The 60,948-nt window shown below is 43.8% G+C and overlaps 1 protein-coding gene across 4 annotated transcripts; it reads left to right on the forward strand.

Annotated features, from left to right (window-relative positions):
• Positions 1–18,082: 18,082 nt before the first annotated feature.
• LOC147628048 (protein disulfide-isomerase SCO2-like) lies at positions 18,083–46,279 on the forward strand. 4 transcript variants are annotated; one of them, XR_015268369.1, is made up of 4 exons: positions 18,083–18,719; positions 18,938–19,064; positions 45,189–45,342; positions 45,405–45,601. XR_015268369.1 is itself a non-coding variant. In XM_086815015.1 (3 exons), the coding sequence occupies exons 1-3, from the start codon at positions 18,276–18,278 to the stop codon at positions 45,958–45,960; spliced, it is 588 nt and encodes a 195-aa protein (XP_086671141.1). In that variant the 5' UTR covers positions 18,083–18,275; the 3' UTR covers positions 45,961–46,279. The 4 variants fall into 4 exon arrangements, 3 of the variants coding, with proteins under 3 accessions (XP_086671141.1, XP_086671139.1, XP_086671140.1); XM_086815015.1 differs by lacking the exons at positions 45,189–45,342; positions 45,405–45,601 and adding an exon at positions 45,944–46,279; XM_086815013.1 differs by having other exon boundaries at positions 45,189–45,601.
• The last annotated feature ends 14,669 nt before the right edge of the window (positions 46,280–60,948 follow it).

The following is a 60,948-nucleotide window of genomic DNA, read 5'->3' on the forward strand; positions in this document are numbered from 1 at the left end:
TAATTGATAGTAAGTTGACTTGAATCATGATGATTACAATTTTAATGCGCAAATCATTATATTTCATAAAGAGTTCTTAAAAGACAATGCAAATTTTACTTTATTCACATTAAAAGTACTCTCTAGGTTTTGTGGTGGATATGATGTGCCATTGAATGCTAAGAAAGTGGTGATGATGAAGAAACAATTTGCATTGCAGGTGTTTGGTCATGGGCATGGATGTCAAGCGCTAAGATGCCTTGACTACCTGCCAATCATACACAACCCAGGATCTTGCGGCAGGAATAAATGAACCAGACACATTGCCTTCTTATGGCAAAAGATATCTAATGAGGACAAGAAAGAGCGGGTGTGTTCCACCAGAATTGTTGCCTCTAGAGGTGCAACTACCAAGAATAGATCTCCCAGCAGATGAAGTTTAAGAAGAAGATGATGAAGAAGGAAGACCACCGAAGAAGACAAAGCCCACCTCCACATCAAGCCCACTTCCTCCCAACGTAGATCAATTGTAAACTATGGTGTATGATTATACAGTATATGTGGTAATCATAAATAGAACAAAACCAGATGTATGTATAAATTAGACTCGAAGTATTAAGATTCTTTTAAGTCTTCTTCTTCTTCTTTGTGCGTCATTTCTACTACTGTTATTAAGTACTTGAGTGTCTCCATGTGTCGATGTTGTATTAATCGGAACCCCCAATTTAGGATTAATTTTCTCATTTGCAAGTGTTCTCTGTCGCCATTTTTAAGAATAGCGAGTTGAAAAGGGAATTAACATGACCATACGTTCAAACCAGCTCATGTGGTCCAAATGTTGGCACCTACCCAAAATTAGATTAATGGGAGAAGAGTATTTTTATAAAAACCCGATATTCTCATATAGAACCATTTCGAGTCCGCACATTTGTACCCTATGTAGGGGATCTTTAAGAGCCTACTATAAATAGCAAGCCACAATTTATTCATAGATCATAGTCAGTCATTAGGTAATCTTTTGGTCAAGGATTCAGTCCTCTTTTGGCAAGCCAAAGACCATGGAAGTTATACAACAATATACATCTTTTTGTACCATATCAATATAATAAAAATACAGTTTATCTCTCTCTTCTCTCTGTCATTGTCTATTTATTGCATTTGCATTAGTGTTCCTAATAACTAGCCTTATGGTTGGATCAAGTACAATAAGGCTTTCGTGCATGCAACATTGGTGCTCCTAATCATTAGGCTTATGGCTAAATGAAGTACAATAAGGCTTGTGTGCATGCAATATTGGTATCATAGCATTCAGGCTTATGCCTAGATCAAGTACAATAAGGCTTTTGTGCATGCAACATTGGTATCATAACATTCAGGCTCAACCATCTCAAGAAAGGTGCATAGATGTATGGAAGAGTGCATACCTCTCATGGTATAAGGTTTGGATATGTAGATCTTGGAGCTTGTGCCTATTGAGAAGCATTCATGGGAGATAGGGTTAGTGGTCGAGAGCATAGATTATGGTGCCAAGTTAATCTCTAGGCCCTAGAGCTTGTGCCTATTAAAGAAGCATTTGGTATGGGTGATAGGGCTAGTGGTCTGGAGCATAGGTTATGGTGTCGGGTTTCCCTACTACCAACAATGAGCTGTGTCTTGGTTCACATGGTACTGGCAATGAGCATAATACTCTTGTTGACTAGGTCTCAGCATTGGATACTCCCTATTTGTATAGGTTTGATAAAAAATTACATACCAAACCATATCTCTTCATGTGAATAGATGTGGGTGTCTTTCTTGAGGTGCTAGCCTTGAGGTTGTGGGGCTGGCCCTACTAGTACTGACCTAAACGGTTTAGTAAAGTCTCTGTTAACGCATCCATGCTTTTGTCCTTAACCAAGACTCTGGCTGGGTACCCTTGGCCAATGATGAGGTTTTGGATAATGCGTCCCCTATCTTTTGGTTTGGGTGGGTGACATCTACATGCTTGTCTTGGAGATTTTCTACTAGGTCTATTGCCTTGTCTCGTGGTAGTACTCATCCCGTCTTTCATAGGTGCTACATCTCATGTGGAGATACTTAGTTCTAGCAATATAGTCCTACATGTACATACTTAGTTCTAGCAATATAGTCCTACATGTACATACTTAGTTCTAGCAATATAGTCTCACATTATTTCACCCTCCTCTTGCTTGAGGTTGTATATCTGTGTGATAGAACCTCATCTAGCTCCACTGAGTGATAATCCTTGTATGAAAGTGTGTCTCAAAACCTTGTAGATGGCCTTTTCAAGTGGGTTTAATAACCGAAACCATTAGCCTACTTTGCTTTCAAGGTAAAGTCCAAATGAGCAGATCTTGGTGGGATCATCAATCCATCCCTTGCCTCACAAATTTTAATAAACTTCTCTACGTATTGAATAGGATGTATAGTTTTATCAAACTTGGTCATCATCCTTGAGATGTGGAGTGGATTTGTTTTACCAACTCAGAGTTTCTAGGTGCTACTACGTTGGTCACAACCCCTTTTCTCATTTCAAATGCCATCATAAGCATAACTACTACGTAGCCATGTGGTAGTGGAACCTAAGGAGGTGGATATATGAGACCCTCTATTTCAGGGTACAAAATCTCTTGCTCTATGGGGTTGGGCTGCATAGTTTCCAATAACACTTGTCCTCCACATGCTTGACTTTGAGGATGTTAGCTTTACTCTACGGTTGACATGTTCTATGATGCCTTATCGATCCCTTTATGATGAGGTGGTTTGACATTGGTTGTTTACCCTCCTTCCCCATGTTTCTTGTTCCTCATTCAAATGGAACTTGGTTCACTTCTATAGTGGGATCCTATGGAGAGTGGGACTCATGCTTCTTACGTTGTTTGCGCTTTTGCTATTATGTGAGTTGTGAAACATTTGTCCTTAGTGGTAGGAAAAATGAGACATGTCCTATTTACCATAAACTATGGTTGTTGTGCTACTTTTGGTCATGGGTAAGCTTGGGATAAACTATGGTTTTTGTGTTGCTTTTGGTCACGGTAAACCCAGCTCAGGATCAACACCAAATGTTTGAAACATTATGGTATCTAAGATGGTTTGACCTTTCCTATAGATAGGAGAAAACCTTAAGGTTCTTGGTCCAGCACCTACTCCTTCATTATTAGAACTGCATCCAACGATAAAGAGTAGTTAAAGGCATTCTTTATAAAAATTAAGGTGTTATTTACAAAGCCAATTGGTGAATCTAGAGTTCGAAGAACTGTGGTGAGTCTTGTTTCTAGGTGTTTTCATGCTTCTCCACTCACGTCTGTGTTTCGTTGGCTCATTTCTTCCTAAAGCTCCTCGCTTGAGATGGATTTGAAGAAGTCTAGCCTTCTTAACTACGGAATACTTTGCTGAGTGTGCTGATCGTTTGCTAGAATTGAAGGCTTGGTGGGTTTAAGGAGGTATAGTTTGATGCATTGCAATTGATTGTATTATCGTAAACAATTAGTCCAGAACACGTTCGTATCAAAGGTCTCGATGTTTCTGGATCAGGTATGATAATTATTTTAAATATTATTTTTTAAATGCTGCTAGGTTCACGTGGCCAGGTTCACACCCTAGACTTATGTCTACCGGCTCACATGTTCAAGCTCACATATGTAGGTTCACATCTCTTGGCTCACATGTCCAGGTTTGCGTCTCTTGGCTCACGTTCATCACGTGTCTAAGCTCACGCATGTAGGCTCATGCCCTTTTCGTATGAACTCAGCTCAATACTTCCTTGGTATGAAATAGGCCTATCTAGGACACAAAAATCTAGGAACTTAGTCCATGATAAGGTTGGTGTGCACTTATTGGATAATAAGTGTACTTAATTCCCTAATAATTATGAAAGATAAGAATTTTCCTTGGAATTTGTAGCTGGTAAATATTGTATGACAAGAATATCTTCTAAGGACATGGGTAGGTGTGTCTATACGGGCCTTTATGGCTATAATAATTGGTAAATATTGTATGACAAGAATATCTTCTAAGGACATGGGTAGGTGTGTCTATACGGGCCTTTATGGCTATAATAATTGGTATGCACTATATTAGATATACCTACCTCCATGCTCATGTACTATATTACGTATATCTACCTCCATGCTCATGTCTGCAGAGGCTCACGTCTGCAAGTTCATGTGTCCAAGATCATGACTCATGGCTCCAGGCTTATGACTCATGTGTCCAAGATCACGTCTTTTTGCGCAGCATTGTGGGTTCACGTTCCCTACCCGAGAGCTGGTTTGGCCTAGTTTTTGGTGATTTTTATAAATTTTTAGACTTGATGGGGTGAGATTAATATTCTTTATCCTAATTAATGGTTGCAATATAACTAGTTAAGTTTTTAAATTATTTTAAGATGATTTTGCATGCTTTTACTCTACCAATCAGGGTTTTATTCTACCAATACACGAAATAGAAGGCACTAATGCAAAATAAACTCCTAATGCCCTAATCAAATTTTATCCTACCAATATGAGATAAAATGCCCTAATGTAAAATAAACTCTAAATCAAAATCAAACATAACAAATAAACACATCCAAGGTTCCAAAACCATATGTTTTTTAGAGTGTGACCTCCTAATCAACACGAGACAATATTCTCAATACCTTGGAATGGACGGAAAACAGAGCTAAGCCCTAGGCTAGTCCCTGGTAGAGCAGCACTAAATATGTTCAAGCAAAGTGCTTACCTTGAAGCATGTGTCATTGGGTTTAGCCTTAGAGCCGCAATCTACAACTTCCAGTGTGACTTCCAGTGTGGGTGCACTAGCTTGTTCATCATCGTGTCCTCATTCCATTATCACACTAAACTGCTCCTTGCCAAAGGGGTGAAAGGAGAGCTTTGTTCTTGCCAAAGGGGTGAAAGGAGAGATATCTTCTTTCCTAGAAGGAGGCAAGAAGAGATCCATCTTCTCTCACAAAAATCAAAGTAAGAAGAAGCTAATCGAAGAGGGAAGCCTACTATAATCAAACATACTCAAGCATGCATCCATCAAGCAAGCATACAAACAAGCAAGAAGAGGGAAGAAAAAGAGCCACATGTAAACTATTGCAATGGCATGATTTTGTATTGCTTATTGTCAAAAATGACTTATATATGTGACTAGTTTTCACACTAGGTTGACCAAACTTAAAAATGGCCCAGCCTCTATTACTAGTCTTAAGCAAGTATGTACACTAAGTTTGTAGACTTTCTCTATTTAACATTAATTTCATAGTAAGACTACTTATATATTCCAGCGATGTCTTATAAAAGTTAAGTGCCCGTGGTTAACATTAACAAAAACTAATCTTGAATGCTGATCAATTTGTAAAGCCAACTACCATGAACGATGCAATGCTGGACCATGTGGAGGCATGGATCCAAGAAGAGGGATTAACTGCTCATATGAGGGCTACCTACAGAGCCTTAAAGGTGGGGTGATTCTCTATTGCCATATTGTGGCCTAGATAGAAGAGTAAAAGGTGGCCCAATGTAATGTTTTTTTACCACTTTACAATTTTCTTATCCCACCTTTGACAGAATGGAGGAGGGATGATAAAGTATATGCATTCATTGAGGAGGTAGAAAGATGGATGGAAAAGCACGGCCCATTGAGTGGTTCCGGCTCTGAAGCATCAGGTGAAGGGGTGAACTAGGAGGCGGGGATGCCATCAACAAGGGTCCATAAGGAGATGACACGGAGCCACTCTTAGAAGCCACCACTAAAAAGCAACCCAAAGAAACTAAAGCTTTCCAAGGAACATCCACAAACCAAGAGAGGGCCAGCCTAAGGAGACCAAGGTCCCAAATCTCCATGACCATGCCTTTGAGGAAACACCACCATCGTTAAAGGGTAGCAAGCTGCATGAAGAAGGAGAGGTCCTACCCAACCACTAATACAGAGACCACCATGGGCGCGTGACCCTATACCTGGGCAGTTCAACCTTGCAAAATTATTCTTTGAGGTAGAGTAAAGAATCCCCGAAGAGATATCAAGAGGTTTTTCCCACTTGCCCTGGATCCAAGATTACGATAATGTCATCTACAGAGAATGGCCAAGAAGTTTCATGTAGGGAACCAATCCATGGAGTGCACATATTGTGGAGGTCCCACTTATCTGGTTATACCTCGAACATCCTTTCAAACAATGGATACAGAATATGCCAGTTCAAGTGCACGGGGGCCTATGATAGAGCTTTCAATAGTCTGAAGATGAAGAACCAACCAAAGTAGTGACTTAGATTCCTCCGTTATCCTGATTTTGCTCTGCGACAAAGTGCGCCGCGCTAGTCAACCAACAAATCAACCCGATGCACATGCCGCTACACATGCATATGCATTAGAAGAAGTATGAATCTAGAAAGAAAACTAACACTCTATGCCTTAACTTCCCAGAGTTTGAGTCACCACCCTTCACAATGCTTCTAATAGAGGAATGGATGTGTGGGCCGATCGTCTAATTCATAGCATCTTATCATCACAGGATGCCTCTAATGTGGCCATTGAAGCTTTAATAAAGTTCCTCATTATAATCATAATTTTCTTACGAGATTTCAAGGAAGATAAGGGAGTCATGCAGTGGCACAAGTATGATGAGTCTCATGTGGGGGGCCTCGCCTTCGACCTTAATCTATATGGCCTTTTTTTCTAGGATCCAATTTTTGGAGGCATTCCGAATGCGAGCTTTTGAGGAGATGTTTTCGTCCAAATTCATCCTTTGAGGCTACAATTTTGTCTTCATTTCCAACAATGGTAGACCTCTCCAATGATTAAAAGCGATGCAACACTTCCACTAGATGCGGTCATCGTAAAGATGAAATGAAGATTCCCAGATTGACACACCCATCTTTCTCAGCTTCTAAGGACAGAAGCAAATCTTGGTAGGGGCATTGTTAACTCTCTTTTGTACACCTAAAATCTTTGCCTCTAGGCTTAGTTGCATTCACATTATGTATAGGCCAGGGAAGTGAGCAAGAGCCACAAACCTTGTATATATGGGTATAAATAGGGATTGGGCACCTGTTTAAGCTGGGTGATTAGGTAACATTTGATAATGTGAAAGGGGGAATTCTATCATTTCTCAAGTGTAAAGCTTTCTTCGTCTCTTAAGCTCTTGCCTTCTTGTTACTAGTGTGTGTGCATGCTTGCTTGCTTGAGTGAGATAATGACTGAGCATGATTATGGAAGAGGGTGGTTCAAGCTTCCTAGCTTAACCATTACCTTTTGGAAGGATTGCTTAGTTGATTAGAGAGAAGCGGAAGGGTTGAAAGTCATTGGGAATGGTATGTATTGTTCTAGCAAAAAGAAAGTCAAAATAGGTTAGTTGTAAAAGAAATGCAAAATATTAGCACACCTCTTAGCTTCTTTAGCCTCTCCAAGGGATTTCCTTAATCCATGACAAGTGATCTAACCACTAGCACTATGATTCCTTGGTAGAGAGCAAGAAGGTTCTTAACATGAACGTTATAAAATACATGATTCTCTTAAACAATTCATTATTTCCTTAGTGGGCAATCTAGAATTTACCTTGATGCTTTTTTAATGTAATCATTTAATCTATTAATCAATATTTAGCAACTAATTAGGACTAATTGAATGCACTCACCACGTGAATGATGGCTCTTCATGTAGTTTTGTGTTATTCAATTGTCTAATAATGAAATTTGTTGGGTAAGTTTTCCTTTGATATGTTGCAGTGCCAGGGCATGCTACTACCATGTGAAGGTCAATGTTAGCCATGGGATTAATATCAAGGTGCTTTTATGTCAACAATCTGTAATAAAAAAAACTACCATTGTGGGTATGTTTCTCAATCTCAATTGAATAATTGGCTAGATATGTATTTGCAACACTTCTTCTTAAACAAAGTAGTCATGTTTTATGTATTCTAAATACACCACCTTTACTAGATTGAAGCCATGGCCTACTTGGAAACATTAGATAAGACAAGTTGGCTTCCATCTTCATGATTATGAATGAAACTCAGAATGAATGGGGACATTGAAATTGGGTGGAACTTTAACAAATGTGAAGGGTACCCTCTTCTTGGGGAAAGTCAGCAAAACAACAAAGTAAACAAGCTATTAATCCATAGAATCCACGACCACCATCATCTCAAAGAGTCCATGCTAGATAGGGTGATAGGCGAAAGTGGTTGCATGGTGCCAAAATGGTATCACCACTTCACACAAGCAGTGTTTATAGTAGTCTACTATCTTTCACACTAACATAAAGCATGTGCCTTACTAAGGAAGGGATTTGTCCTTTTGAATTTGGTTGAGACTTTACATTACTCATTATTGAAACCGGCCTCTGATAGAAACCAGAGTGTGATAGACTAGCAGTCACCCGTCCACTTGTAGTCTAGATATGAAAACATAAAAGATTGGGGCTAGAGTGCCCAAATCTGAAAACAAAGCGACACCTGTTGGCCCCAAAGCTTGGCGTCCCTTGCGGTATTTCTTTATTCAATTCCAAAAGTATGAAAGGCTGAGTACAACCAAAATCAGCCAAGAGATTACACCTGTATGTCCAATCTGACAGCCCGCAATCCCTCTTAGCATAGAGGATTCACGCACACAGATCTGTGTCTCAAAGCAACACACTGTGCCTCCCTCTGATCAGCCAAGACCACTAAGCAGGGTAGCCATGAGCATACATCTGGCATAACTCAAGCACATGATTCAACATCTCAGCTCATACATACATGTACTGTTCAACCTCTGTCTCTACTCTTGTTAATCTACCATAACCCTCCTCTCACAAGGGGCCAGATAGCTCAAATCTGCAAACAGACATAAAGCAGTAGAAAGAGAGATAGATGAACAGATGCGGAGCTTACCAAAATCAGCCCGTGTATCTGCACTGGAGGAAGTAACGGTACCAATCTGTACTTGCAGGCACTTGTTTCCACAACCCTACTTCACACGTGTGTATGTACTTGTCTGTACCCTCCTCCTTGTATCCACCTCGATGTTGTACCTGTCTGTACAGTCCTGAAAAACAGCACTGTACCAGTATGTACTGCCTCAGAACACGTGCCAAAAGCTGTCCTTGCATACGTCGCCTGCAGCCAGTATCTATACACGATTGTACCTACGCAGCCAGCCTGTACCAGATCTGTCCAGCACCGCCAACAGCTGTACTGTCCAGCACAGCTGTACCTGAACTATCCGTACACTGTACGGCGGTCGTACATTGCTGTACGGCCTGTACCAGGACCAGCAGCCACCTGTGATAGTCACCTGCTACTACAGCCGCCTGCAACAACAGTAGATGTACTCGCAGCAAACTGTGCACAGCTTGTTCCAGAAGAGAAAACCTGCTGCCCGTACAGGGCTGTACGGCTGGTTTGCATAGAGAACACAGCAGCCAGAAAACCTATAGGAGCCGACTTGCTCTTCTGTAGCTTTTCCACGCTTCCCAACAAGAGCACATATGCTCCACGTTTCTTTTTCCCCAAAAAGAAGAGAGAGAGAGAGAGAGAGAGAGGAGAGAGAAGCTTACACTCCAAAAGTGGAGTGGCCCCCTCCCCATAATAATCCTAGGGCCCCAACTTTAAAAGTTATTAAAGTTCCCTAGGGGCCACTAAGGCCTAGGGGCAACTTTAATAAAACATTAAAATTCTAATGTTCTAGTTCCCCCCTTCACACCTAGGGATGTCCACACATCATTAACTCTGTCCGAGCACCTCCCATGTGAATCATTCAATATTCTGACTCAGCAACCACCATGCCCACACTTGTGCTGTTCTATTTTCACAGGGCCATGACATACCCCCTCTTGAAAAATGGCAAGCGTCCTCGATTGCATTCTGGTGATACAACAAAATATCCAAAGTGAAATATACAATATGGCAAGATCAGCGTCCCAATCTCTCTAAGCCTTGCACATGTATCAACATCATTCACTACAAAACAATGGCTAGTAATAGTCCAGGTTGTATACCACTGTGAACCATACATATCCACAAAATCCCATGTGACTAGTACACATATATCATAGAAGTCCCATAAACAGATGTACTGTCAGCCTCAGTACCTTCGGGTGAGATAAAAACTGCACCAAGCGACCTCTAGATGTCATCTGAGCCTGTCTATATCAAGGGAGTGGAGGTGCTACCCCCTCTTGAGCATCAGGTAATGCTCCAGACCCATGAAAGGCATCGAGATAAAGCTGCAAAACCTGAGGTGAATCTGTTAAGTCACCTTCCTCCATCCACTTCGCATCCATCGGTGAATAGTTCTTGAACTTCACAAGATAGCGACGGGAAACTTTACCTCGTACCTTCCTTTCTTTATGTGCCAGTATCTGCTCTGGAATCAGAACCTCATCAAGTTCCTCAACTTCCGGCTAAGCCTCATCTGATACATCCTCAGGCACATCCCCACGGAAAGGTCTAAGGATACTCGTGAAAAGCATTATGAATCCTCCAGTGATCTGGTAGCTTCAAGCCATAGGCTACCTCACCAATCTTTTCCAATACCTGAAAAGGCCCATAATAACGCATGCTCAACTTAGGGAATAAGCGCTTTTTACCCTTCATCTTCTTGAGTCTAGCCTTTTCAAAGCGTAAAAGAACCCAATCACCTAATGCGAATTGTAAATCACGTCTGCGAACGGTCTGCGGCTTTCTTTTGCTTCTACTGAGTTTTCTGGAGTGCCAACTTAACTCTTCGATAAGCTTCATCCAGACTCTCCACATACTGATCAGCCTCAAAGATCTTATCCTTTGTATGCAAAATGGGGTGGTACCTTCTTCCCTCCTTCCACAATCTCAAAAGGCGCCTTGCCTGTCGAGGTATGAACAGTGTTGTTATATGCAAACTCCACTAAAGGAAGATACTTTTCCCATTGTTGCTTGTGCTCGGACACATAACACTTAAGAAGATCCAACACTGTCGAGTTAGCCTCTTCTGACTGACCATCTGTCTGTGGATGAAATGACGATGAAAACTTGAGAGTTGTACCCATGTTGTCAAACAACCCTCTCCAGAATAAACTCGTCATCCGTGGATCACAATCACTAATGATAGACGTAGGCAAGCCATGATACTTGAAGATGTTCGCCATGAACAACTTCACCATATGATCCACTTTGATTGTTTTACGCACGGGAATGAAATGAGCCTGCTTACTGAACCTGCATATGATAGTCCAGATGCCATCATTTCGCGTTTGTGTCCGTGGAAGATCAAATATAAAATCCATGGCAATGCTCTCCCAAGGTCTATCTGGAATAGGTAAAGGCTGTAATAACCCTGGTGTCTTCTAACGGTCAATACCTCTATGACCTGCATACGGTGGAGCATGACTTTCAATCATAACCTTGAGTCACAATGGCCTGGTAACACACAGTCTGCCATGCATCAATAAAAACCCATCCCTGAGAATATAGTGCTCATGCCGCTGACCCTCAAACATCTGATCATACAACCTTTCAAAGTCCTCATCATGGGCATACTGCTCTTTCATTTCATCAAGTTCATGATGATAAGCAAGTGAAACTGCAGAGACCTGTGACAAAGCATCTGCCACTACATTCTTTTTACCTTCCACATGGACAATCTGGAAGTGAAACATAGACAAAAAGTTTGCCCAACGCATATGCTTCTCTGAAAGCTTAGTTTGCATAAGGAAATAACGCAAGGTTTGATGATCTATCTGTACAGTAAAATCAGCCCCAAGCAAGTAGTGTTTCCATGTAGAAAGAGCGTGAATTACAGCCAACATCTCTTTCTCATAAACCTGTAAATGCTTCTCAGCATCTTGCAATACTCTACTCTCATAGGCTATCACATGTCCCTCTTGCATGAGAACTGCACCAATGCTACTTCCACATGCATCACACTGGTGGACAACAAAAGCCTTTCGTCGAAGGTCCGGTAACACCAATACTGGGTCCGAAGTAAGCTTTTCTTTGAGCTTTTTGAATGCTGTAATTTCCCGATCAGCCCATCTAAACGGAGTTGCCTTCTTCGTCAAAGCATGAAGAGGCGAAGCAATTTCAGCAAAGTACCGTATGTAACGCCTGTAATAGGAACACAATCCTAGAAAGCTGCGTACATCAAGCACGGTCCTCAAATCTGGCCAATTAAGAATTGCTTCCACCTTTGCTGGATCCATACGGACGGACTCCATGCGCAGATATAATATGCCCCAAGAAATGTATCTCCTGCAAAAAGAACTCACTCTTCTTGCCATTAACAACCAGCCTATGGTTTCTGAGTTCTGCAAACACAATGGCCAAATGCCTTCTATGCTCTTCCTCAGTTCGTGAATGCACAATCATATCATCAAAGAATGTGCCCACAAACTCTCTATGAGGCCTAAATTTCCTGTCCATCATTCTGTTAAATGTGGCAGGCGCATTTGTCAAACCAAAGGGCATAACCAAGAACTCATACAACCCAAACGTGGTTCGGAATGCTGTCTTATGCACATCCTCGGGTCTAATGCTGTCTTATGCACATCCTCGGGTCTGATGATACCCGCTTTTCAAGTCAATACGACTAAAAACTGTGGAGCCCTGTAAGCGGTCCAAGGCGTCATCGATTCTCGGTATGGGGAATCGATTCTTGATGGTATTCTTGTTCAGCACCCTATAATCAATACACATGCGCCAAGAACCATCCTTCTTCTGCACTAAGAGCATAGGTGAGCAAAAGGGTGATGAGCTAGGCTATATCAACCCTTTATTCAAAAGCTCCTGCACCACCTGACTCATAATCTCTTCATGTTGGGCTGCACTAACACGGTACGGCGGTCTATTCGGTGGAGTACTACCAGGAATCAGATCAATGGCATGATCTTCTGGCCTTTCAGGAGGAAGTTCTCTTGGTAATGACTCGGAAAAACAATCTTGAAACCCACATAAGAAATCAGTCCTGTCCTTATCTAACATAGACAAATTAGACTTAGACTCATCATCCTGTGTATCCTTTACATAAATCAAGTACGCGAAAAGATGCTTTTTCATTACTGATGAAATCGCCGAAGCGGATACAATAGGAATAGATTCCCCTTTGAGTTTTACATCCAATACATGTTCTTTCCCTCTATGAGTCAGAGTGATTTTCCTATTGTAAGTATCCACCACCGCATGTACCCTGTGGCACCATGGCATCCCCAACAAAACATCACAGCCATCAAGTGGCATGATAAAGAACTCTTCGACCCTGCAAATGAAGCCAAAGCTTCCCAATGATAGGAGTAACGGGTTCTGCATACCCTGGACAAGCCATATTAGCCTCATGTAATGGCCCCATCTCCTCTGCGCGAATCCCCAATCGGCCAGCCAAATCTGGTGAAATAAAGTTGGCTCTAGCACCTGTGTCAAAGAAGATCAAGGCATTCTGATCTCTCACTTTGCCCCATGCCCTGCACAACTCTGTTGCTTCACCACCTGGCTGTTCCCCCACAAGATCAGGAACTAAGCCTGCAGAGAAGAAGGTTTTGGTTTCTTTGACTTGGGCTCTCCTTTATTGTCAGAGTCCTTTTGGGACTTTCTTTTGGGACAATTGAATGACATATGCCCCTCTTCAGTACAGTAAAACACTTATGAGCATCTCTCAAAGCCTGTCTTTCCTCAGAAGTCCTCTTGGGCATTGGCAAATTCTTATACTTCGTCTCTAAAGACCCTTTAGCATCACAAGAAGCATGCCCAGATTTTTCAGCTTTCTTGCTCAAGTTCTTACTGTCTTTAAACCCAGATGATCCACCAGTGAGTAACGCATTAGCTGTCATAGCATTTTCAATCATCTGTGACATGTTCGTTACTCTTGTCTTGATACAATAATCTCGTACCTCTTTGGGCAGCCCACAACAATACTTCTCCACCTGCTCAGACAAAGGCATTGCACGGTAAGAAGTCACTGGGAGTAAAGCTTCCCAAAACTTCTTGTTATAATCCTCCAAATTCTCACACTTTGAAGCATCCACCAATTTGTGCCATGCAGTCATAACATCCACCTCAAATGTAGATGTGAGACATACGGAAGAGAAAACCTGTTTAAATTGGACCCGGGTGCTATGCCCTGCAAAAGAAGAGTAGACCACCACTGCAAAGCATTGCCCTTGAGAAAAGTGGCAGCTTTCCTCACCTTAGAGGACTCTGTGTAATTCCCGCCAGAAAAAGCAGCATCAAACTGCTGTAAAATGGTAAGTGCTTTCAATTTATCTTTGGCCCCACTGAATGTATCAAACTTCACTGTAGCTCCCCCTTCCTTGTAATCCTTCGCCTTTCCCATAGGCGTTAGATTGTCATATGGAAGTGGTTTCGCAAGATTGCTGCCCCCAACATTCATGCCCATCATTGGGTCAACATTTCCCATTCCCACACCAGGCATACCATACATCCCAGCCATGTTTCCAAACATTCCGTTATGCATACCTGGCTGCATACCACCAAACATATTGCCTTGCATTCCAGGTTGCATGCCCCCAAACATATTTCCTTGCATACCGGACTGCATACCACCATACATATTCCCCTGCATACCAGGCTGAAAATTAGCTCCAAAAGGCCCGTGCATACCCACCACCAAAATAACCTGGATGCATGTTCTGCTGAGGAATTGATGGCTGTCCAAAGAAGGAACTCTGTGAGTTTGCTCCATAAGCATGCTGCATGTTCGGAAACTGGCCAAGAGATGGTTCCTGTGGGATGGCACCACTATGACCCTGTGGAAGATTCTTAGAACGAACCTTCTTCTTCTTTTTCTCGGGCTCTATGCAGGATCTCATAAATTCAGCAAATCTCTCACTCTGTGTGAGCTGCATAAATACATCCATAACACTAGCCAAACGATCTTTGAACCGAGCATCATCATCCTCTTTACCATGTACATCCTCTGGCTGTGTTACATCCTCATCATAAGGCTCAGCATCTGCAGCCTGTTCTCTTGCATGAATATCCTCAGATACATCTCTCTCAGGAGAAGTCTCTTGCTCTTCCTCTTCATGATAGAAGTACTCATCCTCTGTATCAGACATGTTTCCTGAATTTTTAGCGATGGCTTTCTTCGAGGCAACCACGAGCTCACCCCCTTCAGAAAGTTGATGATTGGTCCCGGCAAAATGGAACCTTGAAACCGGCCTCTGATAGAAACCAGAGTGCAGTAGACTAGCAGTCACCCGTCCACTTGTAGTCTAGATATGAAAACAGAAAAGATTGGGGCTAGAGTGCCCAAATCTGAAAACAAAGCGACACCTGTTGGCCCCAAAGCTTGGCGCCCCTTGCGGTATTTCTTTATTCAATTCCAAAAGTATGAAAGGCTGAGTACAACCAAAATCAGCCAAGAGATTACACCTGTATGTCCAATCTGACAGCCCGTAATCCCTCTTAGCATAGAGGATTCACGCACACAGATATGTGTCTCAAAGCAACACACTGTGCCTCCCTCTGATCAGCCAAGACCACTAAGCAGGGTAGCCATGAGCATACATCTGGCATAACTCAAGCACATGATTCAACATCTCAGCTCATACATACATGTACTGTTCAACCTCTGTCTCCACTCTTGTCAATCTGCCATACCCCTCCTCTCACAAGGGGCCAGATAGCTCAAATCTGCAAACAGACATAAAGCAGTAGAAAGAGAGATAGATGAACAGATGCGGAGCTTACCAAAATCAGCCCGTGTATCTGCACTGGAGGAAGTAACGGTACCAATCTGTACTTACAGGCACTTGTTTCCACAACCCTGCTTCACACGTGTGTATGTACTTGTCTGTACCCTCCTCCTTGTATCCACCTCAGTGCTGTACTCGTCTGTACAGTCCTGAAAAACAGTACTGTACCAGTCTGTACTACCTCGAAACACGTGCCAGAAGCTGTCCTTGTATACGCCGCCTGACTGCTCTGCAGCCAGTATCTGTACACGACTGTACCTGCACAGCCAGCCTGTACCAGATCTGTCCAACGCCGCCAACAGCTATACTGTCCAGCATAGCTGTACATGAACTGTCCGTACACTGTACGGCAGTCGTACAGTGCTGTACGGCCTGTACCAGGACCAGCAGCAGCCACCTGTGATAGTTGCCTGCTACAGTCGTCTGCAACAGCATATGTACTCGCAGCAAACTGTGCGCAGCTTGTTCCAGAAGAGAAAACCTGCAGCTCTGCAGTCTATTCGTACAGGACTGTACAGCTGGTTTGCACAGAGAACACAGTAGCCAGAAAACCTGCAGTAGTCGACTTGCTCTTCTCTAGCTTTTCCACGCTTCCCAACAAGAGCACGTATGCTCCACGTTTCTTTTTCCCCAAAAAGAAGAGAGAGAGAGAGGAGAGAGAAGCTTACACTCCAAAAGTGGAGTGGCCCCCTCCCCATAATAATCCTAGGGCCCCAACTTTAAAAGTTATTAAAGTTCCCTAGGGGCCACTAAGGCCTAGGGGCAACTTTAAAAACATTAAAATTCTAATGTTCTAGTTCCCCCCTTCACACCTAGGGATGTCCACACATCATTAACTCTGTCTGGGCACCCCCCATGTGAATCATTCAATATTCTGACTCAGCAACCACCATGCCCACACTTGTGCTGTTCCATTTTCACAGGGCCATGACATTATTATATTTTGATTAACATCGTTGGACATGCTATTCAAACGAATATGATTGCCTATACATAGTTGTCACATGATAGTGGATCCTCCTCAAACCAACTGACCATTGCAATCTTTCCTGCACTTCTCTTTCATGTAGCTCCATGCAATCTTTCCTGCACTTCTCTTTCATGTAGCTCCATGCAATCCTAGGCTTCTTACCCATATCAATCATCCATTTGAATTGGTGACACTTTGAGATCATCTTAGGAATCGAAAAGTGGTCATGATAGGCTTATTTGCCAAGTTGGTCAAGCGTATGTAAGATTGGGACCTTATACACCTCTTCATTGAGGATGTGTTCTTGATAGCTTATTTGCTGACACTTTGAGATCATCTCAGAAATCTAAGAATGGAACCTCCTCAACGCAAGTAACTATCTCAATCTTTCCCACACTACTCTTTCATGTGGCTCCATGCCATCCTAGGCCTTTTACTCTTTCATGTGGCTCAATGCTATCCTAGGCCTTTTACCTATACTATCCATTCCATTTGAATTGCTGACACTTTGAGATCATCTTAGGAATCTAAGAGTGGTCACGATAGGTTTATTTGCCAAGTTGGTCAAGCGTATGTAACATTGGAATGTATACACCTCTTCCATTGAGGATGCATTTTTGATATCCTATCCAGTACATGCCATCTTGGCTGCTCGGCTAATTTCCTCTAGTAGTGAATACCACCCTTCTACTCGACAAATTGTATAAAGTTTATGAGGCTTGAAAGAGTGGAAGTTTGTTGAGAAAATGAGGATGGAGACAATGGTGGTGTGGGTAGTGCCAAGCGATGGATTTGCACATTGCGCAACCCAGTCCAGCGTGCACTTTGTGGTGCGGGGGTCACTAAACCACTTCAAGATTATCATAAAGCGAGAAAGGGTAAGGGTGATTGTTTAAGGAGGCATGTTGATGTGACTTGTGACATTGTGGTGGGGGGGTCACCAAGCAACTTCGAGATTATCATAAACAGAGAAAGGGTAAGGGTGACTATTTAAACAAGCATGTTGATGTGACTTGTCACTCGCATGCCTTAAATTTGAAACCCAAAGTAAGTTTCATCAAAATTTTATTTAGAACTTTCCCTCTTCAGTGTGGGCTTCAAGGTGCCACCTTCCCATCTATTTTAAGCTTCACCACATTAATAAATTACGCCAGTTAATATGTACACACGACACACACTCATACACATGTACCCACATGCTCTTACACACAGGACACACACACTCATACACCCATACCCACATGCTCTTACACATACATGCTCGATATCTGCTTAAACTTCAAACTCTAATGTGGGGCTTAAAAAAATGTTTTAACAATTATAGAATGCTTCATGGTTGCAACCTTTGGCAAATTTTCATATGAAGCCCTAAAAGGCCCTGGAAGCCTCAATTTTAATGATGCGAGCCTTGACACACATTATAGCAACACAGTCTATATAGTATATAGCCAGTTGGAAATTTTGAATGGCTTACGTTGTTTTGTCGTGTTGGTAGCTTAGTTACACACGAGGGCGGCCCAGGGTGTGACGTGTGCGTTTACGACTCCTCCGGAGAGTGAGGAGCATAAATTCCAGCAGGAGGAGCATTTGGGAATGCCTACGAACCTGAGAAGAGAAGCCAAGTTTTCTGCAGAGTAACGAGGAGATATGCTTTGTGCAGAGTCTCGTAGCTAGGTAGAATGCTTCATGGGAGCTCCTCTCTGTTTGATCCAGCCTGCCTTCTCTCTCAAGAATGGCGGCAACAACAGGCCACAGTGTCCTTCGCCTCATCATCATCTTTTTCTAGGAAATTGTCTGTCCGGAGTGCATTTGTCCCGGCCATCAATCTTGAGCAGCCACCGCCGCCACCGCCAGTGGCCATGCCATCGCCGCCCAGCAGCAGCAGCAGCAGCGCCGCCCGGCATGCTGGGCCAAGCCCTAGTCTGGACGGATCTCAGAGCTCCGCGCGCGGCAAAGAATGGCGAGTGTATGCGAATAATAACAACAATAATGGTAGATGGTGCAAGGACGATGAGAGCGCCCTCAGCAAGCACGAGGCCCTCCCCCTCCCTATGGCCTATCCAGGCTCCACCCCGAACCCCCAGGACGTGGAGAATATGAAGAACTGCGACCCAGATGAGAAAGTAATTTTTTTTGGGGTGCATTATAATGCAAATAAATAAATAAATAGACACGTGTGTGTGTGTGTGTGTGTGTGTGTGTGTGTGTGTGTGCGCGCGCGCGCGTGTGCACACACGCACATATATGTATGACACACACACATATACAATCTAGGCATTTGGTTTTTCTATGCTCAGGTTTCTTTTTTCCTATTGATAGATTGTGTGCATGCATGCTGCAGGATTGCAAAGATGTTCTATACCAGTGGACAGGGAAGTGCTCGAGGTGTCAAGGAACTGGTGAAGTAAGCTATTATCGAAAAAAGGGTCGGGAAGTCATTTGCAAGTGCATTCCTTGTATGGGATTAGGTAAGTGTCATGTGTATAGCATGGGTGAAATGAGATTACATCCTGTATGAAGTCAGTTTTTCTTGCTAGATTAAGAACAAACTAGAGATTGGTCATAAGCTAGCTAGTCCTACTAGATGGAGCCGTAAGTAGCTGTTTTTTGTGTCATGTGGTGGACAGAGGATCTCAGCGGATTCGAAATGAAAATGAGTAGATTTAATGATAGAAGTAATCGGTGAAAAATCAGCTATGGTAGGATTGATTCTAATGGCAAAGGCCTCATGAAACTGTCATGTTTTGGCACTTGAGTGAATTTACCAGCACAACATGTTTGTAAACAGGTTCTGTCCACTGTAATGCACCTGCAGAGTATGCTCATGATTAGCAGATCCCACCCTGTGCTTAGCCAGCCTTTGAGAAGATCGAGCTGCCCATTGTACCTCGGAAATGATGCCAGGCAGGGCAGGACCAGATTTTGACTTGTTCAGGTGCCAGATAGCTGCGTTTAGATGCTGGACGGACAGGTGGCAGGCAGGTCCGGCAGCAGGTTGACTACGACCAGCCGACCAGCAGCCTGACAGGTGCATTTGGCTGCTGGACAGCTGGCGGGCAGCAGGTTGGATAGCAGGCCGACCAGCAGCAGACCAGCCGATCAGCACTTTAGGGGGCTGATGAGGCTATAAGCACCCCCCATCCCCAGTTCATAACCAGTCATTCTTCCTTATGAGCTCTGAAGCCTGTGTTAAAGGGTGGATGGAAGCAGATGTTTTGCCAGCGTTTGGTGGAGCAAGGTCCTTCATCAACCTTGAAGTAATTTGTGTCTAGCCAACTTTGGATAGATTTACAACCATAGTTTTGGTATATTCTTTTGTATATAGATCTTGTGCTCTGAGAATCATTGTAGAGATTAGTTAGTTGGGTTTTGGAATTGCTTGTGTTTGTGCGTTTAAGTCTTCTGCTGCCATAAACACTTACGTTTAGCCCTATAGTCTTACATTTGGTATCAAAACTTAGGTTTCCTAGAGTCTTGCTTCAGTCAGAGTGTAACAGGGTAGACCGTGAACATTGAGCTCTATGTGGACACTGTACATTTGGGAACCACTACCGGTTTGTCCTTTTTAACCTAGGGTTTTCTCAGATTTTTTCTTTTCTAGCATTCTGATTGTGTTAGTTGCCTCATTAGGAGGCAGGGAACAGAGTCATGAGAGCATGGTTCGATCTGGGATCTTTTGGTGCCCTTTGCTCGTTTTGTTAGCCTTGCCATGCATGAGGGATGTGACACGGAGTCCCTTTTTCCTAATTACGTGGCTTCTCATGGGCAAGCACACTCCGGAGAAGAGCAGCAAGTTGACAAGCCCAAGTCTGAGGTGAAACAATCCCCCACATTGTCGATTTGCCATGTCGTGCACCAATTAGTTTGGTGACATGTGAACATAATTCTAGCATAAGCATGTGTAAACCAGCCTGGCTAAAGGGTTAAGGGTTAGGCACCTTTTTATGAACACATTAAGTGACTTTTATGAAGTTATGTCGACAAGATTTTTGTCTATAAATATTAATGTTTGGGTCATTAATTAGCTTTTAGAGTTGGATATGCAAGCCTCAGCCTTGGATCAACAGTTAGCTGCCTCGGCACATCAGGTTTCTGCCGTGTACAGCTTTGTAGCATTAAGTACAATCTGTATCAGGTATTAGTAGCATAATGTGTAGCATTCAAGACTCCATAAGTCATATGTGTGGAATCTTTCAGCCCTAAGCAACTGAATAGGAACCCTGATGCAAATCACCAACAAAGAGAGAGAGAGAGAGAGAGAGAGAGAGAGAGAGAGAGAGAGAGATGAAATGTTATATTAACGTCTTCAAAAGGCCAAAGTGACCTATGAGACCAAAGTTACAACCATGTGACATCTGATACATTGTCTGGAAAAGAAAAGAGATAGCCCCACAATACATCAGTAGGGGGGAAGCTAATGCTACTAGTCAAAATGGGGTACATGAGTACATGGATACATGAATTATCTGCCATAGTGAGATGCCTGGTCGGACGAGCCCGATGCCTCGCAATGATGCTCCGAATCCTCCGGTGTAGGCACCGTCTCCGATGTGAGGGTCCGCGAACCCTCGGGCGTCTAGATCTGCCCAACTGGATAGCTCTCTCAACTAGAGTCCCACGGGGTGCCCACTGCTGGGCTGTCGGCTGTGTGTCCTATGAGACAAATTTGTGTACAACAAGTCCATGTCTTGAGTATCATGGAAAGAAAAACTGAAATGAAAAGCTAATCCTAGTCATATGCAGCTCAGTATGCAGTCACTGTCTAGCATGCTATAGATGTACAATCATGATAGGTGGTATACTACTAATTCCACCCAGTGGATGGTGGGGTGTAGTGTGAGGGCAAAAGAACCAAAGGACCAAATATATGAGAGATCAGCGCAAATCACACAGCATGCAATGAGTGTATATATATATGATAAAGTCCAGTACAAGAGCTCAGTGTGAGACTCCGAAGAAGCAGAGAGGGCTGCTGTCCGGTGATAATGCAGAGGGTGGAAAAGGCCACAATCCGAGGCAGATGGTAGGCTGCTGTCCTGAAGAAGAGAGCAGAGAGGGCTGCCATCCCGATTGTGGAGGTCAAAGGAGCAGAGAGGGCTGCTGTCCCATAAAACGCAGATGAAGTGCTGTAGGCGCTGATGTCTGCTGATGTAAAACACTGAATTCAATCTGATGTAGGCGATGAAGTCAGGCCTGATGTAGGCGATGAAATCAGCCTGATGTAGGCGCTGGAATACAGCCCTGATGTAAGCGAAGAGTGGATGATGTAAACGCTGATGAGAACCTGATGTAGGCGGCCAGAACCAGCTTCAGTAAACACTGAAGATGAGCCTGATGTAGGCGGCCTGCACCAGCAGCAGCAAAAACCAGAGCGAGAGTTGAAGAAAACGCTGGGATCCTTTTATATGAGTGAAGGGCTGCTGGTCGGTTAGGGAGAAGTGGCGGCCAGCAGCACAAGACAAAAATAAAAACCAAAAATATCAAAAAGTGCCCTTTTTGGGCAGGATAAAATGGCATAATTCCACACACCCCTCTCAGGCCAGAAAGGGGACCATGAGAGAAGATGAAAAAGGGGTTTGAAGAGGATCATGATGAGGAATGGGACGAGGGTTTGTCAATGGTGTAGAACCGGTTGAGATTGGGTGGGACTGGATTCAATGCCACAATGCAAGAGGTTTTCACATATATGAAGTACCGAAGAACTCTGAGAGCACACCGCCAATGTTGCTGACGGGGTTTGGATGAAAAAAAACTCAATAAACTGACTGTGAAACATGTGTCCAATCAGGAGTAGGTCAACCAAACCAAACAACCAACGAGAATCCGATACTGTTCCCGATCAAAAGCATCAAGTAGAGAAAGCTTCTCACTAGTATCCATAGGAGAAGATACTGGTCTGCATCCAGTCATTTGAAATTTGTCAAGAATCTCCCGTGTGTACTTTTGCTGAGAGAAGAAAACACCCTTCGAGGTTTGCCAAATCTCAAAGCCAAGAAAATAATGCAAAAGGCCAAGATTCGTCATCTCAAACTCTATCTCTTAAGCATCCATGACTGAACGGATCCTCACAGAATAATAACGTGTAAAGATGAGGTCATCAACACAGACCACAATGATAACAATCAACCCCCTCTCAAGGAGGATATAAAGGTTCGAATCTGCATGAGAACGGCGTAGGCCGAGCTTCTGAAAGAACTCATCAATCCGCTGGTACCAAGCCTGCGGAGCCTGCTTTAGACCATATAAAGCCTTCTTCAGCCGGTACACCTGATCCTGTTTGCTTGGAACAACAAATCCCGGTGGTTGATCAACATAAACCTCCTGTGTAAGCACTCCATTCAGGAAAGCCAACTTGACGTCCATCTTGAAAACGGGCCATCTATGATGTTGGGGTAAAGGCGTTATGCCCACCCTTATAGTGTGTACAAGCCCATAAGTTATAGTACATAGTATACTTAGTACTTTTAATGTACTAAGTGCACTATGTGTACTAGTGCAATATACATGTGTGATAGGGGAGTCACACACTCATTTGGTGAGTTGACTTATCCCCACAACTCTCTCTCTCTCTCCCTTGCTTCTCTGTGTATGTCTCCCATGAATGAACTCTAACCCTAGTTCTCATTCTCCCATCAACTGGTATCAGAGCCATTCGGTGCAAGCAGATTCTTCCCTGGTCCTTTGTTGTCTTCAGAGTCTCCAGTCAAGCTAGAAGCGACCAGCAGGTTGGGCGCAGCTTGTGTGTGAAGAGGCCAGAAGAAGCGACCAGCACGCAGCTGTAGTAGATAGGTGGGCGTAAGGAGAAGGTGGCGGAAGCCACTTCTGTGCTGAATCACAGCAGCCAGGCGCCTACAGCAGTCTAGCGTGGCGTCAAGCGTGGAGCGAACATAAGCGCACACCTAGGCGAGTGGCGCTAGGCGAAACGTAAGCGAAGGTCGCTGGGCATTAGTCGTCGACTAGTTTACGGCTCACAACGCGTTGGGCGGAGCCCGTCATGTAAACTGGCGCTAGGCGAGCGAAGCGCACAGCAGGTGAAGGCGGCTGCAAAGCAAGCAGCACACGCGCGTGGAGTTCCAGCGAGAGTTCCAGTGCAGCAACATCTTCATTGCGTGGGCAGACGTAGCCACCCAGTCAACGCAGCAGCACTGGACAAGCTGCCGTCATTGATGTCCTTCCCGCCTACGACTTCCAGCCCAATACACAGCAGGAGAGAAGATTCAACACCTTCGAGCAGGGATCCTCAAGCTGTAGCAGTGTAGCCGGTCAGCATCAACATCAGCAAGAAGCGCCCCCCCCGCCTGCAAATCAGAGAAAAATCAGAAAATTACAAGGTATTCTGCTTCAATTTTTTTTTGGGACTTGCAATTGAGCAGGTACAATCAACAATTGAGCAGATACAGGTGTCGAATTGCTCAATTTTGAGCAAAATTGCAAAATTGGGTGACATTGGTCACAATCAGGATCAATTTGCAGGAAATTGGATGTCGAAATTTGGGGCTTTTGATGTAATTGTGCAATTAAGCACTCATACATGATGTATGATGTGAAAAATTGCACATTTGGGCAAAATTGCAGCAAATTGCAGTGCAAATCAAGGGGCTTTTGTGCCGATTGGATTGATTTGCATGCAGTCAATCGCATTTGATGCTGAGGATAATGTGTTGATGCCTTACAAGCACTCAATGTGCCTGTAAATCAAGGGGCTTTCATGTATTTGATGTATATGTGGCCAGGGGAAAGCATCGTGAACACTCTGGATGCCTTCATGTGCGTCAATGTACCATGTATGATCAGAAATTGATCTTAAATCAAGGGGCTTTTCAAGTTCGTATGCTTGTTGAGCTTGGCAAAGCAGCAGGCAAGACATTTATGCCTTGAATCCTCAGAAATCAGCTTGAAGTCAAGGGGCTTTTGCCCAATTTCTGTTCGGGACTGTTGTATGCAGTGTACAGGACTGTAAAAGTTTGATTTTCACTCATTTGGACAGCCAGGAGAGCATTTATTGCTACTGTACTTGCTGGTACAGATTTGGCACAGCTTTGTGCATGTTTTGGCATGGCTGTACATTGTTTTGAGTGACCAAAAGGTTCAATTTCAGCTGCTGTACTTGCCGGTACAGGTTTGGTACATCATTGGTGAGCACTTGGTACTGCTGTACAGTACTTTGGAAGGGCAAAAGAGCACATTTAAGGTGCTGTCCAAAATCTGCAGCAACCAGATTTTGGTGTTTTCATCACATACAGTGGGAGAAAAGTTGCATTCTTGCTTCCGCAGTGGGAGATAAAGCTTGGGAGAACAACTGTGAGCACTTTGTGTGCTTTTGGTGCAGTGTTTGCACATTTTGCAGGGAGTCAGGCATTGACAGGTTGCATATTGCTATGGCAACCACAAGTGAGAGCTCTTCATTGCTTCACATCAAGAAGCTTGAAGGCTCGCATAATTATGATATTTGGCAAACCCAGTGCTACAATGTGTTGCTCCAGAAAAAGCAGCACAAGCCTATCAAAGAAAGGGGTGTGATGCCCGCTTCTCTTACTGCTGAAGAGTGGGAAGATATGGATGAGCTGGCAAGATCTACTATCATGTTGTCTGTGTCAGACTCTTTACTTTTCAGCATTCGTGAAGAGAAGACAGCTTGGGGAATGTGGCAGAGATTGCAGGACTTGTATGCCCAACAAAGTGCCTCAAGCAAAGTGTATTGGTTGAAGAAACTCATAGGTCTTCAGATGAAGGAAGGGGCGTCTATGACAGCCCATTTAAATGAGTTTAATGGTATTGTCAGCCAGGTCATTAATCAAAAGTTGGCAATGGACGATGAGTTCAAAGCCACTTTTTTGTTATGCACTTTGCCAGAGAGTTGGGACACATTTAGGACAGCCACTAGCAATTCGCATGCTATGCTGTCATATGCAGATGTTGAGGGTGCTCTTCTTCAAGAAGAGATGAACAGGAAAAACAACTCTGTTGGAAAGTCCAATGCAATGAATGCACGTGGGAGATCCCAGCAAAGGGGAAAAAGCCAAGAAAGGGGAAGGAGCAAGTCTCGCTCCAAAAAGGATTTGGAATGCCATTATTGTGGCAAGAAGGGACACATCAAAAAGCAATGCTACAAATGGAAAAACGATCAAAAAGAAAAGGGAAAAGGCAAAGACAAAGACAAGGATGAAGCCAAAGATGTAAAGCCAAAGGGCAAAAGTGGAGTCAAGATCGAAGAAATCAATGTGTCACATGCAGGTGGCAGTGAGGATGAGGTCCTCTTTACGTCTTCACTTGATGCCCATTCACTTCTCACAGGTGGTCATGGTATGCACTCATGGATCATTGATTCAGGTGCCTCCTTTCATGTCACAGGTTGCAGAGACTTGTTTGTCAGGTATACTGCTGGCAATGAAGGAGTGGTGTATTTGGGTGATAACCATGCATGCAAGATTCTTGGCAGAGGTGATGTGAGGCTTGTATTTTCAGATGGCTCACAGCTTATGCTCCATGATGTCAGGCATGTGCCTGAGATCAAGAAGAATCTGCTTTCTACTGGACAGCTTGATGATGCTGATTATGTTACCACATTTGGTAGTGGAAAGTGGAAGATTAGTAAGGGCTCACTGGTTGTTGCCAGAGGCTCTAAGGTGGACACTCTTTACTTCATGCATGCAGGTGTTTGTCACCATGCTAATGTAAATGCAACCGAGCTGCCGGAAATCTCTATGTGGCATAGCCGGTTGGGACACATGAGTGTCAAAGGAATGGAGCAATTGTCTCGTTTGGGTTACTTGCCTTCTCTAAAGTTTTCAAGTTTTCAGTTTTGTGAGCATTGTATATATAGTAGGCAACTACAGTGCCCCCACAAGAAAGCTCTTGGACAGAAAGATGCTCAGTTAGAGCTTGTGCATACAGATGTATGTGAGATGCCTCAGCTTTCTTTGGGAGGGGCAAAATACTTTGTGTCTTTTATAGATGATGCCACACGCAAGGTGTGGGTCTATCCTCTTCGTTTGAAGAGTGATACATTTTCAGTGTTCCAGAAGTTTGTTGCTCATGTTGAGAATCAAACTGGCAAAACACTGAAGGCTTTGCGTTCCGACAATGGTGGAGAGTATATGTCCAAACAGTTTCAGGACTTTTGTGATGCTAAAGGCATCAAGAGGGAGCTCTCTACTCCTTATGATCCTCCACAAAACGGGACAGCAGAGAGGATGAATAGGACCATTCAGGAGAAGGTCCGTTCTATGTTGTCACATGCTGCATTACCTCATGGTTTTTGGGCTGAAGCTGTTATGACAGCCGTTCACCTTATAAACAGGTCACCTAACACGAGGCTTGGTGGGAAAGTGCCAGAAGAAGTATGGACAGGGAAGCCTCCGTCATACAAGCACTTGAGAGTGTTTGGTTGCGTTGCGTACGTGCACATACGCAGGGAAATGCGCACCAAACTTGATCCTAAGTCTCATAAATGCATATTCCTAGGATATGGTGACAGAGGTGAAATGGGGTATAGACTTTGGGATCCCATGAATAGAAAGATCATACGCAGCAATGATGTCATTTTTGATGAAACATGCATGTATAAGGAGCCTGCAAGGCAACAGGAGCCTGGCAGAGTCATCTTTGATGATGATGGACATCATGGACAACAACAAAGGGCTGTAAATCAGCCATTACAGCAGGAAAACCAGCCCTTAAATGGTGCTGAAAATGGTCCAAATGGACAGCCAGATATGGCAGAAGATATCCCTATGGATATACCACAGTTGGAGGAAATACCGGGCATGATATTTCAGCCTTATGGCATGGAACAGGAGCCACCAATGGGTGATATGCAGGCTGGACAGCAACCTGCAAATGATGATCATTGGGTACGGAGGTCCACAAGACCCTCCAGAGCCCCTGACAGGTTTGTTCCAGGGGTTGACTACTTGATGCTCACTGACTGTGGGGAGCCCTCATGTTATAAGGAGGCTTTACAGAGGGCAGACAAGGCTCTATGGGAGCGTGCCATGAAGTCAGAGATGGATTCTCTGCATAAAAATGGAACTTGGAAGTTGGTGCATTTGCCTGCAGGCAAGAAGGTTTTGCCATGCAAGTGGGTTTACAGGCTCAAAGTTGCATCAGATGCAAAGCCAAGATACAAAGCCAGGTTAGTGGCTAAGGGCTTCAAGCAGGAATATGGTGTGGACTTTGATGAGATCTTCTCTCCAGTGGTCAAAATGACCACACTTAGAGCTGTGTTGGCTTTGGTTGCGCATGATGATCTGGACTTGATTCAGATGGATGTGAAAACTGCTTTTCTTCACGGTGATCTCCATGAGGAGATATATATGCAGCAACCAGAGGGTTATGCAGTAAATGGAAAGGAGAAGCTTGTATGTAGGCTGAAAAAGAGTCTTTATGGGCTCAAACAGGCACCAAGGGAATGGTATCATAAATTTGATACATTCATGAAATCTCAGAAATTCAGGAGAAGTGACATAGATCACTGCTTGTACACCAAGAAAGCTTTGGATGGCAGTCTATTGATCCTTATCTTGTATGTTGATGATATGTTGATTGCCGGGAAATCTCGTAAAGAGATGGATGCCTTGAAGCAGAGGCTGCATCAAACCTTTGATATGAAGGATTTGGGTGATGCAAATCACATCTTGGGTATGCGGATGCTTCGGGACAGAAATTAGCATGTGTTGTATTTGTCTCAGAAGGAATACATTGGCAAAGTCTTGCAGAGGTTCAATATGGATGGGGGGAAGAAAGCTAGTACTCCTTTGCCTCCATATGTGAAACTCAGTGCTATGGACAGCCCACAGTCGGATAGTGACAGGGCTGATATGGCCAAGATTCTGTATGCTTCAGCTTGTGGCAGTCTCATGTATGCCATGGTTGCTACTAGGCCGGACATTGCATTTGCAGTGGGAGTGGTTTCTAGATACATGGCCAACCCTGGCAAGAAGCATTGGGAAGCAGTGAAAGGTGTCATGAGATACCTGAAGGGCACACAGGATTTGTGCATTTGCTTTGGCAAACAGGATGCATTAGTGCATGGTTACACGGATTCGGATTATGCCGGTCATCCAGATAACCGGAAGTCTACTACCGGTTATGTGTTTACATTCACAGGAGGTGCTGTGTCATGGATATCCAGGATGCAGAAGTGCACAGCCTTATCTACTACAGAGGCCGAGTATATTGCAGCCACAGAGGCTTGCAAGGAGGCATTATGGCTATCTCGGTTAGTGGTTGATTTGGGCTATACAGGGGATATTCCATTGTTGCATTGTGACAGTCAGAGTGCCATCCAGTTGGCAAAGAACCCTGTCTTTCATGCAAAGACGAAGCATGTGGATGTGAAGTATCACTTCATCCGAGAGGTGATAGAGAACAAGCAAATTCAGCTTGTTAAGATTCATACGGATGACAACCCGGCTGATCTGTTGACGAAGAGTTTGCCTCCGGAGCGGTTTGCTCATTGCAGACACTTGATGGGCATTGGATGAGGCCATTTTCAGCCTTGATATGGCCTTGTATATTTTCATGTACATGCTGATTTTTTCTTTTCCTTCATTTAAGGGCACTTTGCCTTTAAGTGGGAGGTTGTTGGGGTAAAGGCGTTATGCCCACCCTTATAGTGTGTACAAGCCCATAAGTTATAGTACATAGTACACTTAGTACTTTTAATGTACTAAGTGTACTATGTGTACTAGTGCAATATACATGTGTGATAGGGGAGTCACACACTCATTTGGTGAGTTGACTTATCCCCACAACTCTCTCTCTCTCTCCCTTGCTTCTCTGTGTATGTCTCCCATGAATGAACTCTAACCCTAATTCTCATTCTCCCATCATATGATGTCCTGCAAGAGCAAGAACGGTGCGTATGGTAGTCATCCAGGCCGTCGGAGCGAAGGTGCCATCGAAGTCAACTCCAAGGCGTTGAGCATAACCCTTGGCAACCAACCTCGCCCTAACATGTTGCCCTCATGAATTTGTTTCCCTGTAACTCTGGAAGATCGCCGGAGAGAACCAGGCAGAGGAGCAGAAGGAAGCTTACGTAACCCAGAATCACGAACTGTCTGATAGTACCATCCAGGCACAGATATGCTCGAACTCGCTGGAGGAGGAGCAGAGTCATCATCATTTGATTGAGAATTGACAGTTGGAGGTGTAATAGAAGCATAGGGAGGAGGAGGAGGAGGAGGAGGTGGAGGTGGAGGAAGAAGAAGCTCACCACCCCCCTCTGAAGATGTAGGAGTCTCGCCGAACACCACATCACGGCTCACAACTTTGCCGACCTGAGGATCATAAAGACGATATGCCTTGGACACAGCGCTGTATCCGAGAAAAGTCATTAGCTGAGACTTCGAGTCCAACTTGGAGCGATGCTCCTTAGGCACATGAACATACGCCGAACAACCAAATATCCGGAAATGAACAACAGATAGCAAAATCTGGAATGTACAGAACGTCACAGAAGTACATCTCGGAAGAACGGAAGATGGGGATGGTGCCATGTCCATGCACTGGCACGGAAGAAAAAGACAGCAGTCGGCCAGCTTCTACATTGCTCAAGAATACTATAAAAGGCAAAGTGTGCCGATAGTTGTATTCATTCAATCCTCTAGGGATTGGGTCAGTAGGAGTCCCATAGGGGGACAGAATTTTGGGTGGTATCACCTTTTCTTCAAGGCAGCCTAGGGCTGTAGACAAGTACCTTTTTGTACTATAGTAATATACTGAATTTTCAAGCACATCTCTGTCTCTCTCTACTCTCTCTACATATCTGCGTTTTGCATCAGATGTTCTCCAGGAGTGTTTAGGGCTGAAAGAAGACTCCCAGAGCTTCCGCGTGTTACAGCTGCGGCAGATTCAGCCCTATTTACAGCCCCTTAACCTCTGTGTTTTTCTCAGATTTGCAGCCCTCTGGTTGCTGCATTTTCTGGACAGCTTCTGCTGATTGCTTTCCCTTCAGTTTGGCTTCATCGCTTGCAGCCAGAAGGTAATTTTCTCATCAGCGTTTTACTTCTACTTGGAGTTTGGATCTAGGCGGCCTGCTTTTTCAGGACAGCAGCCCCTCTTTGGCTGCGTTTTCCTCTCCGGTGGACATTCCCTTTTGCAGAGGGGGATTGTGGTGGTTCGGGCTTTGGTGACACCCTTGGTACCTGTGGTGGACACTCCTTTCGAGATTGTGCATATTTTTGAGATTGAGCCCAAGCTTTTGTGATGGCTGCCCCGACTACACTTCATATGTTCTCTGAGTCTGCAAAGTTGGATGGTTCCAACTACACCTTGTGGAAGGTGTAAGGTGAGAAATCAGCCTTGCATGGTGTGAATCTCTGGGATTGGCTTGTTACACCTGCCAATGCCACCCCTCCCACCCTTGCTTCCGGTGGTGTGACTCAGGCACAGATTGATATTTGGCAGGTAAATGATCGTCGTGTTTTCTCCTTTCTGATGTTGAACTGTCAGGATTCTATTCTCTCTCATGTGCGTACAGCAGGTGCTGCACATGAAGTTTGGAAGGCTTTTGTAGATCTCTACGAGATTAAGTCTCCGGGGTCAGATTTTGGCATTGGAAAAACAGCTTATGAACTTATCAGTTTCTACCTTTCCATCTTTATCAGTTTCTACCTTTCCATCTTTATCTGGTTTCATCTCGAAGATGAAAGATCTCCGGGACGAGCTTGATGTTTGTGGCAAGGATATCTCTACAGAGGAAATGGCTATTCGGCTTCTCACCAAGCTTCCAGAGAGGTTTGATGCTTATTTTCAGTCTCTTGTTTCTTCTCCTCGTCTTGTTCCAGTTACTTGGGAGAAAGTTCTCCCCTCCTTTATGCAGATTGAGTCTCGCTTTGAGGAGCGGACTAGCACCTCTGGTGGTCCTGATGGAGCTTTGGTTGCGCGAGATAAAGGAAAGAATCAACAAAAGAAAGGGAAAGGGGATTCTCACAAGAACTCCAAGGATAACGACAAGGATAAAGACAAAAGCAAATCTTCTAAAAACAAGGACATTGAATGTCATTATTGTGGCAAGAAGGGTCATAAATCGCCCCAATGTCACAAGAAGAAGCGGGATGAAGAAGCAAAGAACTCTTCCTCTACAACGGTGTCTCAGACCAAGAAGGATGATGGCATTCTTCTATTAGCAGGTACTCGTCGTATACCTGCTCTTGTGACTTCTCAGTCGCGGTCGTGGATTGTGGATAGCGGTGCTACTGCTCACATGACATCCCATCGAGATTGGTTCAAGGACTTCACTGCCAGGTCAGGCGAGATCACTTAGCCGACTGGGCCTGAAGCACACACATTGCTGGTCGGGTTGCGCTTCTGCATGGATTGAGGTGCTTGTTGCAGCCGACCTGATCTGGTACAGCCAACGATGCCCTCCCTGCAACAGCCGACAACTCCTTCTGGGTCTTCTTCAAGCTTTGCTTCATGTCCAACCTTCTGCCCCTTGTGCCCCAACTCTGGTTCTCATGCTCTTTTTCTGGTTGCCTTCCTCTGGATTAGTCCTGAGAAGGTACATGGCATTGATCATGCACATGACATCCCCCTCTGCTAAACTTGATGACGGGATTCCAACCTGCTCTTGGATGACTGTCATCATCCCAAATCTTTTCCCGAAGTCCCTCTGTCATCCATCCATCCCTTGACAACCCTTTTCTCTGAAAGCCCGGCCTGTTCTCCAAACCACTCTGTCTCAAACTAAGATCTATGCATCAGTTCCATCTAGTCCACAATCCATTCCCGCCCTGACCCTGAACACTGTCTTGGTCTTCATTCCTGAGAAATGAGTCTGGCACTCTCACATCACCCTTGGAGGATAAACCTCCCTTGAGACCGTTGCCCGCCGAGAACCTCTCTGGCTCACAGGACTGCCATCCCCTCTGGCACTGTGGAACACCACCAACAAACCTCTTGGGAGCTCTTTCCTTTGTGTTCCTTGCCTTGGGCTTCGCATCCCTGTACTTTCCTGTATCTTGGACCTGTACACCATCATATGGGACTGAATCAGTGTTTAGCTTTGCTGAGCCTGATGCTCTGATACCAATGTAACACGCGGAAGCTCTGGGAGTCTTCTTTCAGCCCTAAGCACTCCTGGAGAACATCTGATGCAAAACGTAGATATGTAGAGAGAGTAGAGAGAGAGAGATGTGCTAGAAAATTCAGTATATTACTATAGTACAAAAAGGTACTTGTCTACAGCCCTAGGTTGCCTTGAAGAAAAGGTGATAACACCCAAAATTCTGTCCCCCTATGGGACTCCTACTGACCCAATCCCTAGAGGATTGAATGAATACAACTATCGGCACACTTTGCCTTTTATAGTATTCTTGAGCAATGTAGAAGCTGGCCGACTGCCATTGGACCAGCCGACTGGGTCTGAAGCACACATATTGCTGGTCGGGTTGCGCTTCTCCATGGATTGAGGTGCCGCCTGCAGCCGACTTGATCTGGTACAGCCAACGATGCCCTCCCTGAGCAGCAGCCGACAACTCCTTCTGGGTCTTCTTCAAGCTTTGCTTCATGTCCAACCTTTTGCCCCTTGTGCCCCAACTCTGGTTCTCATGCTCTTTTTCTGGTTGCCTTCCTCTGGATTAGTCTTGAGAAGGTACATGGCATTGAACATGCACATGGCAGCAGCAGAGGGAATCGCTGAACCGGGAGCGATGATATCATGAAAGAGTGCACAGAGCGGAAGCAAATAAGCACTGGAGTGTGCTGAATAGAGAGTGCAAGAGAGAGAGAGATATGGAGCAACTATGCTGAATATACTCAAGCAATACAGTCCCAAGCAAGAGACAGAAGGAGTCTCGTAAATGAGGGAGCAAAAGATAGACTAGGCAAGATGAAAAGGTGAGAGGCCAGCCCACTTATTTATAGGCGGGGAGAGCTGGCCGACTGGAATTGCAGAAGCTGGCCGACTGGGAAAAAGGGATCCAGGCTAGGAAAAATCCTAGAAAAATATATAAAATAAGGGTGGCCAGTCCACAATCAAGGGCCATGCAAAAGGGACCAAAAGGACACTAGACATGGGCAGAAACTGGGGATGAATGTGCTAACACATGCTTGGTACGGTTAGAAAAAATAGGATTGCTAGCAAGGGCAATTGCATTCTGATTGTCGACGAAGATGGTAAAGCGGTGTCAAAGGGAACGCGCATCTCCGTAAGAAGTTGTCGAAGATATATCGCCTCAATGGTGGCGTCATAGAGGGCCCAGTATTCGGTCTCAGCGGAAGAACGTGCAACAGTATCCTACTTCTTGCTAGACCAAGAGAAAGGGGCAGATTCGAGGGAGTACAAATAACCACCATGAGAACGCTGGGAATCGAAATCATCGGCCCAGTCAGAGTCCCTCTTCCATCTCTGACAAGCAAGCTTTCCATGTCGCTTCTCTCACAAGGAAAACACTCCAAGGGTGCCTTCAACTAGATTTCTCACAAGAAATCTCTAGGTGCCCATCTTCCATGAGCAACTTTGTGAGCCATGCCCTTTCAACATGCTCCAACATGAGCTGCAAATCAGCCCATTATAGCTTGCCACCAAGTTGACAAGCTTGCACCTCTTACACTCTTTGCCCAAATGCAAAGAACCATGGGATCTTCTCATCCCACAAATCAGCAACCCTTCTTCCATGCTCAATAACAAAAACTTGAGGCAAAATCACACTTTTACCTTCACAAAACTTTGTTGGCAGCTTTTTGATGACAGAAATCTCCATCTCTAATTCCATTTGCATCTTCCCTTGATGCAAATCTTCTCTTTGTTGCAAAACTCCATTTGCAACTCTCTTGGGCAGCTTCTTTGATGTTTGATGAAGACTCCATAGTCTTCATAATGGATTTTCAGCTTCATAGGCAGCTTTGAACTCCTCTCTTAAATGCAAATAGAGAACAACAATAGAGTGTACATAATTTTTTTATAAAATGAACCATAATAACATGCATAATCAAATAAACACATAACCAAGAAAACTATATATAAATATTCACCATGACCAAGACCCCACCCAAGCTCTGATACCATGTTAACAATTCTAAAATGGGATTGATCATGGTGATAGACATAGATTAAGCAACATAATTAAGGTGGATTAAACCACACTAAAAACTCCATGAGAGAGAGAGAGATTGCACACTCAACACTCAATTCTATTGCTATCTTCAGACCTTATTCCCTTTGTACAAAGGGAGTAACCAGCCATGTGTCCACTCTAGCTTGCTCCACAAAGCACCTGCCTGCCACCTACACTGGACAACTCACCACCTCACTCCTCTTCCTCTCTCTAGAGATTGGCGCCTCCTTCATGAGGACTGTTGGGTTGCATTTTCTGCACATTCTCCTTCCCAACTCCATTTCCAAGCTTGCGAAGGTGATTTTCAAGCTTCCAAGAGTGATTCCGGATGCTAATCACCCTCCTACACACTCCCAATGACTGAAATTCAGCAAAACAGCTCTCTTTATTGCTGTAATTTCTGGTCTTTTTGCAGAAAACCCTAATTTCAGCTCTCCTTTCTCAAGCTGAACCATAGGGGAAGCTTTCCCAAGGTTCCCTTCATCCTCTTGAAGACTTTTGTCGTGAAGAAAGGCGACAAATCGAAGATCTCAACACTCCAAGGACTTCCATCGCGCGAAGACTTTTGCTGTCATCGACCCTACTTGCTATTGGTAAGCTTTTACGCTTAAATATGGAAGCAAGTAGCAGGAGGGAGGAACCGGATTACAAGATCACATACCCTGTGTAGTGTTCTCTTGTCCTACGTGCTCTCTTGCATATTGTTGCTACCATGTGTTGGTGGAACAATAGAGAGTAGATAGTAGAGAACATGGACACTTGAGAGGGTAGTGTGGATTGCAAGTCTGCAACGACAACCACTTGTTTGCAATACTGTATTCATATGCATTGGTATGGAAATCTGGTCAGAAATGCCCATGACACTATGTACTTGATTCTCCCAAGATCAATATACTTTATTTGAGGGAGGGGTCGGCTGTTCTGGCTCGTTGTGTGTCTCTTGTCAATTCAGCAATTTACTTCTTGTATTTGAGCAAGTGTCCATCAAATCTTAGTGTATTTAAGTGTATTGATTAGCATTGTGTTCAACCAAATTACATTGGTATCAGAGCATACAGTTCTCTTTCGTTTCTATCGTGAGAGACGATCACCGTGAACACTAGCTATCTCTACACTTAGAACATTATGGACAGCCATACAATGAATGTTGGAGATGCTAACACAAGAGGTAGGGACAATGAAATGCATGCTTCCAATGCTTTACAGGATGAGTAAACTCATGTGGTGCACAATAGGGAACATGAATATATGGGACAGCTGTCTCGTGGCAAAGAGAAGATGCAGGAAGAAGAGTCCATAGTTTTGAGGGCTGAACTTACTCGTATGTAGGCTCTTCTCCATGCACAACAAGAAGAATTGAACCTCTACCGCTGCGAGGATCCATTGGTACATGACCGTTTGAAGGCCAAGAAAGCTGAATCTTATATGGATCATGCAATGGCAATGATTGCTCAAGAGTTGCACATGCAACCGAGGGATGCCGCACGTGCATACTTGGCCCGTACCGAGGAAGCCTATGCAGAAAAGGCAACCATCCCACATGTCTTGGAATCCCCACAGGTGCTTGAACAAGAACTTATGTCTAAGAGGATGAATCTCCATGCTATGGGAGAGGAACAATCAGTGACTTCATGCCATGCAGGAATACCTTATGTAGCCCGTGAAGGATACAATGTTTATGGCAGTGGTCAAAATGTATGTCAAATGCCATTGCCGGCTGAAAATATGCATGCACAACACATGCAACATGGGCTGAAATTTTTTGTTGGTGTAGGTATTCCGCGTATCTCTCATGCCACTCATGCCTTCCAGTGTGCTTGTGAGGGAGAAGCTATGGTTGAAAATGTATCAATGCATGTTGAGGGGCCAGCCATGCCTCATGCTTACAGGGCACATGTATCTATGCCTTATGCATTACCTTTTGGTCCAAAAATGATGCCAGTCACAAGGGCTGTCCCAATGGACAAACATGGGGGAAAACATGTTGAGATGCAGGCACATGCATTAAAGTCTCGTGACTTCAAAGCTGGAGACAAATATGTGAAGTTTGACACATATCATGGGGAATATGATGCATCAAACGCACTTGCTTTTATTGCCCAGTTTGATATTGCTTTCAGTGATGAGGATTTCACTCAGAAATCCATGATCTGGCATGTAAGCACGTTTATGAAAGGCACTGCTGCCCATTGGTGGCTCACGGAGAAGCTCTCACCAAATCCTGTTAGATCATGGGAAGAGTTCAAGGAGAGGTTCTATGCTCAATTCTTGCCTCCCAATGCATTGAATGAGATAACAATGAAGTGGGATTGGGTGAAGCAAAATGAGGGGGAATCGGTAAATGCATATGTACAGTTCTCTTTTGATTTTTGCAACTGTAAATCCAGGTTAGTGACTATGTTGGAAAATTGAAGGATTGGCTGCACGTTTTGGCGTAATCGTCGGTATTCATCCTTGAGCCGCTCAAGATAGTGGAGCGGTAGAAACCGCTTATTGAGGTTCGGGACAAACTGGTCCCATGCATAGGCAGCAACCCCAAAGGGGGAATTTGCGTGGGCTCAATGTGTCCACCAAGAGATAGTTTCCCCTTCTATGTAGCAGTTAGCTAACACAACTTTTTCCACGTCTAACTTCTACTTGCAGCAAAATAAGTCTCAAACTGATGAATCCACGAGTACAAAGATGTGGGGTCGAGTTTACCATTATATTTACCAAAATTCACCCTTTCATGAAGATGAGTTGAGGAAGTTATCGATATTGTCCTTGCATCGAACTCCCGTACCTAGAATTCATGTAAAGCATGGGATTGTTGTGTTAACTCTGCAATGGAGGTAGTCGAAGCAGAGATCCGGGAAGGGATCTGGGAAGGGATCTCGGTGATATGACTGACGGAGGAGAGGGGGTGGGAATGGGTGACGAGGTATCCTGAAGAGGAATCTGTCAGAGGGTGGCGGAAAGATGTAGACGAATGACAAAAATGTTGAAGCTCCAAGAGAGAGGAGAGAAAACAGCAAAACGCTGATGCACTAATCCTCAAGAAAAGAGTTGATTCAAGCAGCTTGTAGGCAAGGAGTGGACTCCGTAGGCTGAGGACTGAAGGTGCTCACCAAAGTGATCAAGAAAGATTTATCAAGAATGATAAAAAGTGAGGAAGAAGGCATCATATTTATACGCTCCTATATGAGTTGGCCAATTGCCTCCTAGGCTCCATAAGGTAAAATATCCCTAAAATGGGTGGGCAACCCACATCAAAGGCCCATAAAATAGGAGACAAATATGGGAAAAATGGGGAATGCCAGAGCATGGAAATGGCCCCCATAAACACCAGAAAAGCCACCAACAGGAGATGATATATGCTAATATCCCCTGTCAGGTCCTAGGGATGGCCCTGTTGGGGTTGGGGAGAGCTTGCTTGGACACACACACACACACACATAGTGAGCTTGAACAAGGAGACGTGAGAGGGAGAGCTGCTGGAAAAGTACATTAAAAGCCTAGGGCAAGGTGCCCAACACACACAAGTGTGTTCACACGGGGAAAAAACCTGTGTCAAGCCCGCCGTGAGTAAGCTGGGTTCACACCTGTACTAGTCGGGAGTGGCCGGAAGGACATGACCAACAAACCCCTCTCAAGTGAATGGTGTGAACGGAGACATGGTGTAGCAGACTACCTTGGTAGAGACTGTAAGCTCAAAGCTTTGTGGAAAGCTTCAAACTTTTCCCTCGAAAGAGGCTTTGTAAACCCAAACTGCTATATTGGCATGTGTAGGCACATAAGCCAAGTCAATCTCTCCTGCTTGGAGCCTTTCCTTGACATAATGATAGTGAACCTCAATATGCTTTGTGCAGGCATGAAATACTGGGTTTCGTGCAACTGCCAAAGCACTCTGACTGTTAGTGTAAATGGTGGTAGGAGACTGCTGTCCAACACCAAGATCGGCTAATAGGCGTCGTAGCCAAACACATTCCACAGTAGCTGCAAAGGCTGCCCTGTATTCAGCTTCATAGCTAGAAGTGGCCACTGTAGGCTGCTTGTTACTGAGACATGAGATGTATGAGTCACCAAAAAGAAAACAGTTACCACTGGTTGACACTCGCGTGTCATAGCAACCTGCCCAATCATTGTCTGTAAATGCAAGCAAGCATAATGTAGAAGAATTGCCATAGAACAAGGCAAAGTTTGCGGTGACTTTAAGATAGCTAAAGACATGCTTACGTGCTTGCCAATGCATAGTGCTCGGACAATGCATGAATCTGCTCAACTGAGAAACAGCATATTGTATGTCCAAACGAGTAGAGCATAAATAGATAAGGCATCCCACAGCCTGTTGATAGGTGGCAACATCAAAAGGCTCACCAACATGCCCAAGTGACAGTTTTAGACCTGGTTCCATAGGAGTAGAAATAGGTTTACAAGCTGTCATGTGAAAACGCTCAAGGAGCTGCTCAACGTATCTGCACTGAGATAACATGATACCCCCCTCAAAAGGTATAAACTATATGCCCAAATAGTAATGTAAATGTCCCATGTTTGTGACATCAAATGCATGCTGCAAATTAGCTTTAAAAGCTGAAATATCACCCTCTTTAGGGCCAGATGACGAGCATGTCATCTACATAAAGAATAAGAATGAGAACATTGTTCCCAATGTGGCGAACATAAAGTGTACTCTCAATTGAACTATTCTGAAACCCTTTGGCAGTCAAGTATGCATGGATCTTGTGGTACCAAGCACGAGGAGCTTGTTAAGACCATTTAGTGCTTTATGTAAATGGCATACTTTTCTTTCTGCACCTTTTTGAACAAAGCCAGGAGGCTGAGATGCATAAACTTCCTCCTGCATATCGCCATTCAAGAAGGCAGTTTTGACATCCAACTGATGTACATGCCATTATGTGCAGCCAATGCAATAACAGTACATATGGTAGTCATATGTGAAGTGGGAGCAAAGGTCTCCTCATAGTCAATGCCCTCACGTTGGGCATACCCTTTGGCGACCAAGCGAGCCTTATGGCGATCAACTGAACCATCAAGCTTACGCTTTAGCTTGAAAACCCATTTTGTGCCAATAGCATGCTTGCCAGGAGGCAAGTCACATAACTCCCAAGTACCATTTTTGTCAATGGAGTTCATCCTCGAATGCATGGCTGCCACCCAATTGTCATCCTCCAATGCATCAACATGAGAAATAGGTTCCTCATTACAAGCGGTGGCAACAAGAGCTGTATCCACATAATGTGAAGATGCATGGCGAGAAGCAGCATGTGTACGACCTGACATAAATGTAGACTGTTTGCTATCACGCAAAGTCTCAACCAGCCGTCTAGGAACATCTTTTGACTTCCTAGTATCTGCATCTTCTTCTGCCAATGCATCACCCAAGGAATCCTGATCAATGTGAGGCATTTCAAGATCAATTTGGGGCAAGTTCAGCTGCTGATTTTGCTGATTTTGAGCCAGGCATAGGTGGCTGTAAATGAGCTGAAACTGGCTCTACATTATCCACATTTGAATTGAATAAAAGCAACAAAGTATCAAACACATCTTCCGGCCCAATAGATGGCTGTCTGGTACATGGGAGGAGTGGTTGAGATGCATATTCATCAAAGATAACATCTCTTGACACAGATCTTGCCTGTATTAGGCACATAGAGTTTGTATCCCTTACTCAGTTCTATATCCAATGAAAATGCATTTGATGGCCTTTGCATCAAGCTTATGTCTTTGCTATGTGGGCACATGCACATATGCTAAACACCCAAAGACTCTCATGTGAGTCACCACTAGAATTCTGCCATTCCATGCCTCATAGGCCGTCATAGATTTCAAGGCTTTAATGGGGCAACGGTGAAGCACATAATTGGCACACATAACCGCCTCGAGCCAAGGCTCTCTGGGTAGATCCTTGCTCTTGAGCATGCAACGTGCCATCTCCATAAGTGTACGATTACATCTCTTTGCAACTCCATTTTGCTGAGGAGTATACGGGGTAGTACACTGATGGGAAATACCATGTAACTGCATGTAAGATGTGAACTCATTTGATAAATATTCCCCCTCTCCATCTGTACGCAATGTGAAGCTTGTGTCCACAAGCATTTTCAGCCATGGGACGGAAGCCTTTGAAAGCTGCAAAGGCTCCTGACTTCACTTTCAAACCATACACCCAACAAAATCGAGTGTAGTCATCAATGAACGTGATGAAGTACAAGTGTCCTCCAAAAGATGGAGCCCTCATGGGACCACAAAGATCACTATGAATGAGCTGGAATGGACGGACAGACCTCATAGTACCATCTTTACGAAAGGAATTCCTGTGCATCTTTCCAAGAATGCATCCCTCACATACACGGTTGAATGGAACCTGCATAGGAGGAAGCTCATGCACCATACCTTGCTTTTGCAAGCATACAAGAGATGGGAAATTCAAGTGGCTTTCTGGGACATCATGCAGTGGCTTGTATAAGCCATGTATGACAAGAGTACTCATTCTCATGATGCTATGGTTGCATCCACCTCCCGTGTGTTGAGTGACACTGTGTTATGGCATGCTCGGTTTAGAAGCTGAATTTCTTCTGTCATACATTGAGCAACAATGGTTAGAAAACTGAACCTTAAACCCAGATAATGCAAGGGCTGAAACAGAAATGAGATTCTTCTCAATGCCTGGTACATATAAAGTGTCACTAAGAGTAAAACTGTCCCCATTACATGCTGTTAGCTCCACATTGCCAATGCCTTTAATGGAGTAGGAGGCTTTGGCGCGCACAACTATGCCACCTGGAGGTGAATCCTGCAAAGTGGCAAATAGATCCCTGCAAGAAGTGATGTGCTTAGAAGCACCACTATCAAAGTACCAATCCCCAACGAGAGAAACATACAAGAAGCCATTTCTCTCTCTCTCTCTCTCTCTCTCTCTATATATATATATATATATATATATATATATATATATATATATTGATGAGGTGGTCGATTACATCACACAGGGAGGAGGCTCTGGGGTTGAGCTATCAGGTATTACTGTCCATGCTATGCTTTATGCTGGCTCTTGCAAGGGTAGCCGACTGGTTATCCAGCCCTAAGGGACTGTAGGGCAAGTGTGGGGCAGCCCATACAGGCTGCCCAGCCTCCATTATATCATGCACACAGTGCCAGCAGCCAGTCTACCATGCGCCTAGTACCCAGTCCAATATGTAGTCATGCACAACATTTATTAGGCTTTTTGCTGTATTTTTCCAGTCGTGGAGCAATCTGGGACAGTCGACTGCCATAAGAGCCAGCCGACTGCTGTCCAGAGGGGTATAAATACCCAAGCCCACAAATCATTTGAGTTATCTCATCATTCATCAAGTGCTGAAGCTGAACCAAGGGCCAGGACAGCCTAGACCAAGCTAACGCAGAAGGGGTGAAGGATTGAAGGTCAAGGGCAGAGATCCATCTCACCCAAGAAGGTTCAGTCAGTCTTTTATTTCAGTATTTTACATCATTCTAATAAAAGCAAATACACCATTCGTGGTGGGGGCCCTACAGAGGGTATTTGAGACCCAATACTGTGTCCTCTTCTCCCTCTCTCTCTCTCTCTCTCTCTCTCTCTCTCTCTATTTTTCTGCACATCTACATTCAGTTTTGTGCGTTAATCTCGTTGTGACAAGTGCGCTGATTTCTGAGCATTGAAGTTACCGATCTTCCCCGAAGCTTCCGCATGTTACAGCATTTACCTTCACCTTGATGGCTGAAGCAAACGATGAGATGATGTATACTGAATTCTGCTGTAGGCTGAAAATGCAGAGGACTGAAGTGCTTTCTCCTTGGCTGAATGCTGTTGATGCGTTTTGTTGATGATGAATGCCTATATGCTCCAAGCGATGATGCTCCCAAGGTTGAGGGCTGAATCGCTTATGCTCCAATGATGATATGCAATGGAATGAAGCAAACAAGGCTATTTATGTGCACATGAAGCTGGTCGGCTGGCTACAAAGCTGGCCGAGTGCATCATTAATGCTACACGACTTGGTATCATGTGATGAATGCTGAAATAATGTGTATAAAATGCTAATAAATATGGTAAAAATGTGGAATAATGCTGAATAATATTCTAAGGCTTCTGCAATGGTCTATATGCATATGGGATGAATGCTATGCAAAATGTAGACCATGAACTAATGCAAACTCTTAAGGCTTCTACTGACACTACATGCATGAATGATTCTCTCTAAGTGGGTTAAGGGACTTGACTGATTGACTGACACTCTAAGGTTGAGGAATGACCTACGTAGCTCGTGCCTAACATATCCTGGATTGAGGATTACAATGGGGCCACGGCATACAACAATATCATATCTTGAAGGGTCCTACTTTTGCACAATGAAGCACTGATAATGAGCCACCTTGTCACGACTCACCATTTACTACAATGCAGAGTGCATGTGACAATATCTGTTGATGCTCAATATACTATTAGATTCAGGGGAGATTCCACTGCCTCTTTCGAGAGGGCTTTGGTTCACTCTCCGACTTCCCAGACCACAGAAGCCTTGGTATGTTTCTACTTGAGTTGGGAAGACACCGGAGGATCCTTTATAGAGACCGCAGGCCTCAGGCGCCACCCCTTTATTGAGGGGCCACTAAAACGTGCTTCTTTAGAGACGGAGGGGATAGGAGCACCACTGATGCACCCGCTAGAACCATTCCACTGAGACAGACGAGAGGAGTCACACGAGAGCGAGTATCAGTACTATAGCACGCAAGCGTCCCCCACCCCATGGCAGACATTTGGTCTACAGATCTAGTTTCAAGACATACTGCATCAGCACTAGACTACTTCCACTCTCATGACTAATCTCTCTTAAAGACGAAGATTGTGATTGAGCTTTCTGGTACTTTTTTATTTGAGTCAAGGGCTCTCTGCTCGGGATGTTCCCCAAAATCTAAATATTTTGTAGTCATGGGTTCTTTGCTCGGGATGTCTCCCAAAATCTGAATATTTTGGGTTCTTATTTGTAGTGCTCCATCATTCCCTCTTTACCCTGCTTAGAGTGAGGGGGGGGGGGGGTTGCTTTTGTATGTTGATGTAGGCTATCTTTGTCTCCTGAGGCAGAACTTAACCTTTGAGTCTTTCACAAAGACCATGCTTGTTAAGCCTTTGAGCCATGCTTGTTGAGCCTCTGAGCCTTTTGAGCCACGCTCATTGGCCTCTGATCCATGCTTACTAGCCTTTGAGTTTGAAGCAGGGACCATGTCTTGTTTCTTTGCTGGTGTTGGAATACAAGGACTATTGAAGGCTATCTAAACATTACCTCCATCACTTCGAAGAGGGTTTGTTGGGTATTTCAGAGTCTAGTAGTTTGTCCATTGGCGTGAACACTCCGTTAGGGTGTGAACGATCCTTATTAAGGTCTAGGTGAAAAGATGAGGCTTGATGCCTAAAAAAGCAATGTACATGGTGGAAGTATTATCATAATTCATTCATCATTGAGTAGTGCAATCTCTCTCTATTGCTCTCTCTCTCTCTCTCTCTCTCTCTCTCTCTCTCTCTCTCGGAGGCACCATGTAATCTTAACAAGAAGTATGTTATGTACTTGGACCCTGATCTATGGTTTAGGGACCTAATTTGGTGAGGTTAGAACTTGGGGCCCCCGAGATTAGGGATTAGCAGGCAGAACTTAGCTAGGATTCTTGGATTGAAAAAACAAGCTTAATGGTTGTTTATAGCAAGCTAGCTATTTATGGTGTAGTTATCACTATGTAAGTGAGAGCTTGGGTTAATATGAGATAGTTGTACAGATGCATCACTGAAGGTCTTGCTTGGACCAGCAAAGTAGACATGCTCATGCTACGCACATGGCGAGTACATAGGTTGGCGTGTCAAAGGCCTACTAGCAGGCATGGATGGGGTGGGATGCTAGAGTTAGACACGGGCTTGTGGGATTTTGCAAGAAGCCCTAGCCTTGGCTCGGGAGAGATCGGTGGATGCTGGTCGTGGTTGGGAGGTGAGCTAGTGTGCTACCTCATGATTTGGTTTAGAAACTAACCGTGTTTTCAGCTGTGTTTAGGGAAGATTTTGGGAAGGGCTTTACACATGTATGCAAGGAAGAATCTTCAAGCGGGCATAGGTATTTGGTGGAGTCCTTGACATTGTTGGTGGTTACTTTAGGAGTTGTAGCAGCACCACAAGAGTATACGTTAGCTGATGTCTTCAAAACATGTGGAAGCGGGTGATGTAAACTTAGGCATGTGGTGAGTCTTCCAGGGATATGGCTGCCATCTTCCTGGCTTGCCGCGATTGTGAATACTTTTATGATTGTGTGCAGGTAGCTTTAACTCTCTCCACTGCACAAGGAAGTTGTAGATGGACTCATCAATAATTTCTTGCACAAATGCAATTTTTGTTATCACTGTTGGTTTTGAAGGACGAGGGTTGGTTAAGGGTTGGTTATTTTTCTTGTCAAAGTCTTCAAGGCCACAGGACATGAGTAGTTTTTGATTAGATCTGGACTTACAAGCTTAACTTTTTATGCCCTTACACAGGCTATGTCCACAAAATGACAATTCGAACAGATATAGAAGTCATGGAGGACTTGGATGGTGCACAATGATTCAAAATACTTTCATATTCCACAATTTTTCTTACATATAGAGATTTTAGGCCCTGCTAATGCAAGAGTTCTGATTTGAGGCCCTGTGATACTTGTTGGGTGCTGTGGCATGGCCTCAGGACACTGCTGCTAGTGGATCCTACTTTACTGAAGAGTTGCAACTCAAATTTTCTGTACCGCTTTGGTAGTGGAATTCTCATTCTTTTGTGCCTGTATTCCACTAGTAAGATTTTCGTAATGCTGTTTAAAGGATTTGGTGGTAACTTAATGGGCACGGGGCATTTATAGACCTCAGGATTGAATAAGTGTTGTAAAAAACTTAATTGCATGATTCATTTTTGACCATTTACTTTTCCCCGTTTCATACATGAAGTGTTGGTGGACTAAAGAGAGCCTTTGCAATGATTCCAAAAGGTCTCCTACCATTCTAGGAACATAGGTTGCGACTGTATGGTTTGGGCTTTGACTAACTGTGTATACGCTCAGTTTTAACTCCAAAAGGTCTCCTACCATAGGTTGCTACCATATGGTTTAGGCTTTGACTAACTGTGTATACGCTCTGTTTTAATTAAATGTGATGATTGTTTTGAACATGGAAATCCATTGAAGCCAGCCAAAAAGCCTTGTGCTAGAGCTGTGCAGTGAGCAGTGTGCATTTTTAAGTTACAAGTGGTAAGGCGTCTGCAGGAGGGGCAAGAAGGTAGAAGCCTGACCTCTGTGAAGGTACTGGTGTATTCTTGGAGACCATCGTCAACACGAGTATAGCTGGTGTACAAGGGAGGAGCATGGATTGGTACAAGCAGTGAAGATCTTTTAAGAGAACCTGCTAGAAAGTAAGAAGAGCCCAGGTGGCAGAGGTGCTCCATGTATGCAAGGAATTGGGCTAAGGATCGGCTAATGCACACCTAACATATTAAGTTACCAACATTGTTGTTCTGAATGGATCTTGCATATATGTATTTGATTCTTCCTTTAAATCCACTAGTTCCCCATCAAGTGATTTTCTAGATTGAGGAGGTGCTACAAGGAAGTGTGTATGTTCCTTGTATGTCATTTTTGTGAAGTACTGCAAGGGTGCAATTAATTATTTAAGGTATGACGATCGTTTTTGGGTGGCAATGTTCTATTGACACTGAAGAATTCTGCTCAATTGGTCAAGAGCTGAAGGATTGGAGAAGAGGAGCCACAACATTGAAGAAAACTGTTGAACTATACATGGAAGAGTTCAGCTTGGGCATGCAGGAGGTGAGAAACCGGGAAGACAAGGAGCTTGTGGGAAATGACTCACGACATTGTATAACAGTGAGAAAAAGGAAAGCTGGGAACTAATGCAACAAACCAACAAGCTATCACAACTTGAGATGAGATCATCAACGGTTATGTCGAGGATGATGCAACAAATGAAATCTTGTGAGAATGGAAGCCTGACTAGGGAAGCTGAAGAGCTGTTCTAAGCTTGAGTTTGGAACAACGAGCCTTTGTAGAGTGAGTAGGGTGGATGGGGGATGATGGCCAAAGCATATGTATGTGAGAGGTCATGGCGAGGAGATCAAGACCACCAAGTGGAGTCTACTCGCATAACTCGCTGACTGAATCGAGAGGAAGCACATTCAACAAACGCAAAAGAAGCACAAATTCAGATGGAAGCAACATAAGGAGTGATCCAAGATGAGATGCTTTGTTTAATAATTATAACCAACCATAGTGTGACAAGTGGCAGGCAAGAGGTTACGTGGGGCTTCGCGACTGTGTGGCTGAAAGGGGTAGCAACGGCGGAGGCATAGCGCAGCAAGGGGGCCACGTGGGTTAGGGCTTTTTTTTTGGAGCCTACACACAAGGACTTTATCTTTTTTTTAAATATAAAAATAAAAAAGAAAAAGGGGGCGTTAAAAAGAAAAAGGAAAAAATAGAGTGGGCATAAAAAAGAAAAAAGAAAAAGATAAAATTTGATGGAAACTTAAAATAACTAGTACTCAACCCGCTCGTTGCTGCAGTATGTAAAAGACATTAAGAAGTGACACGCATGAATGGAAGCCTCTCTCTTATTTTTTTAGAAAACTATGATTTCTCTTCTCTCCTCTTCCTATGCCTTGGTTGTCCATGGTTAATATGAAATAGATAAAACCATTAAAAACTTGAAAAAGCAAATAAGGGGGTTATTTATTTATTTAATTTTTTAATGGTAAAATTATAATCTTCAAAAAAAGTAAGGGAGAAGAGGGGAGGTTTTTTTTCCTTTAAAAAAATATTTGAATGGTGAGGTAAATAAACAAAATAAAAAAAGGGGCAGGGTTTGTTTTTAGACACATACATACATATGTGTGTGTGTGTGTGTGTGTGTGTGTGTGTGTGGTTAAGCAAAAAGGAGAGAGGAGGGGAAAACTCTAAAATGGGAGGGATGACGACGTTGTGCACGCATGCAAGCAGGCGGTTGGACGCGCGACGTGAAAGTGTGCATGTGAGGGTGTGCAAATGAGGAAAAGGTGTGACGTGCGGTTGTAACTACACGTCCATGTGCACGACGAGCGAGGCATGTCCTTGTGTGAAGGTGCAAATATGCATGCAAGTGGGATGTAGTGTGTGGGTGTGTGCCCACGTGTGAATGTGAGTGTGTGCATGGGCAAATGAATGAAAGTGCATGCGGTGGGGGGGTTAGGTGCATGCATGGGGTGCACGTGTGCACAAGGTGCATGCACGTGAATGCAAAAGTGCATGTGCACATGGGTGCAAAGCATGTCCGTGTACGAGCGTGCTGGGTGTGCTCATGTAAGCAAGTGTGCATGCACAAAAGAGAATGTGGGGTGCCCCTGCGTGTGCTAGTGATTGTGTGCGAATGGGTGCACTCATGTGCATGTGCGATGTGTGTGTGCATGCATGTGGGTGAATACAACAAGGTATGCATGTAGGTGTGAATGGGAATGACTGGGGTGTAATGGTGCAAAGGGGGTGCGTGGACGTGCTTGAATGCACGGTGTGTCCACCATGTGGATGGTCAAGGCCCATGCGAGTGGTATAAATGGGAATGCATGTGCGCGTGTCGGGTGTGCATGCATAGAGTGCGCACGTGGGTGTCTCGTGTGTGCATGCGTGTGTGCGTGTGCAAGGGAGGAGGGCATGTGCAAGTGCAAATAGAGGTGAATGTGTGGATGGTGTGCACGTGTTCATGTGCAGTGTAAATGGGTGGAGTGTGTATGTGTGCATGAAGATGGGTGGAGTGTGTATGTGTGCATGAAGATGGGTGTACACGTGCGACCCAAAACGATGTGCATGAACGATTGAAAATGTAGGGGGTGCGTACGAGCAAGGATGCGTGTGTGCATGCACAAGTTTGCGTGGGATGCACGTGCATGTGCATGAAAATGTGAAGGGGTGGGGTGCAATTGTGTAAAGAGTAGTGCACATATGCCGTGTACGGAGGGCGGGGTGTGTGCACGCATGGGTGAACGTGCAAGTGCAATATCCGTTTGCATGGGTTACACAGGTGGGATGCCTTTCTGGGTGTAAATGAGTGTGGGTGCACGTACATGTGCAGGAAAGTGGGTGTACATGGTGCAAATATGTGTACACGCACATGCATGTGCGGGAAAGTGGGTGTACATGGTGCAAATATGTGTGCACATGCATGTGTAAGTAAATGTGCACGTGCGGGTGCATACATGTGTGTGCGGATGAGAGAGAATGTGCGAGTGCGGGTTGATGGCACACGTGATGTAAGTGTATGGGTGCATGTATGTGCGCGTGCATGGGCGAATGGTGTGTGCACACAAGGGCGTGCGAATGGGGGTTAGCGGTTTCATGCGTTACATGCTTTGTAAATATCAATGATGGGGTCTGAGCGGTTGTGTCAGAATCACTAACCATGAGAATGCCTCGACCCATGGGATGAGTCTTCCTTGTTTTCAACTTTATTTTCAAGGATTGATTATCCTTGGCTATGTAAATGTGGTTGGTAGCCTTCCATCTCTCATGTAAGGCCTTCCAAGCATCATGGTGTATGACCCTCTTCTCTGAAAATCCATCACCACAGCCCAAAGGTCTTAATCTATGCATCCTACACGATGGCCAAAGGTTTAGTTGGGTTCCTATCTCGCGGTAAGCTTGACTACGAGGCTTGTGCCTACAAGTGGTGGGCTTCCCTTGGCCTCCCAACAATCCTTGGTGATTATGCTGACACCAGCACCACCATCCAAGATTGTGGAAATCATTGCCTTTATAAATGATATGTAACACGACATTCGTTTCATCACTTTCGAAGTTATGTCCCAGCTTGTTCATGGGGCACTTTTGGTTGACCTTTTGTCTTGGGTATGGAAAGAGAGAGCTCACTGTGGCGGCATGACTCATCCTCCTTTTCTATAGGTTCGAGTTTAGCTGTGTGGGCTCTTAAATTTCTGTTTATCCAGTCGGATAAGTCTCTCCAAAGTTGAGGATATCGTTGTAAAATATAACTTATCTAGACTCAGTCTTCCAAGGATAAGAAGGGTGTGAGGCTAGCTATGTCCCTCGAATGATATTCACGCTCACTTAGCTCATACTCACTCAAGGTGGGCTTGGACCTACCAATGTGTAGGGGATGTGCACTGATCCTTCCCTAGGAGGTGGTGCCTTTGATGGTCTCAAAATAAAGTCATCACCTATCACATCGAAGAAAATATTGTGGTGACTATGATGACCCATGGAAGGCCAACTTTCACCTCCCACTGAGTCCTCCTTTGCGTTGCATCTAGCAGAATCTGGTCGGATTGGTTCCAAAGGCAAAGACTCTAGAACTGGCTCTTTTTTTGTGGCCTCTTACGATTTCAGTTGAGGCCTTTGGCAAGCACTGAGGTTTCCTCATTGGTTCTAAGATTGGCTTTGGAATGGGGTCAGGGATCTAGAAATGCAGAATTTGGTCGGATTGGTTCGAAAGGCAAAGGCTCTAGAGTTGGCTCTTTTTATGGCCTCTTAAGGATGGTTATGATTTTGGTGAAGGTTTCCTCATTGGTTCTAAGATTGGCTTTGGAATGGGATAAGGAATCTGCTTAGGCAGGGACATTGGTTCGTGCTCGGCCGTTTGCTCAAGTACTATCTGCACCTTTCTCACCAACTCTTGGGCTTGTTTCATTTGCACTTTCTCCAACATGGGGTTGGGGTACTCTTTGAGTTTCTTTGGAAGGTTTTCATAATTCAATGGATTTCTTTTCTTTGGGAAGACATGGTTTAAATGGGAGATCGCTTGTGGTTGTCTCTGCGCGACGAGGGGGCAACTTCGCACCTATCATCTTTCAATGGTCATGATATCATTGCCATTTGACAATTGATCATGCGTTGTATTTCCTCGTTCTCTTTGAGGTCTTCTTATTCTTGAAATTTGGTTCTGGTTCATTAGCCTTTTTTAGGGGCTATTGTAGCCTTTGGGGCTTGCGCCTGTAGCTCTAGCTATTGGCTTTGAGGTTAAGCTTTTTGCTTCTTTGTTGCCTTGGTGGATGTTTCCTTGGCAACTTCCTACTTGTTGACTTGGTCTTGAGTTTTGTAATGGTATTAACGGGAGTGTATGAATAATTCCTACTTGTACGCTTAACGAGCTAAGGTTCACCATAGTACTGGATGATGCCCCTACCAGATTGTCACTTTGTTGGGACTATCCTTGAATGCATGTTCGAATCCACACTTGTGACATGTGCCATCGTATGGATTAACATTGGTTTGACACTGGATTTGGCCTTAAGGTGTGATTTTTCCATGAGGACACTCACCAACATGGTGTGGTCCCTTGCAATGGAAACAGAGGTGGCCTGCATGCCATATTCTTGAGGTCTCTTGCTCTTTGTCGCACCATGGCTTCAAACAAAGATGTATAGTCTTTGGCTGGAGATTGCTTTGGATACCCATATGAATCATATTGCTCATAGATGATAGCTCTCCTATTCTAGACTCTTTAAGCCGATTGGCAATGTCATCACATCCATCCCATGACCTTGCAAATTTGATCGAACTTTTTTAGGTACTGAATGGGATCTCCAATTCCATCCAATTTCCTTGAGATATGGATTGGCTTGGTTTTGTCCAACTCTAAGCCTCTAGGTGCTATGTTGGTCGCAACTTTCAAATGCCATCCTTAACATGTCTTCTACGTATTCACGTGACTGTGGAATGTAAGTAGGTGGTTGTGTAAAACCCTTTGTTTTAGGGTATGTGTCTTGGACTACGTAGTTCCCAATCACACTTGTCCTCTACCCACCTAGCCCATTAGGAATTTTTTGGACCCAAAAAGGACCTCGTAAAGGATTCCTAATTTTAAGGGATTAGAGCTTAAAAAGCTGGGCTTAAGGGAGACAAAGGCTATGATGACCCCTATTTTTTACCTTGCCACATCAGCCATACCCCCTAGTTTCACTTTTTAAAGGGAATATTCTCATACTCTCTCTCTTACTTTTGACTTTTCTCATACTTTCTCTTTTACTTTTTGAAATTTTTATATTCTCATACTTTCTCTCTTACTTTTGACTTTTCTCATACTTTCTCATACTTTTCAGCCATACCCCCTAGTTTTGCTTTTTAAAGAGAATATTCTCATACTCTCTCTCTTACTTTTGACTTTTCTCATACTTTCTCTTTTACTTTTTGAAATTTTTATCTTCACTCTCTATAAATTGAATCTTTCTTGTCAGTTTGAAATCTCCTTTCTCATTAACTCCCACCACATCCCCCTTCCACATCAGCAAAACATTCTCGTATTTAGGTGGACCCCAAAAAGTGAAATTTTTTTATTTTTTATTTTTTTTAACATTTTGAGGTGAAAAAAAACCACCCAACCAATATGTATGATGAAAATAAAATTTTCCCCCAAAATGCTTGTAATTCAAGGGTCACGTCGTGAGAAGCCTATCAGGAGCCAGTACATCCATAACTAACTGTCAGGAGCCAGTACATCCATAACTAACTGTCAGGTCCCCACAACCCCATAAACATAACTAACTGTCAGATCCCGAAATTGTGGGGACCCCAAAAATTATTATTTTTTAAATTTTCTCATAAATGTAATTTATTGATGAGATGTTAGTATATTTGTATATCAAAAATATCATTTTCTACTTAGAAAAATGGATTTATGTTAAACCTGCAACAACAGCAAAGTTTTAACGGTCTCTCTCACTCACTCCCTCCCTCTCTCTCTCTCTCTCTCTCTCTCTCTCTCTCTCTCTCTCTCTCTCTCTCTCTCTCTCTCTCTCTCTCTCTCTCCCTATGAGGATCTCTCTGCTTTAGCTTCTTCCTTTGCTTAGCTATGGAGCCTTTGCAAGCTGTGTGTGTAGCCCCTTGTGAAGCTAGAAAATGGAAGGTTGATTTACACATTCGTATTCCTGAAGAGTATGGCAGCTCTAAAGAAACCCATCCTACTGATGCACAATCTGTCCAAGCTCGTAGGATAGCTAAGGAGAAAAATGTAGATCTTTGGGTTGATGGGCATCTCTATCCAGTTGACCCTCCATTAAGATCAAACCCTCCTTTCTGTAATTTATTATCTTTTATGCAATTTGTTGGTGAAGGAGAGCTTGGCTTGTTAGGATACTGTAGAAGATTGACTACAAGTGGAGCTTGGCAAACCCATATTCTCCAATCTCAATTGTAAGCATCACAATTCAGCCTTTTACAATGTCAAGAAGGACTTAAAACATCATCAGATAAAATGAAAGAGATCCTCGCAGAGAATGTGGAGAAGGATGCAAAGATTCAAAGGCTAGAGGAACTTATCAAACGACTCAAAGCAACGCTAAATGGTGCTCGTGAACGCAAAAAGACATTGGCTGGTATAGAATCTCTTGTGTTTAAAGGTGGAGCACGGAAGAAAAGGATTTGTACAACAAAGTAAGTAACATAAACTTTCATTATGCACTTAGTGATTTAAACAAAATAGTCATGATTTGTGTTCTGCCCCCAGGAATTTTCTGCAAGAGGTGTGTGGTTCTAATGAAGAGGGATGGAAGGATTTGGTCAAAGCTATTCTGAATACCAAGGATATTCTCTCAATTATTACTGACCCTCATCATCCTAAAATACGCCAAGCTATTGTCAGCAATGTAGTGAGCGAGATTACCACCTCCATCGATTCTTCATTAATTTATCATGCTTGTGATGTGGCTGGAATCAATATGAAAGGGTACCAAGCAATCCGTCAGGTTGTAAAAGATGCATTTCTAAGACAAGGAATCACTGGCACTTTATTTCCTACACTCAGGTGATTCACAATGTCAAGCGTATCAATAATGATGATGTGCAGCGAGCTATAGGACAGTTTTATCACATTGAGGGCACACTAACATTAGACACAGGGTCGAGCAGAAAGAAAATCAAGACAACAAGTACAGAATTTCACTATGATGTTTACAATAACATCTTTGTTCATATTGAGAGACTACAACAAGCTATGGTGAAGTTCTATGGTCTTTCACGAGAAGGTGAGAACGTGCAATTGCTACTATTCATGTTTTTCAGTAGAAAATGAAGACAATTATTTTGTTTTGAATATTATAAATTATGGTTTATTTACAGTTTTGGGGAGCACGCTTTTATTTGTGCTCAAGCTAGATGAGTGCCAAATTGTGAAAGGTCGGAAGCTGGAACGTATGAGCATTACGCTCATGAATGAGGCCATGATCTGTGCAAGCATGGAAAAAGACTACCAAACCAAGTTTTAGTGTGCAATCTGAGAAAGAGGTATATGGTGGCTTGGTGCATTCGAGGTACCGAAGGAGACACATGAGGTATTGACATGGATGTTTGAAAGGACTCCCTGGATAACAAATGTAATCAAAAAGCAAATTAATGGTCAACTTTTAGATGTAGAAAACATAAGAAAGTTCAAGGTGGATTGGCATCTTGGGGGAGATTTGAAGACAATTAAATGCATGATGGGTTGTGCTCAAGGCGCGACATCAAGATGGCCTTGTCCATACTGCAATGCTCAGATTGATACTCCTAGAGGCAGAAAAAGACAAATGGAAAAGGTATACAAAAGGTTGGTTCTGTTGGGAAGGATGCCTCGAAAGGTCCCAAGAATGGGAAAAGAAGCAACAAGAAGATGGAGTAGATCCAACCGAGTCAACTGATGATGAAGATGAGGAACAACCAGATGCAAGATGGGTGGAAGGTGTCATGTCTCGTGATATGCTAGGAGAACCAAACAAGAATTCAAATTGGAGACCCATCATTAATTTTCCACTAAAGAATATTCACTTTTGCACACTTTATGCATTCATGAGAGTCTTTGATCGATTGCTTAAGTGCCATATCGATTATGCATTCACAATGCCTACACAAGAGAGGAAAGTTGCAGCCCTTGGTAAATTAGAGCATCTTTTGAATTCTTTGGGTTGCCATGGCAGAAACGTGAAAATTGAAGTGAATAAGCAGGCCTCTGGTATGTCATACACGAGGTTGCTCAAAAGGTCTCCATGACTGGATCAAAGGCAAGGAGATTTTTAGAGAAGCCAGCAAACATAGAGAATTCAAAGGAGACTTGGGGACTCTGAGGAGAGACCTGTGTGCAATCACTACAAATGTAGATTGTCCAATGCTAGCTCTTGTAAATATGCGCAAATAGCTTTGGATAAATTTTAATAACATGATTCGCATTATGTATCAAAGTAGCACAACTGCCCAAGAACAAGCATCATTCCAACAACATATCATAGAATTCACCAAAAGTGTAGGTGCTTGGGGAGAGAGTAAAGTAACACACTATATGGTAAGTTGTATAGTAAAAAAATAAACTGGTGTTTTGACCTTGACTTTTTCTAATTAAATTCTATTGTCATGTGTACAGCACATAGTTTATGCGCATGGTGCGTATTTCATGAACAAGTATGGATTACTCGACATGTGGAGTACCCAAGGGATGGAGAAATCACATTATAAAGCAAGAGGGGTTTATTTCAAAAATACAAGACATGGAGGTGGAGCTTGTGCAGGTACAAACTATCTACAAGAGATGTTCAATTAGTTTTATCACACAACCTTTGGAAGAGTATTGGTTAGGGAGCAGGCCCAACAATCTAAGCTTGCGCAAGAGGCACGCAAGGCTGCAAAAAGTCATGCTCGGCTTGAATGGTTGCAGACCAATGCTCCCCATAGGCATGGTGCTTGGCGTGCACGAATGAGGAGACAAGGGAGGCATTGGGTTGTGCACGCACCAGCATAAATCTAGATGTAATAAGGCTAAGAAAATAAGTTTAGTTAGGTTTTTTTTTTCCCTTTTAAAAAACTGTTAATAGTTCCTTCTCTCACTTCATTTTCATTTCACTTTTTTAGAGAGCTTGAGTTCAAGATCTACGTAGACACCCATGTAAGGACACCAGCATATCACCACGTTAGCATAGTCATACATGGATATGGCACGCACCAAGAACACCGCACGTGTTACCATGCCTTCACAAAACACAATGCAAGCCTCTCAACAACCACATACTGGCGACACCACACAAAAGAGAGTGACCCCTTGGATTCTAGGACACGTCCAATGGGATCACCAGAGTCCAACCCTCCTCCCACAGCAACACCAACGCACACACATGCAGGCCCTTCTAGTGGGAGCAAGTGTGTGAAGAAGACCCCACAATGCAGCCACCCCAGAGATCAAGACAGAGAGGCCGATGATGAGCATTTCAACTGGGTTGGTGAAAACATTCCTACATTGCACAGCACCATAGGTGACAAGACCCTACTACCAGGACAGGGTCCCCTACCTACCCGGGAGGAACTTGATTTACAGGTACCACAGCACAGGAGGAGGAGGATTCAGACTATGAGAGAGACCAAGAGGAGGTTCCTGCAAGTGCGTGCAAGCATAGAAAGGTCAAGCTCTTCAAGCCAAGGAAGTCCCAACCTCGCCAAGGAAGTCCCAACCTCGCCAACGTACTAACACAACACAGAGAGCTTCAAGGAGAAGGATGCGCCAAGGGCATAGGGCTTTGTAAGAAATCAAGTTTTATCAGAGGAACACTGAGTTGCTGATAAGAAGAGCCCCTTTCGCTCGCACAGTGAAGGAGATTCTCCAACGATATAGAACAGAGTTCCGTGTGTGCAGGGGATTACCCTTGAAGCATTGCAAGAAGCCTCCGAGGCTTACCTTGTTGGGCTTTTTGAAGACACCAACCTCCTTGCAATACATGCAAAGAGGATTACCATATTTGCCAAGGACATGCAACTAGCTCGGCGCATTCGAGGCGAGTGAGACACGATCTAGAGATCTTAGATGTTAACCTTTTTTTTGAAGCAACTCTTTTGTTTCAAACCCCCCTTTGTAACAAGCCTATCTGGCTTTCATTTGTAACCTTCTGATAATTAAAATTTTAAGTTTCTCTTACAATGTCTTGGTGTCATCATGTTTGTTGAATATGGAGTGTCTATCATGTGCCAGTTTATCACCCAAGGCATCAGAAATGCTCTTGGAGGACTGAGGAAGCTGTGCCAGAACAGTGCAAATTTGGCCTCTGCAAAACGGCGATGTAGGCTCAAAATTCGCACTGTTCTGGCACTTCTCCCCTAGCAACTCAGGATCATTTCTGATGCATTTATAATGAAGTTGAGCACACTAATTGTGAGAAACAGTAGTTTATAAGATAAAAACACCTTTAATCATGTGTAAAAATATAGTGTTTATCATCCAATGCATCAGAATTGCTCCTGGAGAACTGAGGAAGCTATGTCAAAACAGTGCGAATTTAGGCTCTGCACCAGCGGGCGGGCGGTGCAGGCTCAAAATTCGCACTGTTCTGGCACTGCTTCCCCAGCCACTCAGGATCATTTCTGATGCATTTATAATGAAGTTGAGCACACTAATTGTGAGAAATAGTAGTTTATAATATAAAAGCACCTTTAATAATGTGTGAAAATATAGTGTTTATCATCTAGTGCATCAGAATTGCTCTTGGAGGACTGGGGAAGCTATGCCAGAACAGTGCAAATTTAGGCTCTACAACGGCGGTGCAGGCTCAAAATTCGCATTGTTCTGGCACTACTCCCCCAGCTACTCTCAGGATCATTTCTGATAATGAAGTTGAGCACACTAATTGTGAGAAACAGTAGTTTATAAGATAAAAACACCTTTAATCATGTGTAAAAATATAGTGTTTATCTAATGCATCAGAATTGCTCCTGGAGGACTGGGGAAGCTATGCCATAACAGTGCGAATTTAGGCTCTGCAGCGGCGGTGCAGGCTCAAAATTTGCACTGTTCTAGCACTGCTCCCCCAGCCACTCATCACATGATCATTTCTGATGCATTTATAATAAAGTTGAGTACACTAATTGTGAGAAATAATAGTTTATAAGATAAAAACAGCTTTAATCATGTGTAAAATTACATTGTTTGCATCCAATGCATCAGAATTGTTCCTGGAGGACTGGGGAAGCTATGCCGCCCCAGAACAGTGCGAATTTGGGCTTTGCAATGGTGGCAGGCTCAAAATTCGCACTGTTCTGGCACTGCTCCCCCAGCCACTCAGGATCATTTCTGATGCATTTATAATCAAGTTGAGTACACTAATTGTAAGAAACAATAGTTTATAAGATAAAAACAGCTTTAATCATGTGTAAAATTACATTGTTTGTCATCCAATGCATCAAAATTGCTCCTGGAGGACTGGGGAAGCTATGCCAGAATAGTGCGAATTTGGGCTCTATAGCCGCAGTGCAGGCTCAAAATTCGCACTGTTCTAGCACTGCTCCCCTAGCTACTCAGAATCATTTTTTATGCATTTATAATCAAGTTGAGTACATTGATTATGAGAAACAGTAATTTACAAGATAAAAATACCTTTAATCATGTGTAAAAATACATTATTTGTCATCCAATGCATCAGAATTGCTCCTGAAGGGCTGGGGAAGCTATGCCAAAACAGTGCGAATTTGGGCTCTACAACAGCGGTGCAGGCTCGAAATTCGCACTGTTCTAGCACTACTCCCCCAGGCTCCTAGGATCATTTCTGATGCATTCACAAAAACATTGATGGTACAAACTAGAAAAAACAATGATATACTTGATGAAAATAAGTTTGCAAAAATTGTATTGTATTCATAATAAGAAGTGATATATCATCTTTACAAAAGCTTTCTTACAATATTGAGCTTCATTCTCTTGTTATTGGGCAGAGTGTGCTCAAGGAGTGATTGGACTATTTCTTGAGGATCCTCTATGTCTATGCTTTTGGCTATACCTATACGAGCAAGAAGCTTACCCCTAAATCCACCAGAACCAAAAACATTGAAGGCAAGGGATTTTTAAATCAGAACTATGTGCTCTGTGCCATAGAGGCTACTTAGAGCACCTTAGAGAGGGCTTTCAAAAAGAAGAGAGTGAAGGCAGATTGAGGGGTGTAGTCCCTGTGGATAATGGCGATGCCATCCACCACAGGAAGTTGACCAAGATAGTGCGCCAACGCAGCATCATGTCCATGGACCTTGGCCTGGCTGGTCTTTGCTGCCGCCGCCTCTCCCAGCAAATGCGTCAATTTTAACCACCCTCTGCAATCAAAGGAGAAATCAAAATATTTTCCTATACATAATTACAAATGTTTCTAGGTTGTAAAAGGTCAATTATTACCTCTTGCTCAATGGCTTCTTTTGCCAAAGTGCTGGTGGGGGCGGTGCGGTCAATCGAGGACTTAGCCTCATCCTTTTTTGGTGCTTTGGTCTCCTCCATTACTGCAGCAGCAAGGGTATCCTTTTCAGTCTCTAGCTTGTCTTATAAGGTTGTGAAATCCTCCTCTGGAACTAGGGCTTGCTCCGCGGTCTCCAACGCAACTGTCTCTGAGATAGATTCTCCAAGGGGTAATATAGCACTATCTAGGTGAGGACCGAGGTTGGATGTATCAAGGTCCACCTCACATCGCGTGCATATAATGCCCAAGCATTCATCCATTCTCAAGCCAGGTGTCTTTTCAAGGTCATGAAGAAATAAGTATTCTTAACCTTCCACCACAATGGTGCTCAAGAGATTGATCTCAAGCTTTGGCAGCACCTTGCTCTCCTCGTGTGGGGAAGATGGCCCCGCATCTTCTACTACAGTGGGCTGTTCAGCAGATTGTGCACCCTTTGGAAAGTGCTCTGATGCAAGCTGCTCTTCTACACCAGCACTCGTTCTTACTACCTTCACTTCCTTGTCATCCCTCAAATACCCTGCCAACTGCAATGCAGGCATCTCTACCTCCTCATCCGAATCCTCATCGCTGATGAGGAACGCAAAAGTGGTGAGCCACGAGAGGAACCGAGTTCTTAAATTTCCCTTCCCCAACCTCTTCACCTCCTGCTTATTGAAGGTACAGTAAGCTCCTGCGATGAAGCGTTCAAGGCACTGGATGTAGGGGCAAGCATATTGTTGAATGTACTTAAGCAGCTCAACAGGCACTCATCGATCATTGGGGCAATGGGGAAAGGAGATGGAGTGGGGAGCCAAGTACTGCTCCATGTATGCAATCTGCGTCTCATAATGTTGGGACGCAAGGGCGAGTGACTTTTCAAAGTCGACTTCACGAGAGAACATGACAAAGAGCTCGCTCTTGCCCGCCCACGAGGTGGTGGAGAGGAACTCATAGAAGTTGTCAAAGTGGGTAGCCATGTGAATGTAAAGAGATAGTGTGAGCTCGTGCTTGGTTTCTATTGCGTGAAAATGAGAAAGAAGTCACCTTTGGCTATTTATAGTTAAAATTTAAAGTTTGGCCTTTTCACACTAGACCGCTAGACAAAAAAATTACAGTTTGTAAAAATATTAAGATTTTAATTAAATAAAGATTGGTTAAAAAAGAGCCTGCTCTACAAAATTACAAGCATGTCATCTAATCTAAAATTGTTATAATGTCTTCACTTTTTTCCCTTCTTGTGACATTTACTTCATGTTTATCTCCATATCCTTGTTGACTTGAAAGCTTGTCATTGCCTTCACCTCGATCCTGAAACTCTTGCCCCTCACGTGCATCAAAACAGAGGCTATTTTCCCACATACTCAGTTCATTTTCAAGCTCTTCCACATGCCTACTATGTGTTGGTAGGGCTATGCACCTTGCTGCTGCTGCTGCTGAAAATTCAAGGTCCCCCATTTGCCATGATTCTGAGACCATGGTTGTCCCCTCTTTACGCTTCCCAATCTGTAAAAATATAGAAAGTGGCACAATAACTAGAAAGTGTAAGGGTTAACTATAGACATGTAGTGGAATGAGATATACCTTTCTTCTCATCAACTTGAAACTTGACTCTTCCACATTGTCAAAGCTCATGATGCTAAAGTGTTCACGCAGGTCTGCTAGGCTCCAATGCTTGCTTGCTGCCACTCGCTCAATCCATCCATTTCGCATCATCACAGCTACCTCAATAGGCATAATTTCTTCTTCTGAGGCTTGAAGTGGGATCCATGTCTCGTGCTTTTGCATCCATCTTTGGTAGTGCAGATGCATGTACAAAATAGAGCGTGCCTTCAAGAACCTGAAAGACATTGTAGAATCTACTACATTGCACTTGTACACATCACCTTGATGTGACCCCTCATTAACCTCCCAACCCTCTCCTAGTAATCCTTGAATGAGGTCATACCGTACCTCCTTACAAATATACATTGTTTTTGTTTGGTGCATCGGCATGGAATTGAACATGTGCACAAAAACATGTAAAGGATAAAACCAATTTAGCCCCACTAACCTAGATGCCTTTGAAAACTTGAGTGA

Source organism: Cibotium barometz, chromosome 20, assembly GCF_041138505.1.
Source record: "Cibotium barometz isolate CiBa-2024 chromosome 20, ASM4113850v1, whole genome shotgun sequence".
NCBI lineage: Eukaryota > Viridiplantae > Streptophyta > Polypodiopsida > Cyatheales > Cibotiaceae > Cibotium > Cibotium barometz.

Bases quoted from the DNA above. Each gene is read 5' to 3' on its own strand.
- LOC147628048 (XM_086815013.1), top strand. From the start codon at position 18,276: ATGCTTCATGGGAGCTCCTCTCTGTTTGATCCAGCCTGCCTTCTCTCT. The intron at 18,720-18,937 runs GTAATTTTTTTT...TGCATGCTGCAG, and splicing joins ACTGCGACCCAGATGAGAAA to GATTGCAAAGATGTTCTATA. The intron at 19,065-45,188 runs GTAAGTGTCATG...GCCCTTACACAG, and splicing joins CATTCCTTGTATGGGATTAG to GCTATGTCCACAAAATGACA.